At 34.2% G+C, this 72,089-nt stretch overlaps 1 protein-coding gene and 1 pseudogene across 1 annotated transcript; both read left to right on the top strand.

Annotated features, from left to right (window-relative positions):
* The first annotated feature begins 39,739 nt into the window (after positions 1-39,739).
* LOC105804318 (benzyl alcohol O-benzoyltransferase) lies at positions 39,740-41,944 on the top strand. The gene is made up of 2 exons (XM_012636882.2): positions 39,740-40,242; positions 40,905-41,944. Exons 1-2 carry the CDS (start codon positions 39,790-39,792, stop codon positions 41,817-41,819), a joined length of 1,368 nt encoding a protein of 455 aa, XP_012492336.1. The 5' UTR covers positions 39,740-39,789; the 3' UTR covers positions 41,820-41,944.
* A 15,897-nt stretch (positions 41,945-57,841) lies between these two features.
* LOC105804322 (uncharacterized CRM domain-containing protein At3g25440, chloroplastic-like) lies at positions 57,842-60,418 on the top strand (annotated as a pseudogene).
* Positions 60,419-72,089: the final 11,671 nt, after the last annotated feature.

Here is a 72,089-nt window from a genome sequence, read left to right as displayed (position 1 = left end):
CTTCTTTTAGATTGTTATTTTGGTAAATGGTTTTGAAATGTAAACAATTATAAGAACTATGGTATAATTTTAATTTGGTTTTTCGTAAATGGTTTTCTTTAGACTGAAATTTTTGTAATAACAGGACTTTATATCTGAGAGTTTTTACGGAACTTAAAAACAGTCACTTCAGTAATTAATTTGACCTCCGAAATTTGGTCTAAACTCCTAAGCCAGGTTTTGGGGCGTTACAATAATAGTTTAGAAATAGTTGAATCTCTAGACATTAATAATTGGATTAATTTTGTTATGTATCCAACTTCTACCTTTCAAGAGGGGATTAATACAAATAATTGTTATTTTTTGAGTCTAAAGGTTCTAAATCGTACCGTACTACCCGTAACTCGAAACCAACGACAGAGACGGGTTAAGGGTGTTTCAGGTTCCATAGTGGGAGACAAAATGATGAGGAATGAGTGGTTGTATTAGCCTGTGGAGACTGTGCCAATGGATTATCTATATAAGTATGCATAGAGACAAAATTCTTTCCAATTCTGTTTACCAATTTTTCTCTTTTTAGCACTGCCTTCTTCGGTCACTCCGAAGAAGAAGAGGATATAGCTAAAGAAAGCTCTACATGTTGCAGTCGTCGTGTAATTTGAAGTCTGGAAGTAGATAAATTTGAGATTTGGTAAGCTTCCTTATCTCTCTATAATTGTGGATTAAATGAAGAAGTAGAGTAAAGATTCTCAAAGCTTCTATATAATTAAAGATTCTGGGTTTTTATGGGATAAACTCCTTTCCCAAAGCTTCTATATAATTAAATATTCTGGGTTTCTATGGACTAACCTCCTTTAGTTTAACTGGTGAATGGTTGTCATACTTAACTGCCAGTACGAAGGAGGCTCTAGCGTTTGGACAAGCTAAGCTGATGAGAATAAAGGAATTTGAATCACACATTTTGACTAACCATCAGTGTAAGAATGAAATGCAGTACTAAAATGTAATTGCATATCAAGGATTTGAATCACACGTTCTGACTGACCATCAGTTTGAGGATGAAATGCGGTACTAAAAGGTAATTGCTACCTAGAGCTTCTTGTAACTTATTCCAGAATCGAGATGTGAAATGCGAATCTCTATCTGAAGTAATGGAGATTAGTACTCCATGTAGCCTGACAATCTCAAAAACATACAATTCAGCTAAACTGTCCAGAGAAAAATCCATACGTACTGGAATAAAATGTGTGGTCTTTGTAAAACGGTCGACGATAACCCAAATGACATCTTTTTTTTCAGAGATAACGGTAACCCCGATACAAAATCCATAGTAACTCTATCCCATTTCCATTCTAGTATCGTCACTGGCTGTAATAATCCTGAAGGTGCCTGATGTTCAGTTTTGACTTGCTGACATATTAAACATCTAGATACAAATTTAGAAATAACACGTTTCATTCCGGGCCACCACTACATCTCTTTCAAATCACTGTACATTTTATTACTTCTGGGATGAACAGACGTGGTACCATTATGAGCTTCATACAGAATTTTCTGTACAAGTTCTGAATTCTTCAGTACACAAATTCTACCTCTGAATAACAGACAATCATCGAGTCCTATTTGAAATTCTGAATCAGAAGTCAACTCAAATTGTACCCATTTAGCCTGCAACTCATCATTACATTTCTAGGCTTCATAAATTTGTTTTAGAAACATCGGTTTAGCTTTTAACTCGGCTAAAATTGAGCCATCATCAAATATTGACAATCGGGTATTCATTGTTCGCAAGGCGAATAGGGATTTTCTACTCAGAGCATCTGCAACTATGTTTGCCTTTCCTAGATGATAATCAATAACTAAATCATAATCTTTCAACAATTTTAGCCATCTACGCTGTCTCAGATTTAAATCTTTCTGCAACATTAGATACTTTAAAATTTTATGATCGGTGAATATATGACATTTTTCACCGAACAAATAGTGTCGCTAGATTTTTAGTGCAAAGACAATAGCTGCCAATTCTAAGTCAAGTATTGGGTAATTCTTTTCATGTGACTTTAACTGTCTAGAGGCATAAGCCATTACTTTACCTTCTTGCATCAAAGCATAGCCTAAACCATTCAATGACGCATAATTGTAAACCACAAATTCCTTACCCGATTCAGGCTAAACTAGAACTGGTGCTTTGGTTAATAGGGCTTTCAACTGGTCAAAACTTTGTTGACATTTATCAGACCATTCAAATTTCACATCTTTCTGTAACAGCTGTGTCATCAGTGTAGCTATCATCGAAAACCCTTTTACAAATTCCCAAAGCTAAAATTCACATTTGCTTAATTTAACAAACAATTATTTATCTCTCAGAGTTTGCAGAACAATTCTCAGATGCTCGGCATGCTCAGTCTCATCTCGAGAATATACCAAAATTTCATCAATAAATACCACAACAAATCAATCTAGATACGGTCTAAAAATTCTATTCATCAAATCCATAAATACCGCAGGTGCATTTGTTAAACCAAATGGCATTACAAGGAATTCATAATGCTCGTACCTAGTTCTGAAGGTTATTTTCGGCACATCCGAGTCTTTCAATCGTAACTGATAATAACCAGAACAAAGATCAATCTTTGAGAACACTGTGACACCTTTTAACTGATCAAAAAAATCATCAATGCGAGGCAGTGGATACTTATTCTTGATTATAACTTTGTTAAGCTGTCGGTAGTCAATACATAATCTCAATGATCAGTCCTTTTTCTTCACAAAAAGAACTGGTGCACCCTAGGGTGAAAAAAATAGGTCGAGCAAAACCCTTGTCAGTCAGTTCTTGCAACTGTGCTTTCCACTCCTTTAATTCCATAGGTTCCATTTTATATGGTGCTATAGATATTGGTGTTGTTCTCGGTACAAGATCTATATACAGGTATGCCCATACAAGCATGTAATCGGGAAGCTCTTTTGAGCCATGTAATAGGAAGGTCATGTGAGCCATATAATGGGAAGCTCTTGAGAGACAATTATCGGGGAGGTCATACGAGCCATAAACGGGAAGCTCAAGAGATCCAAATTTAAAAAGCTCATGCAAGCCAATACCAGGAAGCTCCGGAGAGCCATTAATCAGGAAGCTTATAAGAGCCGTAATCGAGAAGCTTATGAGAGCCAAATAATGGGACGCTCTTGCAAGCTGTGGTGTGTTCATAACACATGTAGGACCACAACAATCAGGAACCCTTAATGACAATGTCATTTGTATCCATCGAATTTTCAAGGTTTAAACGGGGCTCTGTACTTGTCGAATATGTGATCAATAGTATGCATGACATTTTATACAAATCACAAACACAACAATATTCAATTCAAATAATACAAATATACAATTTAGTTACACAAACTTACCTCGACAAGTGTTCGTGGATTTTAGACTACGAATCTGATACTTTCTCTTTTCCTCGATCTAATTGCGTATTATGTCTATCCAGATCTATATGATTGAATTTAAATCAATTTAATACAAATTCACATTCAATTCATTCCAATACACGTCTTTGCAAAATTACTTTTTTCCCCTATACTTTTAATTAATTACAATTTCATCCCTAGGCTCGAAAAAAGAAAATTCATACAATTTAATCCTTATTCCAAGCATAGCTGAATTTCATGTATCACGGTAGCAGCCCATGTATTTCATAAAATTCACAATTTTTCCATGAATTTTCTATCTTTTCAATTTGGTCCCTAAATCATAATTTCATCAAAATTCACAGTACAAAAGTTGTTTATCTATCAATAACCTTTCATTTTATACCATAAAACTTCATAATTTAACTATATTCATCCATGAAAAACTTTGATAATTTAATAACTTTGCAAATTAATCCCGAAATAGCTAGATTAATCTATTACGATCTCTAAACATAAAAATTATTTAAAACGGGACAATAATATATACCTAATTAAGCCAAATAAGTTTGCTAGAACTCAATACCCATAGCTAGGGTTTCCATGCATTTTAGTTTAGGAAAGATGATGAAAATGATGATATTTTGTTTTATTTTATTTATCATTTTTTATTTTACTAACTTTCTAATTTAATCTTTTTCTTTATTGAATTTTCCAATGATGAATAATCATCCTTATTTACTAACCCCATTAAATGGTCTATTTGTCACATAAGGACCTTAAATTTTGAATTCTATAGCTATTTGATCCCTTTAGCTATTGGAATTCAACTTTTTCATTTTATGTAATTTGGTCCTTTTCATCAAATTGGGCATAAAATCGATAAAATTTATTAACAAAATTTTCTTATGATATTCCTATCATAATGCATACCATATAAAATAATTTTTCTTCAGGACTCAGATTTGTGGTCTCGAAACCATTATTCTGATTTCACTAAAAACTAGCTGTTACAAGAGGTCTCAGACAATCACGATAAGGAAAAATGTTTAAGAGTCTTCTTTTTTATTGTTATTTTGGTAAATGGTTTTGAAATGTAAACAATTATAAGAACTATGGTATAATTTTAATTTGGTTTTTCGTAAATGGTTTTCTTTAGACTAAAATTTTGTAATAACAGGACTTTATATCTGAGAGTTTTTACGAAACTTAAAAACGGTCACTTCAGTAATTAATGTGACCTTTGAAATTTTGTCTAAACTCCTAGGCCAGGTTTTGGGGCGTTACAGTAATAGTTTAGAAATGGTTGAATCTCTAGACATTAATAATTGGATTAATTTTGTTATGTATCCAACTTCTAGCTTTCAAGAAGGGCTTAATAGAAATAATTGATATTTTTTTAGTCTAAAGGTTCTAAATCGTACCGTACTACCCGTAACTCGAAACCAACGACAGAGACGGGTTAAGGGTGTTTCAGGTTCTATAGTGGGAGATAAAATGATGAGGAATGAGTGGTTGTATTGGCCTGTGGAGATTGTGCCAATGGATTATATATATAAGTATCCATATAGACAAAATTCTTTCCAATTCTGTTTACCAATTTTTCTCTCTGTAGCACTGCCTTCTTCGGTCACTCCGAAGAAGAAGAGGATATAGTTAAAGAAAGCTCTACATGTTGCAGTCGTCGTGTAATTTGAAGTCTGGAAGTAGATAAATTTGAGATTTGGTAAGCTTCCTTATCTCTCTATAATTGTGGATTAAATGAAGAAGTAGAGTAAAGATTCTCAAAGCTTCTATATAATTAAAGATTCTAGGTTTTTATGGGATAACCTCCTTTCTCAAAGCTTCTATATAATTAAAGATTCTGGGTTTCTATGGACTAACCTCCTTTAGTTTAACTGGTGAATGGTTGTCATACTTAACTGCCAGTACGAAGGAGGCTCTAGTGTTGTGACAAGCTAAGCTGATGAGAATAAAGGAATTCAATTAAGTTTTTGAACTCTGCCCTTGTTTGGTTCTGATAATATTTGTTTGAATGGTTTGTGTCTAAGTAGTCTAAAACTATGGTTGTAAATATAAAAGGTAAATGACCATGTTGATTAACGAATGATACCATATAAGCGTGTACGTTGGATGCTAAAAGTAGGTGATTTGTCTAAGAAATCAATGGTGTTCTTTATGATATTGTGATAAATGTAATGTCGAGATATACATAGTGTATGCGAAGTATAGAGGAAATTTTCCTTGACAAGTAGATGAAGATAGGAATAATTTGGCGAAAGGGAGGAATGGGAGAACTGAATAGGAAATCAAAGGAGTTTGGGTAGCATCGTGTAATAATTATCTATTAGATCTTTTAAATGACCGTGATAACGATTATTAGGTTCTATGGAGCAACACCGTGATGCCGATCAGCAAGTTCTATAGGGCGACACCGCGACGGCCGTAAGGTCCTTCAGGGTGGCATCGTGGAAACGATTATTTGGTCCTTCGAGGAGACACCTCAAGGGAGGTTTAAAGTGTAAGACCATAGCTCGACTATGGTAACATGTGAAGTCTGCCAGGACATTAATCATGGGGATTCTATTGTGTAAAACTATAACTTGACTATAGCAACAAGTAAAGGTCCGCCAGGATAATAAACCCGAAAGTTGATAGGATAAGAAAAATAAGACTATTGGATGACTTGTGTAGAAAGTAGCATGATTGGAAGAAAATGGTGCATCTGAGAATGCGGTTAAACGGGATAGTTGAAGAATACGCTAATTTGTAGCGAAAAAGGAACTAGAATAGACAACCCTCAACAAGGATGAGGAATTAGGAAAGGAAAATTTGGTTAGGGTATGAGTCTATAGGTTTTGGCTAATAAACTAGAATTGGGGGTGATATCCGCAGGTAAAAAGTGGTAGTTAGCGACTGGTAAGTCTGCAAAGGTTCACTTAAAGATAATAGTCGATCGAACGGTCTGATGGTTGAAACCACCAAAAAGTTTACAAATAAGCAAGTAAGTCAACCAGGGTTATGTAACGCATGATCAATTACATGGGATAATAGCAGAAGACGTTAGCCAATGGCTAATTAGGCAGAAAATCTGTTGGAAAGTAAAGGATATGGCCCGTTACTGATTTATCTGTAAATATTAGTTATTCGAAAGAATTGGAGCAAGATGAACTAGTAGCCAATGTTAGATGGTATAGTATGAATATACCATAATGGAAGGACATCCATTTAGTTAGCTTATCAATAGGTTTAAAATTGTGAGTACTGAGTTGGTTAAGATATAAAGGAAACTAGAATGAGGCGGAATCAGGCTAGTACCATAGAAAACATTGTTTAGAAGAGCGTGCTTACGTTTAAGATAGAGAAAAAGTTTGCTAGCAATGAGTTGTGAATTAAGAGCAAGGCATTGGCCACACCAGAGAAATCTATAAAAGGCCAAGAATAAACAGACTTTAAAATCTCGACCTTAGATTTTTTTATTTCTTGAAGACTTCGAAATATTGATGTTACACTATTCGCCAAATCTTATTAAGTTTAAATGAACTTACAACTGTTCTGCCTTGGATGCAGGATCAACATTTTCATAGTCATTAAGGGAGAGGACAAGTTAGACACTGTCATTTTACGGTGAAGGACGTGGTATCCGTATCATGAGTATAGAAGGGCATCCCTAGAGGTTACGCCTCGGGGATTAAGATGGATGTATTAGATATAAATTTATGATTTAAAATTTGTAAATATTTATTGGGGATCAAAGTTATATGAGTTTAACACTAGTTTTGTATGAGAAGTAATAATAGCTAGATTTTATATTTAAGTTGATTAAGTATGTAAGTAAAGTAGATTAAAAAATAGTTAAATTAATTAGTTCATTGTATCATCCAGTACTTGGACCCGATAATAGGGTTGGGTATAGGGTGTTACACCTACTATATATAGTACCATAACACAATTATCATGAATATCTCAATTTCACCCCAATGCAATTTATCTTAGGTAATTTCTAATGTACTAACTTTTTATTCACAAAACTCTAAGAAAGTATATCCATTTACTGAGAACAATAATGCCTTGCTATAAGCATAAAACCCGTTGGTATAGGTCTAAAACTTATTTTGGCTGTCAAAAAGAATGTATCGGTGAAAAACGTTGCTATAGGTTTTGTTAGTATAAACCTTTATCGATGGTAGACTGTCATCAGTATACACATTTCGGTCTATAGTGACACTTAACCGTCAATAAAAGTGCTATCAGTTAATTTTATCCCATAATTTTTAATAGTTTTTTATTGATGGTTTTGTTACTATTAATATATTATCATAAAATTTATGACAATCATTTATCGAAAGATTTTTGTTTTTCGATAAATGCTATTAAAAATTATCAATGGATTATCAAATATAATGTTTTTCTTCTAATTTAAAAATTAGTCCCTAATTTTCAAAGTTTTCATAATAATAGAAGTATATTAGAGTAAGGATATTAAATGATTTCTTTTAAAATCCATTTATCAACAACATTTAGATGGCATCATAGATATAATATATATGTAACAACCATAAACAACTATACAAACATATATATTAGAAGTTAGAAAAACTTATCTTACTTCCTTGATGATAAGCTTCATTTCATCTTTGGAGTTGTCAATTTTTATAGTTTTAGATGGAACCTTTGACAGTTATTTGATGCGAAATCCATTTTATAGGCTTAAGATTGTTAGAAGAATTAAATAGAAAAATAGAAACAAGAAAAATAAAAATAATGTTACTAAAATATAATGGCTTTAAGACATGCAGTACACTTTCCTTGTCACACCCGGTGTCCTCTAAGTCCAGAAATTAAGGAATAATTAAGGGATTAAATTGAAAGTAGCCATAAGTTAGCGGCCTCTAATGAAAAATCAAGAAAACTTAGTGACTAAATTGGATATGGTTGAGATCCAATTCTAATTCAGTTGGATTAGAAATAGTAGATTCCTTAGTGGGAGACAAAATAATTACCAACGGACAGTTTTTATGGGGTTGATAATTGAACGAGAAGGGCTATAAATAGTTGGGAAATGACTTTCTAGAGAGAATTCTTGTCCCTTCTATTTCATTTTCCTCTCTTCTTCATCTTCTTCCTTGGTTGCTCTGAATAAGAGATGATTACGGGAAGCTTTGCATGGAGCGGTGATCACAAGGTTTGAGTAAAAAAGGTAGAGAATCCAGTAAGCTAATAAGACTCTTAGTCATTTGGTAAACGTAAGATTTAGAAAACAAAGTTTAGGGTTTCAAAACTATTTTAAGGGTTTTGCATGTTTCTGGAAAATTGAGTTTTAGCTAGAATTATTGAGTTTAACTCATGATTTGGGTTATACTTCTTAGCGTCTAGGAGAATAGAAGCTCTAGCATTTGGAAAACCTAAGACGGTGAGACAAAGGAGTATCAGGTAAGTTTCTACACTCTATTTCTAGGATGTTACATGACTGACCTGATTTTATGTTGAGTCTAGAAAGAGTTCTATTATCTCTGTTTTTAAGAGTGCTATGTATGCATTAAATGGTTGTTGAAATTCATGTCTCAGTTTGGCGTGCTCCACGATAGTATGTTTTTATGATCATGTGCATGTAATGCATATTTGTAATGGTGGATTATAGACAGAAGATTATTGACTAGTTTATGAAAGCTAGGATTTGGGAAATAGGATTTCATTAGATACCGTCATACGGTGTTGTTGAGTGCAAACTGTGATGTGCGAAGCTTTGAGCCTTGCGGAGGGGACACTGCGTTGTTTGAGCATCAATGTATAGAAATGGTGAAATGGAGGAATGAGCAGATAAATAGGGAAATTGGAATTCCATTAAGATTCCGCCATCCGAGATTGCTACAAGCAAACTGTGATGTGCAAAGCTCTAGGCCTTGCGGGGGGACACTTCGGTGTTCAAGCATCAAGGTAAAATGTGAAAATGAATTATATCGACTGGTTCGTCGGGGCGACATCGTGATGACGATATTTAGGAGCAACACCCTGCGACGACTGTAAGGTTCATTGGGTTGACACCTTAAAGAGGTTTAAAGTGTAAGACCATAGCTCGACTATGACAACCAATAGAGTCCGTCTGGACATTAAACATGAGGAATATTGTGTAAGACCATTGCTCGACTATGGCAGCATAAAGAGTTTGTCGAGATAATAAATACGGGGTAGTCCGCCAGGATGTGAAACATGGATTCAGAAAGTGTAAGACCTTGGCTTAGCCACGGCAACACAGAAAGTCTACCAAAATGATAATTATGAGGATATGTTGGGTAAGATTTTAGCTCGACTAGGGAAATGCATGATAAACCACCGGAACTATGGATACAAGGTAGTCCATCGAGACATTAAAAATGGGATAGACTTTCGAGGAGGTAAATATGAAATATTCACGAACATGAAAAAATGGGTTGAGGAAAATGTCGTTGTTGGTGAACTATAGTTAACAAGCGGATTCTGAAGAACTCGTCAGACAAGGTAAATGTAATATAAATGGAAATAGTTGGCCAAAATAGCAATCAAAAAAGTTGTAAGGCTCTTGGGTGGTAACCCAACATGACCAGCCATGAGAAATAAAGTGCCAGTAGTGTCTGGTGTATAGGCAAACAAAGAATACTTATCCAAGGATCGCATTTAAAGATATACCATTATGATCCGCCAGAGGGTGTTCAGTGGAACTTAATATGTTAGAGGCTTGATCATAAACACCCTGAGTAGTTTAATTGGTAAAGAAGGGTTAGTTGAAACCTAAAGACATCAAAAGGTATTATTAAGGATGGTATAAGTGACAAATATGTCTATCAAAATTATTCCTCTTTAAGAAAAATCCACTGCGAGTGTATCCGCCATGGAACTAGTTCCACAGGGAACCATCCTACAAAAGAGGTTGTGAACTCGAATGGTTGCTCCGGTAACATTTTTTTGGATGCCATCGATCAAAATGGTTCAGGGCATTTGGACCTTTCACATAGCCAAAACTTAGGATTCACGAATATGGCGGAATTCAAGAAAGTAATCCAAACAACAATGCAGCCCGAGTGTAGGGTAGAAGTAGAAGGGATGAAACTAGGTTAAGATCGCCAGTATGGCGTGGGCCTTTTCTAATAGGCCTTATGAGTGGAATGTTAGTTGATCCATTATAGCAAGGGTGGACAGTAGGCGATATGTGCAAAGACAAGTGAGATTTCCCTAAAATCAGTTGAATGGTTATAAGTAGACCAAGTATTTATTGTTCAATGATCAATCTGACATTAAAGAAGGGCAAAAGACGAACAATTTTCTGACACTTCAGAAAAACGGGATCGTCTAAAAGAAATAATGAGTAGTGTTTGTTTAGTTCTTTTTTGTTTAAACCCCTGCAAGATGGGGTCTATTTTCTTGTAATGCGGTAAAGAAACTCACTAAGTTCATTTAAACTTACAAGGGTTTTGAAATGTGGTTGCAAGACTCACGAGATAAGGAACTCGATGATGGGCTAATGACAGTGTGTTAGATAAATGATCATCGTTAGTGGATGTCATGCACATAGGAAGGGGGTACCTTCAGAGGCTTAGCCCCAGAGTTAAATACACTGCATCTAAATAACTTCCTTAGAGTCCAGAATTTTTGAGTCATCAACTTTTATTTTAATTTTGAGGTTCCGGTTATAAGAATATTTATTAATAGGTAATAAATATAGTCGTTAAGATAGTTAAGTTTAAAATTTGTGGTTAGGACCAATCCAACCCAATTGTGACACTCCTTACCTTGATTTTGTAATCGGGTTGGGTAAGGGTGTTACATTCCTTAAGGCTTTTATATGCCTCCAAGATACAACAAAGCCTTCAACGCTCCAAATAGAATAGTAAAAATGACTAATAGAAAAATCCTTTATATAGATATCTAATAAGTGTATCTTTCCATGAAATACCCTTTCATAGCGATATATCTTTTAATGAGGTACCCTTTCATAGGATTGTATTGTTTTACAAGACAACTTTACGTAAAATTATATCTTAATAAGATAACTTTACGTACAAAAGTAATGTGTTTACAACACAACTATTTGATCAATAATTGTAATTTATTAGACTTTTCGCATAATAAAATATTATTACGACCAACATTATAAACTACTAACAAATGTCACTTTATAACATCTCCCTTGACTAGGGGGACCAATGTTATACATATATAAATATTATTAAGTCTCATTAGAGAGCTTATCCGTTACATCTTTCATACTCTAATGCACATAGGTATTAGGTTATTATTACAAGAGGCAACCCAATCCCCTAATTTTCCTGTAGGAGGGCTTGAGACAGGAAAAAGGATTATTCTTCCCCAATTTTCTTCCTCACCAAAGGTTTCTCCTCTTCCTCCAAATCTACCAAACTAGGATCTTTGTGACCATCACGTAACTATCCACTTTGTACTAAATGGGGTGAGCCGCTTAAAACCATCCGGTCCTACTTTATGTATCAATAAGATACATGAATAAAATCTAATTAAGTTATTAATTTAAAAATTGTATCGAAAGCGATTCCTCCTAAACCAATTTGTACTTGTTATTATTGTCGTGGTCACATTCATAAATTATGTTGACTAGGAAGGCATTGGAGTGAAATATATAAATAAAAACATAAAATTTTGTGTAAAGTGAAATGAGTGGATAGAAACAAATAGAATATTAGCTGATGAATACAAAAATAAAAAGGTAGGATAATGAAATCTTAAAAAAGAAAAAGAAATGATTATGTACCCACAATATTGGTAGAATATGGAGAAGCGTGTAAAAATGCTAATATTTCAATCAACTCCTCCATGTCTAAAGCAACACTTTTAAACTTTTAACTTTGAAGAGAAACCAATTTTAAAATTGTTTGAAAACCCACCCCCGTAACATCACCTTTGTTTCTCTATTTTGGGACTAATTTTATAACCTTAAATTATGCCATAACTCCTCATCTTTTTCATAAATTTAAAATTTAATCCGGACTAAATTTGGACACATTTTAACAATTTTATTAATTAATTATTTTTAAGCAATAATTTTTATTATTTAATAAAATAATTTTTCGCGTCACTTACCAGGTATGGAATCGCTAAAAGTAGTAGTTGTTTGACACCATGGGGACCGGTTGGGATCTCATTCCGATGCAACGTGAATTTTAAAGCTATCAGTGATTCATGCAACCAACTCATCAGTTGATGTGGCATTTTAGTTCCGATGGGCGATATATTGTGAAGACAGGTTACAGAGTTGCATGTGATGCTTTTTCGACGATTTCTCAGTTTTCAATTAGGTTGGCTTTGTGGAACAACTCTATCCCTCCAATGGTGCGTTTTTTTCCTTTGGCATTGTATGGGAAACTTCGTTCCATGTAAGTCTCGTTTGCGGAATATTCTGCCAAATTGCTCACGTTGTGGCTCAGCTGAAACTCTTGAACATGCGGTGTTTGAGTGTGATAAGGCAATGGAGGTGTGCCGTTTGGCCAGCTTATCTTTACCCAACTCATCTTGTGCTGATTTTGTTGCTGAAGGTGTAAGAATGTTGGATGAGGGCCAACGAAACCGCATGTTTGTGCTGCTGTGATTTATATGGTTTTATCAAAATCTGTTTACTTGGCAGAATCACAACGTACCTTCTTCACATATATTGTATGTTGCTGTTGTGTTTTTGCCGAATTAGGAGAAGGCGAGGGGCGTTTATGAAAGGGTGCAAAGGGGGCTGTCGATGTCTGGTGGTTTACGGGGTGATTGATGGGCAGCTCCTTGTCAAGGCCGAATCAAGTGCAACGTGGATGCTGCCTTGTTTTAGGAGTCTGGATAGTCGACTTTTGCTGCTGTTCTAAGAGATTTTAAGGGCAGTTTTTTCTAGTTAACCTTTTTATGACAACACCTGTGGCTGAAGCGTGTGCTATTAGAGAAGTATTGTCGTGGCAGAAATCGGTACGTGAATTATAGAATCAGATTGTTGGCGAGTGGTACATTCTATGAATAATTCAATTGATGATATCTTTGAATTTGGCTTATTACTATAGGATTCTCCAAATGTTGCATCTCAATTTCAACATTTGTTCTTTGTAATTTGGACTGATAAGGAGCAAAACTCGATTCGATTCGAAAAAATAGAAAAAAATTCAAATTTAGAGTTAAACGAATCGAGTTATTCGAGTTAATCGAGTTATTCGAATCAACTTAAATTTTTTTTTCGAATTTCGAGTTCGAATCGAGTTGATTTTTCAAATTCGAATAACTCGAATAATTCGAATAATTCGAATATCAAACTATAATATTTTACATTTTTACCCCAAACTCCCAAACCTTTTTACTTTTCCCTCAAAACTTTTACTCCTTCTCACTTTCCCCCCAAAATTTTTACTCCCTTCCCCTCCCAACCCCCCAATCTACCCAAAATCCATTTCTCACCAAAATTTTACTCTCCAATTTATTTTTTCTCAAAATTTTACTCCCAAAAAGCCTCAAAACCTTTTATTTTCTCCCAAAATTTTTATTCCCTCCTACTTTTCCCCTAAATCTTTTATTCCCTTCCCATCCCACCTCCCATCTACCCCAAACCCTCCCCCCTCCAATTTTTTTTTAATATTTTCCCTCCAAAATTTTACTCCCCCTATTTACTTTCCCTCAAACTTTTATTCTCCAAAACTTTTTATTTTCCTCCTAAACTTTTACTTCTCACCCTTTACCCTCAAATAAAAAAATCAAAATTATCCAAAAAAATTCACTAAACATAAATAGTAATAATTTTATTTATATATACTATTTATATTATTAAATTAAATTTCACATTTTATATTATTTATATTATTTATATTATTGAATTGTTTAGTCATATTGAATATTTATATTAAAATTGAATTATTAATTATGCCATAAAATATTCGTGTTAAAATTTTATATTGGTATCAATTTCACATTTTATTTTTAAAATAATTTTATTAAAAAATCATATTTTTACATTTAATATATTTTTAATTCCAAAATACATAGTGACAAGAATCAAGATAATTGAAACAACTAAGCAAGCAAAGAAGCTAACCAATATATAAAAAATTAATAAATAAATTATGAGGTGACGAAAGTTAATAAAAAAATTGATTAAGGTGGATAAATTTTATTACGATGGGTGACAGTGATTACAAGGACCCAAAATTATTTTTTAAAATTTAACTCGAACAAATTTATTCGATTCGATTCGATTCGAATTCCATCTCACTCGACTCGATTCGAGAAAACTTCAAATAAAGTTAGGATGATAAAATGAGATTCGAAAACTCGATTAACTCGAAAATTTTCGATTCGATTCGATTTGATTCGATCGAATGCTCACCCCTAAAGTTAACAAAGTAGTTCCTCTTTCACTTGAGTAGATTTGTTGTATGCGAACCACAATGAATAACATAGGTAATATGTCGACCTTTTTTATTTGTTTGAATCTGATGCTTTTTTTATTAATTCTATTGATTGGAATGAGCGTAGGTTCAGGTGTATTGGAAAAACCTGATAATTTGGGTTAGATGTCGGGCAATATACCTAAAAAAGTCGTTTTTTTCAAAATTTACCGAAATGGGCCGATTTTTTGATTATTTACCGGAATGGTCCATTTTTCGGGAAATCGCGTCCATGTCGTGCGATGTCGAGTGCGTGCAGACATCGCATCCACGTCGTATGACGTCAAAGAGGTCGCTACCGACGTGGACGCGATGTCCTGCCACGTAGCGCGTTCTCGGGGACGCGATTTTGACGTTGATTTCACGTTTGGTTTTTTTGGCTTTTAGGGTTTAGGGTGCAGGCTTTTTAGGGTTTAGGGGTCCCGAAATAAATTATTTCGAGTTGACGTTGCTGGTCAAATAGTATAAAATCGCGCCCTCGAGGATGCTAATTGAGAAGAAATTGTGAAATCGTGCCCTCGTGGACGCGATTTCGCTACAGTTGGTCATGTAAGAAATAATTTTTTTTGACGTTTCTAATCAAATAGTATAAAATCGCGCCCTCGTGGACACGATTTTGCTACAGTAGCAAGTTTGGGCTGAGGCTATAAATTAGGCAGAAAATGTTCTTAGAATGCATAAGTCATAGCAGAAACATTTTAGAGAGGCTAAAAAAGTAAGAGTTTCAAAATGAGTGAACGTATTAGTGCTGTTATTTACTATGATGGTGAGGTTTGCCACACCAAGAATGGTGTTGTTTTTTTGTCGGAGAATACGGTGCGACTGTCATTTAACCAGAACATAGATTTGACAAAACTTCGTAAAAGAATTAGGCGTAAAATCTTCGGAACGACGCCAATGAAAGTTCTGTCAATCACGTATCGATTTTGTTCTTGTGTTGATCCAGTGACATATGACTCGTTCGACATAAAATGTGCTCGTATCTTGGAGGCAATGGTGCAGACTCATCTTGGTAGCGGAGCAACTTATATTGAGTTATATGTACAATTTACGTCGTCAACTGATGTACTTCCGTCCGGTGTTCAAGATGTATACACGACCTCTGGCCGACACTCGGTTAGCGGGTTACAAAATACGGAACAGCCCATGTTCGGTAGCGGTGTCGAATGCACATCCCCCGCAAGGCACTCTGTCGGTGGATGGGAGATGTACGTCGGTGGCTCGACGTTTGACGCTGGAAATACGTACTGGGGACCTGCATCAAGTTCTAGTGGATGGCAATCTACATCCAATTGGGGACGTTATCAAATGCCAAGAAGAAGGGATGATGTACTACCTACGACATCAACCGGTGAGGGGACGTCGTACGCTGCAGATGATTGTGGGTTAGAAGATGACTCCGATGTGGATCCACCTCGAGAGCCCGGGCCGGATGGTGCAGAGGTGGGATTATTACATCAAATAGAACTTCTATTTTATTATATCAAATAATATCAAAATAACTCGAGAAAATTTCTATGCGTATTACATCAAATAAACTTCTATTTCATTACATCAAATAATAAATTTTAATACGGTAATCAATGTCTATGATCGGGGGATTCGGTTCCATATGGCGGCGATCGACGGTTACGCACTGGATTCCTCCTTCCTCTAGCTTCTGGCGGCGGTTGTTCTTCCTCCGTTGGTGATTGTTGTTCTTCCGGTTCGGCGTCTGGTTGTCGGACTTGGGACGATGATCCACCTTCAAAGAATAGTATATGTGAAGGTGTTTGCATCATGAACGGCGACGATGTTTGAAAGCCATGCGTTGCTGGCGATTGGTAAAAAGGAGAGCTCCCCGACGGCCCCCCTTGCGACCCCTCCTGCGCCGCTGCCCTAGTTATCGGTGGTCCACTTGGCATAACAGGAAATGGAGCTGATCCGGGTATTTGGCTCCAACCTGCCATAGGATTTGAAAAAGGATACATGTACGGGTTAGGGTACATATAAGGGCTAGGAAACACACCTGGCATCATAGGGAAAGGCGATTGCGTCAGTATCATCTGTTGAATTGCTGCGTCAGGTGACTGCGTTGGTGCTCTCGTTGGGGCCGGTGATTGCATGCCCGCTGATGATGCGTCGGGTGACTGTCTGGGCCTCGTTGAGGGGCTGCCTTCGAAGTCTTCTCGTCTTGGATTTAGAGGCCCACGCCTTCCCCTTCCGATACGTAATTGCCATTGCCTCTCCTCTGGCGTAAGTAAATATGACTTCCCATGGATCCTAAACCATGGCATGTATTCTGGAACGCACGCTAAGTTCGGAACGATGATTTCTTCTCGAGTAGGTAGATATTCATGCCGATTTTCCCACATTTCCATGTACTTTGACCAGTATCTAGGCTAATCCGTACCTAATAGCCGAAGGTCGATTTTGTGGTGATCGTCAAACACCTCAGGGTCCGCAGGAATCAGTTGTCTACATCCAAACTGTCATAGGACTCTGTTTGTCTGGTGGGGCTCCACGGTTGCATAGTTGATCAACACCACTTTCGCGTGCCAAGCGTTCGGATTTTGTAAAAACTCTTCCGGGATTACTGCCCGGATTGCCGGATCTTCATATGGTGTCCATTGAAACTACATGAACATGATAGAAATATCAGTTATATACATAATACTAAATACTAAATACTAAATACTATATACTGGTCCCACTAGCGAATGTATGGAAATATCTATTTGCAATAATACTTACTTCTGCTTCCGACCGTTGCTCCAATAGAAGCCATATATCTTCAAGTTCAGACGGTAATCCATGATAACTTGCCGGATGATTCCACCTAATTAAATAAATTTTTAGCATACTTTTATTCTTACAAAATATACATAACAATTCCAAAATGTAATATAAAATTTACCTCGTTACGAGTGGGAATGTATGTGGGTGGTTCACTTGAGGACATAGAAATGGAAAGCGAAATCGTGCCCATGATTGTAGTAGTGACAGGCAACCTCCAATGTTTGCTCTCCTCGGTCGCGTCGCCCCGCACATCTCTTGATATAATGTTGTCAAGATGGCAGACCCCCAACTAAATTCACCGGCTCCTCTAAAATCAACGAGTTTTAGCAACCACCTTAGATGTACACGGCTCTGTGATGTGTCGGGCATCAGATAACCTCCAATTATTTGAAGAATGTATGATAGAGCATATCAAATTCTTTCAATTTCGGTTGAATTTGCATTCGGATCGGGGAAGGTGGCACGTAACCAGTCTATCTCCACCTTACCTCCATCCATTTTATCCGGAACAGCGCCCAAAAGCTCGTAGCACACCGCCTCCCAATTGCTAGATTGGGCAGACCCGATGACTGGGTGCCCGTCCACCGGCAATCCCAATTGCAGATGGACATCTTCTAGAGTGATAGTGCACTCACCACATGGAAGATGAAATGTGTGCGTCTCGGGTCTTCACCTCTCGATCAACGCACTGATCAGTTTCGGCTCCAACTTGCATCCCCGGCCTACCGTCACCACGTGCCAAAAACTCGCTTCCCGCAGGTAGTTCTCTACTAACGGTGATAGAGGACCATGCATATTCCGGATAGTGCATTCCAATACCCGATCTTCAGACTTTTATAACAAATAATAAATTAATAATTTTCTAAAAATACATAAATAAAAATATCTTAAATAATATTTAAAATTTAAATTTAATACCTACCATTTTCATTTGCTCCACCGATATGTGATTCCTATCAAGACGAATCAATGATCCGGCCATTGATGAAAATATAAAAAAAATTTAAAATTATTTTAAAAAAATATAAAAAAATTTGAAATTATTTAAAAAAAATGAAATTGAGGGGAAATTGAAATTTAATATGGATTTGAGAGATTTTTGGAATGAAATTGAGAGGATTTTGGAAGGAATTTGAGAGTTTAAGAGAATTTTGGAAGGAAATTGAGAGGATTTTGGAAGGAAATTGAGATAGGATTTGTTTGTGTAAAAAAAAGGTGGGGGGTTTTATAGTTTTTTTTTTGACCGTTGGGGTACTGTTCACGCGCGGGGGACATCGCGTCCACGTCGGTAGCGATCGATGGCGTGGAAGGAAATCGCGTCCTTGAGGCGCGATTTCCTTCCACGCCGCCAGTCGCTCTCGACGTGGACTCGATGTCCGACATCGCACTCGACATCGCTACTGATGTGGACGCGATTTCCGGAAAATGGACCATTCCGGTAAATAATCAAAAAATCGCCCATTTCGTAAATTTTGAAAAAAAAACGGCTTTTTTAGGTAAATTGCCCTTTGATGTCATGATTTTGCTTTGAGTTAATATATATATATTTATATATATATATATATAACTTGCTTTTGCTTCAAAATTTATATATAAAATATTTTATAAATTATACAATATTAAAATTTTGTATTTGTACAATGTTTAAAATATCAACATGTTACATATCTATGTTATATTATCAATGAAAATTAGGTTTTTTTTTTTTTTTTAAATTTATTTACGTAAATTATTTTCCAAAAAATTCCTTTAAGACTAACTTGATTTTTATATAAAATTAACTTGAATCACGCCTACTATTATCAATAAATTTTTAATTTTAATTATTAAAATATTAAAAATTGATATATAATATTATAAATTTTAATATTATTAATCATGCATATTTATATTTAATATACAATAAATTATTAATATAATTAATATAATTTATTATTTCAATAAAACTATTTAACGTTACAATTTTATTCTAATAATAATTAATAACATTAATAATAAATCCAAATTTTAAATAATATTTTTAATATTTAATTGAAAATATTTATATTAATATTTTAATAATAAATATATATTACAATTTATGAATATTTAATAATAATTGTTAGTACAAAATATAGATATTTTAATAATATAAATATGAATATTTTTAAAATAATGTTTCATTTATCCTTTTAGCTCTAACGTGATGCTATGCACTCTCATATATATATATATATATATATATATATATATATAATATGTAACTTAAAATAAAGTTTTAATTAGAAATTATTTATTATTAAGTCTAGATAACATATTAGTTATTATATAATATTAGGTTATTATAAAAATAAATTTTGGTTATTAAAAGAAAATTTCTATTATATTTTGTAACAAATATAATTTATATTTTATTTGTTTTATTGAAAATAGTTTTCAAAAATGGTTTGAAGAAAATTTACCAAACAAGGGAGATATTTTACAAAGTAACACCATAAAATATCAGTTTTTCTAGAAAATTAATTCATTTTCTATAAGTTGTTTTAGTGAAACAAACATAACTTGAATGATAAGTAGCCCTTAATCTACTTAAATTTTTTATGTAAAAATTCATTTAAATGGTTTTAATATTAAAAAATTAAGTTACTAAAATTTTAATTTTCAAAGAATTGAATATTTTAATAAAGGCATAATAACTTATGTGGCACTTCAACTTTACAAAAAAAATAGTTTTAGTCTTCCATTTAATTTTGCATCTTTTTAGCCCTTAAGCTTACGTTGTTTGTCAAATCATCCAAAATGGATGACAAAATTAACGCTTATTAACTTTGTTAATGTGACATACATGTGACGTCAACAATTAATTAATTTTTTCTTAATTTTAAAAAGTTCAAAAAAATGAAAAGTATTAAAATTATTAAAAATTATTTTAAAATTTTAATTAATTGCTAACACGGATCAACGTGTATGGCACGTCATCAAAGTTAACACATGTTAACTTTTGTTGGAAAATTTGTAATTTTTAGAAACTTTGAGACATATTCTCAATTGGTAAAAGTGGAGAGTTCAATCATAAAATTATAGTTTTATATTCTACTCCATGAGGCCTTGACAACGGTATATCATATGCTCAAAATAATAATTTCTATTTCGATATAAAAAACCAATTTTACTTCTACACAACAAAATATGCAAATTATTGATCATGTATAAATTTATTTATCCTTTTATATATAAAACCACGTGTATTTCGATTGCCATTTATTCAATTTAGGTTTTCTTATTTTAAAAATTGACCCGTAATTTTGAAGGGAAGTAATTATTTTTATTTTCTAAATTTCATATTTTAAAAAAATTGATTATATGATGTTAAAGTAATAGTAATAATAATTGAAAATTTAAAAAGCAAATTAAGTAATCTGAAAGTGTGACAGAATGATATATTGAAAATTATCGTCTAAGCCCAAAAACCCAGTCATGTTTCTAAACATCATTTAAGATGTTTTATGTCCATTTAATATTTTAATCATTCATCCTTAAATTACTAACAAAAATATCAACCTAATATTTTTATTAGTATAATAATAAATTTAACTCTTCAATGTTTATATATTTTATCTATTTAGTATTAATTCTAAAAAATGTAACAAATTTGACTCTCAACTTGTCACATTCTGTCAATTTAGTCTTAATTTTAAAATTAAAATTAAAAAAACTTTTAAAAATATTTAAAAGTTAATTTTTGATAGAAACATATAAAATTTGATAAAATACGAACAAAATTAAAAATATTATATATAAATAAATATCTATTTTTCACATTTTCTAACCTGACATATTTATTAAAATAATAATTTCATAAATAAAACCAAAAAATCATCAATAAGAATTAAGCAAATTCAGTTTTATTTTTCAACATTAATAACCATCATGTTTAGGTTGGATCAAAACTATAATATGGGGTTGAAAAGGGTAAGAATCAATATCTTTAAATTGTTACTTAAAACTAGTTTGTTGCATTCGAGACTGTACTTGAGAGCGACAATAATTGGAAGATATAAGTGAGGATGAGATAACGGATTTAACTTAAATCTTGTTTGAGGTTTTGTTTTATAAATTTATTATTTTAAAAAATTATGTTAGAAAAATAAAAAAGTATTCAATTATTTATAATTCTGTACGTATGAATGTTTATAGAAAATAAACTTTTAAATATATTTTTATTTTTGAAATTTTAGAAGGTGTAAAATGGTGAATTAAATTTGTTAGAATTAGAACCAAATTGATAAAATAATTTATTATGATTTAATAGATCGAATTTTGATATTTAAAACAGAAACAGGCTATATAAAATAAAAGAAAGCAAAAGCGAGGAAAAAAACCAAAATTGAGGCGTTGAAGATGGAAGTCAATAATTAGAAATATAAATATGAATCAGATGATCATTCACACCCACAAAATAGATTCATTGTATGTAGTCCTCTTATTGGCTTTGTGTCTGCTCTACAAACCACTAACCACATACATTCTTTTTAATGTTAAAGCTAAAATTTGTTCATTAAATTAAAACATAACTTTCAATACCCTATGTATAAAAAGGGTACAGACTCTTTAGGTATTCTCATCAGTGAAGACAATAACTATAAAAGCAATTCTACTAACTTGGATTTGCAGGTCTCACTACAAATATTAACATTTATATTATGCTTTTATGCCTACACAACAACCTTGAACTGTAAATCAAGCAAGCTAAAGGGTAACACTACCTTACATATCTTCTATGGAACACCATAAAAAGTTGGTATTAGATTTGTTTTTTGGGTACACACTATCAACTCAACTTGCTTACAAGCCTCAAGCCTCATCATAAGAAATTAGTAGCAATAGGAGACCAAATCAATATATTACTGCTTACACACAATCGAATGGCTTCCTGAATTTAAAGTTGAAGACTGGTTATAGCTACTCAATCAAATGTTGTCTTTGTTCCATTCCCATCCACTGGCAAGAGGATGAATACTGTTGAAACTGCACTCAAATTAACATTTTCAGTTCATGAGATTAGATTCAAGCCTTCTTATATCAACTAAAACAAATGATTTTTCAAATAGCATAAGACAACACAGACGAACATTGCTCAACAACAGCAGCAGAAGTAGTAATAACAACAAGGCATTATTATTCTTGATGGCCAGATATTGCAATCTCACATCCTCCATAGCTTGAAAGAATATTTACTAGTACTTTTATTTTTTCTGATAAATTCTATTCTAAGTAAGTCGAGCTTTTCTAATAGTCCTAGTTCAACATGATTTTTACCGGTTGAATGAATCAAAGAACAACTATTCAAATTTTTTTTTTATAAGCACACACGTAAAGACAGATTCAAGGTTAACATAAGCGATACAGTACCTGTTTTACAATCTCTTCACACTTACTAATCAATTTCTGAACTTTAGCAGCTCCTGATTCTCCTACCATACTGCTCTTGAACGTTACGGAGTCCACCTAATAAGTTTAAGAAATACAAATGGGGAGTTGTTGAGCAACTTCTGGTAGAAAGTAGAGACAATCATGGAATAAAAAGACATGTCGGTTACCTCTGCTACCACATCTTCAACCTTCTTTTGCCTTGCTTCCAGCTCACACCGCTTAGGCAACACCTCCGACTTCACCCTGTTCAAATGTTCGGTAGATTCCTCAAACTTGAGATCTCTTTCTTTTTGTAATTGCCTTTTGTGTTCTTCCAATTGTCCGACTGGTAAAACAATAAAGATAAAAGGTTTAAGCACCTACATAGTGGTTTAAATTTAAAAATGGAGCTGGAATAAGAACCTGCCGCTCAATCAGTTTAGCTTCAAGTGACTTGTCTAACACAACGTCATCACTTAACTTAGCTTTCAAACCCTTGCATTCTTTTTCAACTGATTTTGCAGAGTTCACCTATTAAAATGAACAATGCTATAGCCAAGGTATTTAGGTTAGTAAGTGGTTCTCTAAAACGGCTAGCGTTCAAAAATCAAAACTTTTCCTTTTAGGAAATAAGTTATTCACTAATTTAAGGTAAAGGAGCAATAAGAGTTGCAACTTTATTAAAAGGTAAAATTGATATTTATTTGAAAATCCCAAGTAGGTTTATTTTTGTCCCTCCTCACCCCATTTTTTTTCCTTTTCAGAGAAGGGGTGGGAGAGGATTTTGTTCCAAAAGACAATCCATAGAAAACTTAATAGTGGAGGCCAAAAAGGGAACTGGCCCACAGTCTGTGTAACTGTTCATGTATAGATGTTGGTGTTTAGAACTCGGACTTTGATGGTTGATCGAGAGATTTGAAGCAGAAAGAAGAGACGGGAAGTTTTTAAGTAGAAAAATAATTGAAGACTGAAATATATTAATTGATTTGCACCTCAACTATTTAAATACAAAAGTTCAAGCTAAAAATAGAAAAAAGAGGTTCTAAAAATCTGCTAAAAAAATGGTAACAATATACCAAACAAATCAAAAAACTAATCTCCTAAAGTCAAGGAGAATTATTCAAAAATTAGTAACAGAAAAAATTTAAATGGCAGCAATCTTAAACACATTATCTTAACACTCCTCCTTGTTTAGATGCTGCAAACTCCAAGTTTCTTCCTGAAGCTTTCAAACTTGCTAAGTGGCAATGGTTTGATAAAGATATCTGCAATTTGATCTTCAGATTTGCGGTAACAAAGAGACACATCACCACTCTTTTGAACTTCTCGAACAAAAAATAACTTGATGTTGAAATGCTTAGTCTTCCCATGAAAGACTGGATTGTTAGAGATTGCAATGGCAGCCTGGTTATCAACTAGAATCTTTGTGCTTTGCTTCTGCTCCATGTTTAGATCAACAAGAATCTTCCTTAACCAAAGAGCTTGGTTAACTGTTGCTGTTGCAGCCACAAATTCTGCCTCAGCAGTGGATTGAGCTACAGTTTCTTGCTTCTTCGAGCTCCAAGAGAAAATGCCTGATCCAAGACAAAAACAATAACCAGAGGTACTCTTCATATCATCAGTTGAGCCACCCCAATCACTGTCAGAGAAACCAATCAACTTCAATTCCCTATGCTTTGAAAACTTTACTCCATAATTCCAGGTCCCCTTGATGTATCTGATAACTCTTTTTGCAGCTCTCATGTGAGTCTCATTGGGACAATGCATGCATCTAGAGAGAATACTTACAGCATTCAAGATGTCGGGTCTGGTTGCTGTTAAGTACATTAGACAACCTACCAAACTCCTGAACTCAGCTTCAATGACTTTAGCAGAACCATCATCTTTGATTAGCTTCTCTTTTTGATTCATAGGAGTACTCATTGCTTTGCAATCTTCCATATGAAATTTTCTAAGTATCTCCTTTGCATACTTTCTTTGACAGATGAACACTTCATCTTGGCTTTGTTTGATCTCAATGCCAAGGAAATAAGACATCAAACCAAGGTCTGTCATTTCGAAGACCTTTTGCATTTCCAATTTGAACTGATTAACTTGATCGATATTGCTCCCTGTAATCAATAAGTCATCTACATAAAGAGAAATGACTAAAGTGTTTGTACCTTCATGCTTGACATACAGTGTGAGCTCAGATTGACTTTTCTGAAAGCCAAGTCCAATCAAATGATCATCAATTCTACTATACCAAGCTCGTGGAGCCTGTTTTAGGCCATACAAAGCCTTCTTCAAACAAGTAAACTTTGTCTTCATTGCCTCTCGCTTACAAAACCTTCAGTTGCTCAACAAATATTTCTTCTTGCAAGACTCCATTTAGGAATGCAGATTTAACATCTAATTGAAAACTTTCCGGTTCTTTTGTGCAAAGAAGAGCAAACAAAGCAACCTTACGATGTCAAGCCCGCAACAGTGCAAATGTTTCGAATAATCGACTCCAAAGACTTGTGCATATCCCTTCACAACAAGTCTTGCTTTGAATTTGTTAACTGAACCATCGGGATTTAGTTTCGTTCTGAACACCCATCTTACTCCAATTATCTTTTTGTCCAGAGGTCGATCAACCAACTCCCAAGTTTTATTTTTCTCGATCATCGAAAGCTCCTCCTTCATTGCAGCCATCTAATGTTGACTATTTTTTGCATCATGATACCCTGCAGGCTCACAAATAGCCATGTACATCTTTGGTAAATGTTAGAGAGCAGCCTTGTACCTCTGACAGGTGCATCATCAGCCAAAACATCTTGCCCTTCATCTTCAAACTGTTCTAACGTGCTGCCAATGGTAAAACGATTTGGTGCAGTAGAAGTTTGGTTTGTCTTGATCGAGTCTTCCCAATTCCATTGCTCATTTTCAACAAAATAAACATCTCTGATCACAATAATACGTCCAGTGTGTGGTTGAAAGACTCTGTAAGCTTTAGATACAGTGCTATACCCAACAAAATGCCGACCGCTTTTTGTCAAGCTTATCACGCTTGACTTGTGGAATGTAAGTGAAACACAGGCAGCCAAACACTCTAAAGAACTTTAAAGAAGGTTTGTAACCATTCCAAGCTTCAAATGGCGTCTGATCCTTCACAGCTTTTGTTGAAATCCGATTTTGCAAGAACACAGAAGTGTTTGCAGCTTCTCCCCAAAAGCTTTTTGGAAGACTTTTCTCATGAAGCATACATCGAGTCATCTCCATTATAAATCTATTCCTCCTTTCACTGACTCCATTTTGTTGTGGAGTGTATGGCGCCGTCAGCTGATGCTCAATTCCAGCCTCTTCACAAAACCTATTAAAAGTTTCTGAAGTGTACTCCTTGCCATTATCAGATCTTAAAATCTGAATCATGCATCCACTTTCATTCTCAACTCTAGCTTTGAATTTCCAGAACACACCAGCAACTTCTAATTTTTTCTTCAACAAAAAAATCCAACACATTCTTGTTAGATCATCAATAAAGGCTATGTAATAGAGGTTACCATTTAACGAAGGTGTTCTCTGAGGACCACAAAGATCAGTATGAACAAGCTGTAACTTCTTCGAGGCTCTCCAGGCTTGTTTAAGAAAGGTTTGTCTATGTTGTTTCCCAAATTTGCAAGCTCGACAATGAGGTAGATCATCATCAATGTCTGTAAGTCCTTCCACTAGCTTCTTCGACTGCATTTGAAGCAATCCTCGATGGTGAAAATGCCCAAGTCTCTTGTGTCAAGTCTCAGTAGCACTAACTCTGGATTTAAAAGCCATTTGCTCCTTTTCCAATGGATTAAGAGCAAAACTTTTTCCCTTCATTTTGACATTGAACAAGTCTCTGCCATTAGCATCTCTGATCAAGCACTGCTTATTCTCAAATAGCACTTTATAGCCTTTATCCAGCAACTGGCCAACACTCTAGAGATTTTGATCAATTTTAGGTACAAATAAAACATCTGAAATGAATTTTGTACCTTCATAGCTTGTAATAGCTATTGTGCCTTTTCCCTTGACTTCCAAGTACTCACCATTTCCAATCCTCACTCTTTTGACTTCAGTGTTTCTCAATTCCTCGAAGAGCTCCTTGTCATACGTCATGTGATTTGTACACCCACTATCAATCAACCAGCTCTCACTTGATTCTCTGTCTGAGAAACAAGTAACCACGAACAATTGATCTTCTTCTTCTTGATCAGCTACCTGGGCATCTACTTCTTGCACCTGGCATTTGACCTTGCAAATCACTGCTTCATGTCCAAGTTGATTGCATTTGGAGCATTTGGCGTCAGGTCTTTTCCAACATTTGAATGGTGGATGACCTTTCTTTTCACAATGGTGACAAGGTGGGTAGGATTTCTTGGCACCTCCTCTTTTGCTCTTCTGATAATTGCCTGATAAATTTTCTCCACTCGTCGATTGGTTCTTAAAATTTTTCTTCTTTTTATACCTGTTGTTGTCTTGATGCTTGACAGGTAAGGCCCCTTCTATCACTCCCTCTTGCCTCATGGATCTTCTTTGCTCTTGTGCTTGTAAAGCATTCAAGAGCTCTGCAAGAGAGATCTTTGACAGGTCCTTGGTGTTCTCCAGAGTAGTAATGGTGGCTTCAAACTTCTCTGGAACAATGACCAGTAGCTTTTCTACGATTCTAGAGTCATTCAACTCAGAACCAAGCAATCTCACCTTGTTGGCAATACTGAGAAGTCTGTCAGAATATTCTTTCACTGACTCAGACTCCTTCATCTTCTGCAACTCGAAATCCCTGATTAGATTCAGGACTTTCATTCCACGAATCCTCTTATCTCCTTCGTACTCAGCCTTGAGGTAATCCCAGATTTCCTTTGCTGATTTCAGAGACATTATTCGTGTGAAAATTATTTGAGACACAGCTGCAAATAAGCAAGCTTTTGCCTTTGATTTCCTTGTCTTCTTTTCCTTTTGTGCTTTAATCTGTGCCACAGTAGGATTTGCTGGAAGAGGTGGGACCTCGTAATCCTCTTCTATAGGTTCCCAAAGATCCAAAGCCTCCAGGTAAGTCTCCATGCGAACTGCCCACATCTGGTAATTGTCTCCATCGAAGACTGGTGGTGCAACAACTGAAGAATTGGATCCTCCTTCCATCTTAACACGCAAATAACCTCACAGATCCCTCAAGAAAATAGCTCCGATACCAATTTGTTGGTGTTTAGAACTCGAACTTTGATGGTTGATCGAGAGATTTGAAGCAGAAAGAAGAGACGGGAAGTTTTTAAGTAGAAAAATAATTGAAGACTGGAATATATTAATTGATTTGCACCTCAACTATTTAAATACAAAAGTTCAAGCTAAAAATAGAAAAAAGAGGTTCTAAAAATCTGCTAAAAAAATGGTAACAATATACCAAACAAATCAAAAAACTAATCTCCTAAAATCAAGGAGAATTATTCAAAAATTAGTAACAGAAAAAATTTAAATGGCAGCAATCTTAAACACATTATCTTAACAATAGCTTGCATGAAGGCAAAGTGCTTCGACATTTAGCCTGTAGCAACACCCAATATCAAGAACAAATTATCCGTCGACTTCTACCATATGAAGTTTATACTGTGTTCATGTCTACTAGATGCCCATGCACTTTAATGCTTGTCCAGATATTTAGCTTTCAAAAATATCTTTCTAGTTGGCTCTTCTGATGTATGATTAATAAGTAATGTTTCATTTATTTCTGCTATTTGAGATATTTTGTCACCTTTGTTTGATAAAAATGTATACTGTCTTTCTTCTCACACGTCAACCAATTATTGTTGAAATGTGAGAAGGAAAAAGTGTTTACTTTGATTGCTAATAGATGCACAAAGAATATAGAAGCAAGCTTCCTAAGGGAAAATCTAAAGATTGATAGCCCAATGATAGATCAATCTGTTAATAACTCAAATGCATGCATGTGAACATGCATTCATCTCTACTCATATTATTTGTCTAAAGCTCCCAACAGAATCCAATCTCATAGGAGCAATACATGAGTCTGGATTTTTCCAACAAAACAGGATACAAAAGAGAGTGAAGTAAAAAGTTCATCGATAACATATGATTGAACACATCGACGATGGAGATGCAAACAGAAAGACGACAGGATCTTGCACTACAAGTGAGGTATGCAATTTTTTAACTCTTACATGAAACAGATAAATGTGCATTCTTCTAATATTAAGATTAATGAATTATGAACATTCTCGTGATGACTTCTGTCATATGTAGGAATGCTTTCAATTAAATAAAATCATACAAGCTAAACTCTCATCCACTCAGTTTTCAGATGAATAATGATAAGTCTGACAATGACGCCTGATACCAAGGTTTATAACAAGGAGCATACCTTGCTATAGACCTCAACAGTGGCAGTTTTATCCTGAAAAGACTTCATAGCCGACCTTTCTGCATTCTTTGCCTCATCTCGAGCTAATTTCTTCTCCTCTAAAGCTCTCTTTTTGGCAAAATAGAAGCAAAGAAAGAAACATGGAGAACAACGGTTTAGTGCAAAAGGGTAGTCATACCATCCACAAAGGAGTGAATAACAAACTAACTAACCTACATTAAATACTCCAAAAATGTACAAGTATAGACACCTCGACTTGAAAGTATTTGATAAGAATTGAAAGGTGCCAAATTGGATATGCAACTACTCCATGGTTCTAACAAAGATAAAAATAATGATTGAATAAAAAGTGTAAGGGATAAAAGTAATAGGTAATAACAGGACATGAGAAAACTAGCTACAACCAGAAAATGTGTTGAGTTATATCAGCATCCAAATATCAAAACAATAAAAATTTGTGTTTGAAAGATGAAAAACAGAAGCAAAACAAGTTAGTTGAGAGAAAAAATTGACAACTCTTATTACTTTTCTTAGTAGCAATGCAATATACATAAATAGCTTCATTACATTAGAAGAAAACAAAACATTGCTTGTGCTAGTACCCAAGCTGTAAAATCAGATCAATGATAACCTAAGAAGCTACTAAATCAGCTAAGTAGATGACTAATCTTAGTAAAAACAAAAATGACAATCAAACTAAACATGATTAACATGTTACAAAAAATTTTAACAACTAAATTACACATTGGACATTTGCTTGTTGCTGCCTTGTTGCCAACTTTCAACACTCCTTCTTGGCTGCTATGTAGCAGACACCAATGCTACTCCTCAAATACTCAAACCTTGTATTAGCAAGTGTCTTTGTTAAGATGTCTGCAAGTTGAATCTCCAAAATGCAATGACTCAGATTAACTTCTCTTCATAACTCAGCTTCTCAAACAAAATGGTACTTGATCTTAAAATGCTTAGTTTTGCCATGAAACACAAGATTTTTAGCAATAGTAATAGCTAACTAATTGTCTACCTTGATTTCAGTTGCTTCTTCTTGATAAACATTCAAGTCACTTAAAAGTTTTCTAAGCCAAATGACTTGATTAATAACAGTAGCAGCTACAATGTACTCTGCCTCTGCAGTGGATTGAGCTACTGTTTGTTATTTCTTAGAACTCAAACAAAAGACCCTTGAACCTAGAGTGAAAAAATAGCCCGGTGTGCTCTTCATATAATTAACTGAGCCTGCCCAGTCACTATCTAAATAGCCAACCAGTTTCAGCTCCTTAGTCTTCACAAACTTCACCCCATAGTTTAAAGTCCCTTTGACATATCTCAAGACTCTTTTAGCAGCCTTGAAATGAGCAACATTGCAGCAATGCATGAACCTTGATAAAAGGCTGACTATATACATGATGTCTGACCTTTTTGCTTTTAAGTAGAGCAGACAACCTACAAGGCTTTTGTAGCCCTTCTCATCCATTCGTTCACGGTCACTCTTGCTGGAAAGTTTTTCTCTTTGTACCACAGGAGTGCTAGCAGGTTTGCAATTTGTCATACAAAATTTGCTTAAAATCTTTAGAGCAAAAGACTGTTAGCTTATGAAGATGCCATGTTCATTCTGATTCATTTCCATGCCAAGAAAGTAGGTCATCAAACCTAAATCAGTCATCTCAAAAACATCTTGCATCTGTCTCTTAAACTATTCAATCAATTCACTTCTACAACCAGTAACAAGTAAGTCATCCACATACAATGATGCAATCAATAATGTTTCTTTCTCAAATTTCTTCACATAGAATGTAGGCTCACTAATGATTTTTTTCAAACCTCAGCTTTGACAAATAAGCATCAATTCTGTCATACCAGACCCTTGGAGCATGTTTTAGACCATACAAAGCCTTCTTCAGCTTGTAAACCTTGTACTCTTCACCAAGAACCTTGAATCCATCTGGATGCTCAAGAAAGATCTCTTCCTTGAGAAAACCATTCAAGAAAGTAAATTTGACATCCATCTGGTGCACTTTTCATAGCTTTTGAGCTGCCAAAGCAAACAAGAGCTTGATGGTATCTAACATTACAACTGGTGCAAAGGTTTTTGAAAAATCAATGCTATACTATTGGCTATACCCCTTCAGAACTAGCCTTGCTTTGTGCTTGTTCAGTGACCCATATGCATTGTGCTTGGTCCTAAACACCTATTTCACACCAATAACTTTTCTTTGTGCTGGCCTATAAACTAGCTCCCATGTATCATTTTTGTGTATCATTTCCATTTCTGTTTGCATTGCATCTCTCCAGAAGTTCTCCTTTGCAGCTTCATCAAAGTTAGAAGGCTCAACAATGGTCATATCACATCTTTGATAGATGTCTGTGATAGTCCTTGTACCTCTAACAGGTACATCATCATATTCTCCCTCAATTTCAGCTTCATTCTCAACATGTTACAAATCAAGATATTGCTGGTCTTGTTCAGACAAGCTTGCATCTGTTCCATCCCATTTCCAACAGCTGCCCTCATTAAATTTCACATCTCTACTCACAGTAATCCTTTTAGTGGATGGATCAAAGACCCTATATCCTTTATTTGTGCTGCTAAAGCCAACAAAAAACCCAGGCATGAACGTTCTTTCTAACTTGGTTCTCTTTTCAGCTAGTACATGTGTGTAGCATAAACAGCCAAACACTTTCAAGTGTGAGATAGTAAGCTTGTGTCCAAACTAAGGTTCAAATGGTGTTTTACCTTTGACTACATTTGCTGGCAGCCTGTTGAGTAAATACACTGATGTATTTATTGCCTCAGCCCAAAAAATGTTAGGCATTTTTCCTTCAAATAATAAACACCTGGCCATATCAAGAACAGTTCTGTTATTTCTCTCACAAACACCATTCTACTGTGGTGTGTAGATGGTGGTTAATTAATGCTAAATTCTAACTTCATCACAAATCTTCTAAAACTTTTGAGACACATATTCAATCCCATTGTTTGACCTTAATAACTTCAACTTACAACTTTTGAGACACATATTCAGTCCCAAGAAAGAGATTTTTTGCTCATACTTCTCTATAAGGGTTGTAATGACCTTTTCAACTATTCTTTTATCACTAAAATCATCCCCAAGAAGCCTAATGTTGTTAACTGTGGCCATTATCCTATCAAAGTACTACTTAATGGATTTAGACTCCTTTATTTTCAGATTCTCGAAGTCCCTCCTCAAGTTGATCAATTGCTACTGTCTTGTTTTATCTGACCCTCGAAACTCTTCATTGAGTTTGTACTAGGTCTGCTTTGGAGAGTCACAAGCCATTATCCTTGTGAAAATTACATCTGAAACTCCATTTTGAAGGCATGACATAGCCTTATACTTTTTGGCATAGTCCTCATTGTGTTGCCTAATTTGAGCTATGGTAGGATTAGCTCTTAAAGGTGGTGACTCTATGTAAGCTTGAACAACACTCCACAGATCATAGCTTGTAGGTATGTCTTTATTTTCATAGCTCAAATGTTATAGTTTTCACCAGCAAAAATAGGTGGTGGTGAGAAACTCATTCTTTCAGCAAGAAAAAATCAACAAAATAGCTTCCGTTTCTTTTCTTTCAAGCACAAAACACAAATAAACAACACACATCAAAAGGCCCTCAAAGATGACAGGCTCTTGATACCATTTGTTGAGTTATATCAGTATCCAAAGATCAAAATAACAAAAAATTATGTTTGAAAGATGAAAAACAGAAGCAAAACAAGTTGGTTGGGAGAAAAAATTGACAACTCTCATTACTTTTTTTAGTAGTAATGTAATATACATAAATAGCTTCATTACATTGGAAGAAAAGAAAACATTGTTTGTGCTAGTATCCAAGCTGTAAAATCAGCTTAATGATAACCTAAGAAGCTACTAAATCAGCTAAGTAGATGACTAACCTTAGCAAAAACAAAAATTACAATAAAACTAAACATGATTCACATGTTACAAAAAATTTTAACAACCAAATTACACATTGGACATTTGCTTGCTATTGCCTTGTTGCCAACTTTCAACAAAAGGAAAATAAAATCATATAAAGTTTTAGATGTTTATGTAAGGTTTGATGGTAACAATGCTATAGTAATATAAAGGTGGTTTCAGGCTTGATAGCAAACACATAAATTAGGGTACATATGCTTAGTAGGATAATTAGGTCCTTAGTGGAACATGATTCTATTTTATGCTTTCTATCCAAGTTAGATGCCTTAGTCATGCATGCCTGATACAATTTTTTGTCACAACAAAGAGGACAACTATGTATAATATGTCTCGGTGTAAGCTAGAATTTCTCAAATCCTGAGACTAAAAGTGTAATTGCACAATACCAATGGTAGAAAAATAAATAACCATATAGAAAAACACAAACTACAAAAAAATAAACTCACGCGAGAATCCCATTTGGAGTAGCATCATTAGCATATATACTTGGTTTATGAGAATCAATAACAACAATGCTTTACTTATTTGAACCATAATCACCTAAGTTAAACTTAATAAGAAGGAATATGCACTTGTAGTTTATCTGGTGACTGAACTACTTTTTAATGCAAATTTGTATTTTCTTGAACACTTTGAACTAGGTCAAGCTCGATATTAGAAATCTCTAAAAAAAGGCTTGTCATAAAAGGCAATAATAAATAACACTAACGCTTAAAGAAGGGAAACTATAATGCTCGTATAAAGCTAAAATCACATTGAACCTAAAAATTTAAAACAATTACTGAAAAAAGGTAATCTACATTAGGACCAAATAGTGGTTTAATCATAAAAGAAAGAAAATCCTCCACATAAATGAATAATGTGATATATCTCACCAATTTTAATAGGAATCCAGATCAAACACTACAATGAAAAAATCCTTCGGGTTCAAAGATATGGTGTACTTGGGTGAAAATACATTGGGAACACACAACATATAATCTTTAGTTAACCATAATTCATAAACAGAGATGATAGATCTAAATCTAAGCACATAATATGGTCAAAAACTTTTGAGTATAAGTATTTTCTTAATTGTTAGCTTGAAAAACATAAAGAGATTAACTCTCCTCACAAAGTTGAACACTTGTTGCCATGTCTACATCAGTGAAATAAAGCTTTTGTAAGGAGTGATAACATTCTAACCTTTTCATCCATTTGCCTAGTCTTCTCCTTCAAATTTCAAAAAGAAGTTCTAAGTGATATATGGTTACTATTAAGGCCAACAATCATATCATACAATTCTTTAAATTTTGATTCTACCTATTGAACTAGTAGGAACTCCCTTTCTCTTGCTTCACTGTAACCTATAATATCTGCATTCAACTACATGACAGAGGTATGGTGAAAATTGATCTTTATGCTAAAGTATCACAGGTCATTCTGCAAATACCTAAGAAATCTTAGCCTCCCACTCCTTCTGGTGATCTAGAAGGGTCAGTTCCTCTACAATTGGTCTTAGAAGATTCATTTTTGTTTCTTTGAGATGGAAATCAACAAACAAAATACCTTAATGCATGCAAGGCTGGAAAAGACTGAAAAACTGATTAAAGGAAATTTACTGTGATAAAATTTTGGTTAGGAACCAGAATTTCTAATAAAAGCCATCAAAAAAGAAGACTAATCTAAGAAAATTAGGATTAAAAATATATTTTAGCAAGAAAAACTGTTATAAAGGTCATTAGACCGACTTCCACTTGCTCATATCTAAAACCACTTGAATGGTCCTTTAGGCTCTCAACTTAACTAATTTACAACTTTCATACTAAAAAGCATTAGTGTTAAAAGAATTTAAACATGGGAAAAGATGTTATATAGGTCACTATGGAACTGTCACAACTCTTCTCTAAATTGCACCTTGATAATGTTCTAATAATTACTAAAGAGCTGTTCTTTAACCCATAAAGACCATTATGCAATTTAGACCATAACGAGGTAAGGTATGTGTTGAGGGGGAAAAAAGTCATGCATTGACTAGTCAATGATTAGACTATGGTTTCATAAAATAAAATAAAAAGGTCAGAACCAATGGTTTCCACTACTAATGAACCAGGGACAATTCCATGAATAATGCATGCATGGTTCTCCCTTAACATAAAAATTGCATGGTTAAAGAGCCAAAGTTCCAGATAATATCCTCCAAGACTAGTAACCACTGAACTCCTAGCACCATATCACAGCCTTTAATTGGAAGCACCATGAAATCTGTGTCAAACTAAGAACCTTGGACTTTCTATCTAACCCTCTTACACAACCCTCTGGTAAACAAAAAACTACCATTTGCCACAGTGACCTTCAACTGGTCTTGTTGCAACACAAGAAGTGACAGCCTATGCATTAGTTTAGCATCTATGAAATTATGAGTATTGCCTGAATCTACCAGAATAATAGCCCAAACAGACCCAACTCGAGCAGCTACTCACATAGTGTTGTGGCCTTGTGAACCAGTAATCGCATGTAAAGAAATAATATGAGATTTTGAGGGACTATCTTCAGGAATAACCTCTTCTAGCTGATTAGAATATTCATGGAATTCCTTCACCTCACTATTAGACATAGGCTCAGGTAAGAACTGGTACAATTGTGGTTTGACACACTTATGTCCCACATGATACTTGGCACCACACCAAAAGCAAAGCCCCTTCTGTTTTCGTTCAGCCATCACAGTAGGCGAAATGGATCTAGAGGTAGGTTTACTAATTAGAGCGTTTGTCACAGATGAAGTCTGAAAAGTAGAGATAGATCTCACAGGTGTTGAAGAATGCATTGATGCAACAAATGGGCTAAAGAAGAATCTAGAAAAGACATTTAAAAGAACTAAGATCTTTTTGGGGGAATAGGAGAGAATCCCCTCAATCTTCCTGGCTAATTGAATCCCTCTGCCAAAGTTGATGATTGAAACAGATCGAGGTAGTGGTCAATTTCTACATTCAAATTACTTATAAAAATACTAAGAGCATATGCTTTAGGAATATGCACTTGGTTAAGTAAGCTAACAAACAAATCTTGGTATAGTTCAACCATACCTTATTGCTTTAGACTAACCAACTCCTTTATAGGATCAAAAATGAAGCTGGATCCAAATCGGTCTTGTAGGCTTCTAGCATAGGCTGCCCAAGTCAACATGTGTAAGCCACCATTCCTTTGAGAATAAAATTGGTGCCAGTCCAGGGCTAGACCCTCTAGTTTTAGCATCATTGTACGAACTTTGTTTGTCTCAAGAGTTAATTCAACCTTAAATAATTGCTTAAGCTTAGCCCACTATCTTCTAAAATCACTCACATCGAACTTTGAACATTTGAGCCTACTAGGTCTGTCAAATCCATCAACCACAGGCAAGTGATTCTGTAGGTGGGCACTGCCCACATCAACAAGTGGAATAACACTTGCCCCAATAGGAACTTGACTAGCATTTGGCTCAACAAATTCTTTAGGAGCAAAACCAGGTGGTGCTCCCCTCATAACTCCCTTTCTCTTGCCAGTAAATCCAGTAGTGGGTTGTCCAAAATATTGGCCAAGTAATGTTTGAAGGTCTCCTCTAAACTCATCATTGAACTCTTGAAATTTAGTGTCCATCTTAGCATCCAGTCGAACCAATTCCTCTTGAAGCTTGGAAATTTCCTGTTGCATTCCACTGACCTATTTTTGTAAGCGAGTAGTAACACCATCTCCAGCCATTGTAGGTATCATAGTGGGCTCTGATACATTTTTTACACTCTAAAATCTAATATAGAATAATAAGAAGAATAGAGGAAGAAAAGAAAGAGAAAATGAAGAAGTTTTCTACAACTTTTCTGTATATGTATTTCGATAACCACCTTCTCTTATAGTTAGAGCATAAAAGAATGAGAAAGCAGATCTGGCGAAGTTAGTTACAATTTCCAACTAGTCTGTTAATGCTACTCATCATTTTACTAAAGACATTACACATAATTTCACTAAGTTTTATTATGTGTTTGCGCACCATTTAACTAAATGCAAAACACACTGTTTAGGACCCTTAATTCTAACGTACTGTTTCATCCCATACATCATATTTTCCTGATTTAAATTCTACCCCATAACAAATTGCATCGAACAATTAAGAGAAGTCATCACCTTTCTTAGTTTACGATACAAATTCATAACCTAGAATGACCCGATTAAAAGATCTAGGTTCTCAATTTGCTCCAATGTTGAAAACTTAACTTGCCCTTAGTCTTCCCTGCACAAAGTAAATAATATTATTATAAAATACCAAAAGAAAAAGAAGAAACGATTTTCCTTTTATGGGGAGGGGGAATAAGCAGACTCGTTGAGAGCATCGAGGTAGATAATGAGGCACCTGTAAAGATTAGAGACGAGATTGAGTTTGATATTCTTGAAATCATTGTCAATGACGACAGCGATCTGTGACTTCGCTAGGATTGAAATTATGTCACTACATGAGAGTGTGGGGTAATCGAAAAAGGACATGTTTTCTGGGTTCGAATTCGAGTGGTTGGTTGTTGAGAAATTGAGGGATAAATATCGATGAGAGTTGAACAAAGGCAGGTTAGTGAAAATTTTCCCACCAAATAGATATTTAAGCTTATATGGTTCTCTTCTTCACATATACTAGATACAATGTACAACACGAGGAGAGATAAATTTCCAAGTTTGACCCCAATTTAACTCGAAACATTTGATTCAAATTTTAACAAGAAATAGGGTTAATCTCACATTTCACCTCTAAAATTTCACCAAAATAGATATATTGGTGATACATCTATACTATATTTACTAGAAATTTTACCTCACGTATGTGCATGGAAGTCGTATATTTATAATATAATAAAAGTAACATACTGACGTATGGTTTGAAACTAATTAATAATCAAATAAATACAATACGATCTTAAAATTTTAAAAATTAGATTAAATTTGGAGTAAATTGAACTTTAAACACATAAATACATCATATTAAGAATATGTAATGAATACAATTATTTATCATGGTGTTGTCATTAATCTTAAGTTGGTGTCGAGTTAATTTGTAACATCATCTTAATCAACAACATTATTAATACATATAATTGTCGGAGGTAAAAAATTTGCATAATAAAATTAAAATGTATAAGTAAATCAAAATAAAACCTTAGTTGAATGCTAAATTTATAGCTTTTCCAATGTAATTGGCATGGGTTCAGATATCACTATAGACATTTTTTTTTGTTTTCTAAATTAAAAAAAATAAATTACCCTCAAATTTTCCTAACTGAGTTGGTGCCCAGTTGATTCGTGACACAAACTCAGTTAAGGATTTTATTAGTAGTATAGATTTATATATATTGCATTTAAAGATTTTAATTGAATTAGTGTCACCCATAATCGAGTTCCAACTCGATTGTTGAATTACAAAAAGAATTCGTATTTTAATAAAGTAATAAATAGTAAAGGTATTTTTTATATAAAGTCCGAAAAAGTGCATCTATACCATCTATCTATACTATTATAATGAGAGTGATTGAATCATGGTGTCACTCCCAAGTAAATTGAGTTTAGTAAAGATAAAACTGGATTTTTTTTTCAGAACATTATTTAAAATATTTATGTATTTTTATATATATTTTTAAAATTTGGACTAAATTGGGATAATATATAATCGATGAGAATTAATTTTTAAAAAATTATCACTAAATTGATATAATATGTAAAAGTTGAAGGCTAAATTTATTATTATACCAAATTTGAACTATCACCTCAACAAACACTAAATGACAATTCATAAAAATTAAAAATAAAAACACGAATTAGTTAAGTGACCATTTACAAAATTGGGGAACCATAAAATATTTTGATTAATTAATTAAAAGATTCATTCTCATAAAATATGATGATAGCAGCATAGAAAAAGAGTGATTCAAAGAGCAAAATGAGATCTCAACTATGGCGAACCATAGGTTTTGGTGCAAAAATCAAATACTATTCTTTTTTCTAATTAAATTTGATTGTTTGTAAGAGAAAAGAAAAGGAAGATGATGATTTAAAGACATAGTAGAATTGTATATACCACATGAACGAATATATGATATGGATTGATTTTATTGGTTGAAGGGATATATAAAATAATTTCTTCAAATTTTTTCAATCAGTATGATGTTCAACTATTTCCAGGAAGCTTTAAACTTGTTAATAAGGTAGAATTACATATATCTTTTATCAGTTTTGAGTTTTCGAAAATTTTATTAATATCCTTAATTTAGTATGATTCACCATTAACTTAATAATTTATAATATCCTTTTCCTAACCTCTTTATTTTTTATTAAGATAATTAGTCATTAAGTTCAAGGGGCAATTAAAAAAAATGAATGTTAAGTGCTACTTGAAGATTGAAATCAGTATATATCCAAGAACATAGGCAGGAATTGAAGAACAAGAAGAGCCCAAAACCAAGTGTATTCTCCTTCTGAACCACCATCCCATAAAGTTGAAACTCCCATGGCCAGAACAGTACAACCAACCTCTCTAGCGTTCAAGGTCCGCAGGAGTGAACCAGAGCTAGTGGTTCCTGTTAAGCCCACCCCTCGTGAGTATAAGCCATTGTCGGACATTGATGATCGACATGGTCACCGATTTCTACATCCAGTAATCCTACTTTATCGATATAACCCTTCCATGGAAGGGAAAGATCCTGCCAAGGTAATTAGAGATGCCATAGCAAAAACTCTAGTGTTTTATTATCCGTTTGCGGGTAGGTTAAAGGAAGGGCCTAATGGCAAGCTGAGCGTGGATTGCACCGGCGAAGGTGTGTTGTTCATTGAAGGGGATGCTGATGTTACCCTCCAACAATTTGGTGACAACCCTCTTCCACCATTTCCATGCATGGATGAGCTTCTCTTTGATGTTAAAGGTTATGGTGAGATGCTGAATTGCCCTCTCTTCCTAATCCAGGTCAGATATTTCCTCGTACTCCTAACACTACAAGAAGTATGATTACATGCTTTTATTCATCATCTTTACAAATATAATTGTTCTTCTTATTAAAATAAAATTATTTACATTTATCATATAATTACTTTTTTTTTCCACTAGTGGTTATAAGTTGCAAATGGCCCTCTTATTTTATTGCATGTGACATTTTATTATTCTCACAACTGTCCTTTCTTATATATATAAATCTATACCTTATACTAAAAAGTCAACTAGCACCAAGGATTCACACATGGAGTTAGTTTTTCTTTATTTGTTTGGTTTTATTTTTTAATTTTAGATGATATTTTATATTAAAAATTGGGGAGGAAAGATAAAATTTTATTTAAAATTATTTATTATAATTACTAATTAATTAATATATTGAAAAAATACCCCTAAAGAAGTGGGGTTTGATTCTAGTTTGAAATAAAAAATTTATAACTATTCATTATTTATTTATTTATTTTCAAGTAAATTTAACCATGAATCTCCTTCGTTGAGATTTTTTTAAAGAGAATTTAAGTTTAAGATTTGAATTTTTTTTTTAAATAAGCATTTACAAAAGGTATTGGTTGAAAATTATTTGTATTATGACTTTTTCATTATATAATTTCCTTTTTTGACATCAACTTTTAGCACAGGTAACACGATTGAAATGTGGTGGTTTCATCTTTACTATCCGTCACAACCACACCATGGGCGATGCCACCGGGTTGTTACAGTTCTTGAAAGCCGTAGGCGAAATGGCCCGGGGTGCATTGTCTCCTACCATTTCACCTGTTTGGGAAAGACATCTTCTAAATGCTCGAACCCCACCTCGAGTAACGTATGCGCATCTCGAGTTTGATCAAGAATTTATGGATAGGAATGATGATGAAATCACTCAACCTAACAACATGGTTAATCTCTCTTTTTTCTTTGGATCTAATGAAATCTCGACTTTACGTAAACTGATTCCCCCACATTATCAATGTACAACTCATGACATCCTAACTGCATGCCTATGGAGATGTCACACCAAAGCCTTACAACCTGACCCGGACCAACATATTCGCCTTATTTGTATCGTTAATACACGTTCCAAGTTTAATCCTCCATTACCATTAGGTTATTACGGAAACACAATAGCCTATCCGACAACTGTAACAACTGCCGACAAACTATGTCGGAGTCCATTAGAGTACGCGATAGAGCTTGTGAAACACACCAAAGGAAAAGCAACAGAAGAATACATGAAATCGACAGCAGATTTTCTGGTGACTAACGGTCGACCTAGCCTCACCTTGAACCGGTGGTCTTTCTTGTTATCGAACTTGACACGAATCAAGTTCCAAGACGTGGATTTTGGTTGGGGAAAGGCAGTGTATGGTGGAGACGCCAACAATACAGATGGAAAACATCTTATACCATTTACAAACACCAAAGGAGAAGATGGGATCGTAGTCCCACTTTACTTGCCTGCCCTAATTATGGAAAGATTTGTTAATGAGCTCAATAGCTTGTTGAAGAATGAGAATCCTAATGGTAACCATAATTATATCAAATCCAATATGTAAAAAGGAATAATTATGTTTCTAGTTTCATGTTATATTCATAATACGTTTGGGTGTTGTAATTGCGTTTAAAAGCATTTAAAATTCATGTTATATTCAAACATGTTTATAAACGATGTTATTTAAAATTTTAAATGTATTTAAAATTATTTATGAATTCATTTTTTAGTTCTTTATTTTTCAAATAATTTTTAAATATGTTTTGATAGATTATGTTTTAATTATATTAATTGCATATTTTTTAATTATCTTTTAAATATTTTTAATTATTTGAATTATTAATTACTAAACTTTCTTCTTTTATAATTTTTTTACAATAAAAGTACTTATATTTTACTTTGTAATTACGTTTTCAGAATTTGATTTACTAAAATTATTCTTTTACTCATACTAAAAATTCTTCTTTTATAATAAAATTCTTGAAAATATGTACTAATATTTAATATTTTGATTGAGTTAGTGTGATCCATAAATTGGGTCCTTGAGAATTTCAACAAAAAGATATATTTAATTTTTATATTTATTAGTTAAAATTTACAATCTAGTTCAATCCTTGGCATCAAACACCCAAATGAAAGGCACCTAAAGGCATTTCGAGAAAAGTTGCCAGAAGAAATAGTTAGAAGAATTGTGACCTTATCTCCCCCACACCCATTACCAGGACCTGACAAAATCTTTTGGGTTCGGTCCTTAAATGGGGCTTCTCGATTAAGAGTGCATATCAAATGATCAAAGAAAATACGTGCATTACACGAGATATTAGGTGGAAAAAGTTTGAAAATTTTAAGGACCGCATCACGTTCATTTTTTTCTGTGGCTTGTTTATAAGCAATGATTACCTTACTAATGTAGAGCATGTGCGAAGAGAAATTGGCAAAATTTCAACATGTTCAGTCCGTCACCATAGTACAAAAGATATTTTGCATGTCTTTAAGGATTGACCGATTGCCAAAAAGGTTTGGTTAAATCTTGTGCCTCCAAATTGTCAACCCTAGTTCTTTTCGGGAAATCTTTTAGATTAGGTTGGAGCAAATTTGGGAAATCATGAGTGGGCACCAAGATTCTCATCCCCTTGGGCTTCTCTCTTTGGATTGATAACATAGCATCTATGGAAGAATAGAAATCTATTTGTTTTTCAAGGTTTATCATGGAGGCTTTTGAAAACCATCAAGATATCAGTATGGTGGGCAAAACAGTACAACACTACTCATAGATGGGATCCGTCCAGAGAAATTAATGAGGTTTCTTTCTGATTATTAGGAAGAATGTTAGAATAACACCGTTTTTGTAGTTTAGTTATGTTTTCTTAGTTTTGTTAGATTTTTTCACAAAAAGAAAACACCCAAATGAAAGGTTATTTAATATAAAAATTGTTATGTACCTATCATTCATATTCTTACATTTCAATTATTATTTGAATAAGAACAATTAATAACTAGTGGATTTTTTTCTTACATTTCAATTAATAACTTTATTATGATATTTCCCATTACAGACCTGAAACCCAAATATAACCCAAACTACCGACCTACGACCCGAGAGGAGGGCTCGCAAAGGCTCACTGAGGAGCTCACGAGCCTAGCTCTTATGTCCTAAGTATTCACAGGTAGAGGTTACGAAGTCAAGCAAGTGGACCAGAAAAGTGTGTTTTCGGTGTGCGAGCTAGCAAATTCTTAGGTTTTGAAATTTCCGATAGGGGAATAGACGTGAACCTAGAGAAAATTTGTGTTATCTTAGATATGCCTCCTCTGCAAACAATTAATGATATTCAACGCCTAACAGGAAAAGTAGTGGCACTTAATAGGTTCATTTCCAGAATGGCAGATAAGTGTTTACCCTTTTTCAAAGCTCTAAGGACTTCTTTCTCATGAATCGAAGAGTTTTAAGAAGCTTTTGACAAAATCAAATTATATCTTACCTCCCCTCCACTATTGATGTCACCAAGCACCGAAGAGACTCTATTTGTTTATCTAGCGACCTCAGATGACACTGTAGCCGCGGTTTTGGTTAGGGCAGAAGGGGTTCGCCAATTTTCAGTTATTATGTAAGTAAGGTGTTGCAGGGTGGAGAATAAAGGCATACGGATATGGAGAAAATTATTTTTGCTTTGATAGTGGTAGCTCACAAATTGCGACCCTATTTCCAAGGTCATCCCATCACATTTATGACAAGCCAGCCCATTAAGGATGTATTGTCTAAAGTAGACATCTTTGGGAGAATAACAAAGTGAAACATCAAGCTGGCTGAATTTGGCATACGATATACCCCCAGAACAGCAGTAAAAAGTCATATTTTAGCGGACTATATAGTAGAATGCTCTTTTCAACAGACAATGGACCTCGCAAGTAACTTATTAATCATGATATTAACTCATGAACATTATTATGTCCTTTTAACATTTAATAAATGCATATGGCATACCATTATATCTTGTTGTATGTACTTGAAATAAATACATGTTTTGCTCTAAGATGTCTTTTTATATCTGTTGTATTGGACATAGTAGTAACTCCACCACAAGGGGAAGCAAGCTCGGATAAGTGTTTGATGAGATGGACAACCTATATTGATGGTTTCACGGTAAAAAAAATCTGGGGAAGGGGTTCTATTAATCAATCTTGATAAAAATGAGTGCCAGTATGGGCTATCTTTTGGCTTTCAAGCATCCAACAATACTGTGGAATGTGAGGCTTTGATATCTAGATTACAGTTGGCTCACCAACTTGGAGTAAGCGAGCTCATTGTTTACACTAATTCCCAACTGGTGGAAAAACAAATGAACGAAGAATATGAGGTAAAAGAGTCAATATTGAAGAGGTACCATGCCAAGGTAGCTTGATTGCTCATTGAGCTGGTTGAAGTACACATTTAGCAGTTGCCTAAAAAGGACAATACACACACAGATAATCTCTCGAGGTTAGCATCATCCATCATTATTGAGCACAAGGGGAGATCTTTTTGGAGCATAGGGAGGTCTAAGTGTATAGCCTAAGCTATGAGGAAACTTGGATGACTCTAATTGTGTAGACGCTGCAAGAAGAGGATGCTCAGTTGGATAAAAGAGAATTTGACAAACTCCGGTGCAAATCTATGAGGTATGTTACTACCAATTATAACTCAAATGTAGTCCAATCAATACATTATCTATGAATTGTTTAAATCTCAAGCTGCTAAAGTGGTTTGTTAATTATAACTGTTAGATATACCTTCTTGGAGGGTGTACTCTATAGAAAAGGGTATTCTCAGCCATTATTGTGATGTTTGTCACCCACAGAAACTAAGTAGTGATGCGTGAAATACACGAAAGAATTTGTAGTGATCATTTGGGAGCCAGATTCCTTGCACAGAAAGTGTTTAGACAGGGGTATTACTGGCCTACTATACAAAAGGATGCACACCATATGGTTTGTACATGCGACTTCTACCAGAGGCATGCTCAGATACAGTAGCAATCAACAGAACCTTTGCAAGTTATGTCGAGCTCTTGGCCATTTGCGACCTTGGGAATTGATATCCTTGGCCATCCCTGATAGCTATAGATCAGAAAAAGTTCATAGTAGTACCTATAGACTACTTCACTAAGTGGATAAAAGCAGAAGCCTTGGAGACTATTACAGAAAAATAGATAGAGAATTTCATCTAGAAGTCAATTGTGTGCAGGTTTCGCATACCGCGATTGATTATAAAAGATAACGACACACAATTTTAGGGAAAATTAAGAATTTCTGCAAAGACCTACATATTGCTTTAGCATAGAGTTTTGTTAAATCGCCGCAAACAAATTGCCAGGTTGAAGTAATAAATAAAAAGATTTTGACAGCTTTAAAGAATAAACGTATAGCTTTGGTTAAAGTTCTATGGCAACGCCATGGAGTCAAGGAAGCTACCTAAGAACCAGAAGAAGTTATGAAAGTGCAATACCCAAACCTATTTACAGGCAAGATTTTCGGGGACGAAAATTCCTTTAGAGGGTTATAACAGCCCATTTTTAGTAGTGTCAGAAATAGTGGTTTTGAAACCACGATTCTAATGAGAGAATAAATATTTTATTATTTATTTAAATTTTATGGGATTATATTAAGGTCGTATTAAAGTTTCGTTAAGAAATTTTTAAGTTTAAATGGTTAATTAGGTAAAAATGACCAAATTGTAAAAGATGCAAAAGTTGGTTTCTAATAGTTAAATGGATTAAATGACTTTTGAAATGCAAATTAATAGACATATTTGGTAATTATGTAATTTTTAATGCTAGTTTAGAGTAATGGATATGATTTAATTGTTTTATAAGCTTTTAAAACAAGGGTAATATAGTAAATCATTAAATAAGTGAATATACTATGAAAATCAGCTATCATCTTTCTCATTTTCACTTTGTTAATGCTGAAATCTCCATTTTTGAGTTAAGAAGTTCTGGCAAGCTCTTTTTTCTTGCATGGTATGCATTTTTGTCCCATTTTTAGTAATTTTATGTTTTTGAGCTCGTTTTAGCTTAAAATACATAGCTCAGGGGTTAATTTGCAAAATTGTTAAAGGTTGAGGGACTTGTCATGATTTTTTTAATGTGTTTTGATGTTAATTGGTAGATTACTAAACTTCGTTGTTAAACAAACTTGTTTTGTTAGGTGATTTTTAGTGAATTTAGGGTTTAAGAACTTATTCATGAAAATAGTAAAATTTCATGGTAACTTTATGAAATGATGATTTAAGTGGGTTGATATAAGTCCCTAAGAAGTTCGACTAGCATGTATGGAGGGTAAAAATTTTATTTTTACAAGTTTCGAGCTTAAAGACTAATTTGTGAAAAAGCTATAATATGAGGGTAAATTCATAATTTTATGATAATGTGAATTATTGATTGAATTGAAGTATTTAACTGAATCAATTTATCTATTTAGATCAAGATAAAAAATAACCAGACTTAAATCAGGAAAAATCTGAAGTTTTGGACTAGACTTCAACTTTGTTATTACAACCATAGTTGTCGAGGTAAGTTTGTATAAATTATAATCTTATTAATGATAGTTTGATTAATTATCGGTTATATTGTGTTAGTTATAAACTGGCTTGAAAATGGATGTATATCAACGATTTGAGTAATTGACAGATAAGTAATCCTTTTTGAACCTTAAGAATTCTTAGTATACGAATGACATGTCATTAGGGATTTCATGTTTCGGGTGCTAGTCTTGAATGTCCTACTGATGGCTGAGGTCCTACGATTGTTATGGGTTCTCCATAGGTCATGTGAGTAGCATTGTGTAGCTAACATTTGGACCCATAGCTCGTGTGAACAGGCCCATTTCACAACTCTTGTGAGCACTATTGAAAATGAAAGGTTACGGTTATATGGAAAGGCACACTATGTGTGAGTATTCCCTAGTATCCAATGCAATTCTAGATGGTTCAATGGGTAATTAAAGGGTAATGGCATGGTATGTATACAATTTGATATTAGTTCATGATCTTATAAAAATGTTAATGTGATAAATGTTGTGTACATGAAAATCTACTTATGATATGGTTGAACTTATATGTATCATATATGAACTTACTAACTTGTGAGTTTGATGGTGCCTATATAGGATTTTACTAAGCTTATGGTCTTGGTAATGACGTTATGCTTATTTTATAAATTGTGCTTAAGAATGTTAAGTTATGTTTGAGTTTATACGAGCTTACTAAGCACTATTTGCTTATGTAGTTACTTTCCTTTGTTTCGTAGATTATCGGAAGCTCGACCGATTAGAAGCTTGTCGGAGATCTATCACACTATCCGGCAGTCAGTTCAGTAGTTTTTGAGTTATTTTAGCCAAGGTTATAAATGGCATGTATAGGACCTCTTTATAATGGTAGTTCTTGAATGTGTTAATGATCAAATTCGCATGAATATGCTTTTAGAGTTTATGTCTTGTTTAATGGACTTTTAATGCCATGACAAGTTTAAGTCTTTTGGCCACTTTTAAGTACTTGTAATATATGGTCATTTTGGTATGTTTGTGGTGAAATGTGAATGTTTAAGTTGATGTCTTTGAGTAGCTAAATTGGATAGGTTTTGTGCTTGAGATGTGGCATTATAGCCTTGTTTTGATTGAAGTTGTTTTGTTATAAATGTGGTGCCTTTGAATGGTACATTGGTTAGGTGAAATAGGTTGATTGAATTGGTATGTTTAAATGTGTTTGAAAGGTGTTTAGGTCTTTGAATGTATGCACAAATGGAATGGTTGATTGGGTATGTTTTAGTTTTGAAATGGCTTGATTATAGGGTCAAATTCTGGAGAACACGGCCTAGGACATGGGCTGTCACACAGCCGTGTGACGCACACAGCCTAGCTACATAGTCGTGTGCCACTTATTCTTTCAAGTTAGTGAGCTACACGGTCTAGCACACGGCTGTGTGTCACGAGTCAGAGAGTTACATGGTCTGCGACATGGTCGTGCGACCTAACTTAGTGAGTTACACGATTTAAAACACGGGCTGGGACATGACCGTGTGTCCTTTTGTTCGACTGTTACACGGTTTGGGATATATCACATGGCCATGTGACCCATGTTTTTAAAATTTTCAAATTTTTCCCAAATTTTCTAATTTGTTTCGATTTAGCCCTAAATTGATCCCGAACTGATTTTACGACCTCAAAGTCCTAATTTAAGGCCCAAATGTATATGTTTTCTAAGTTTATAATGAGTTTTAAGTAATTTTCATTAAATGACATTATGGTTTTAATTTGTACGGTAATGTTCTGTAACCCTAATCAGACGACAAAGACGGGTTAAGGGTGTTGCAATTATTCCCACCGAAATAAGCCTATTGTAGTACCCCTAACCCATATCCGTCACCGGATTAGGGTTACTGAGCGTTATGGTACAAACGAAACATTAAAACATATATTTTATAAATAATTGAAAACATATTATAATAAATTTGTTCACATGCATATCGTCCTTTAATCTAGCTCTCAAGGCCTAAGGAATACCTTAGAAATAATTCGGGACCAAATTGGAAACATTTGGAAAGTTTAAGAAAAAGTTAGAAAAATTTGACTATAGGGGTCACACGGCCGTATGGCCAGGTTGTGTGCCTCACATGGCTGAGACACACGCCTATGTCTCAGGCCGTGTATTCTTCAAACTAGGGACACATGGTCGTGTCCCAACCCGTGTCCTCACCTGTGTAACTCTCTGAGTAGGGTCACAGGATCGTGTCATATGCCCATGTGACAAGTCGTGTAACTCTTCAAATAGCCCCACATGCCTGTGTGTCAGGTCATGTGCTAGTCCGTGTAACTAACTAACTTGCATGCAAAGGAACCTACAGGAGACACATGACCTTGTCACACATGGCTAAGTCACACGCCCGTGTCTTAGACCGTGTGGACCCAAAATTTGCCTAAAATCAAGTCATTTCCAATACCAATTCATGCATGATCCTTTAAGCAAATTGTGCACATATTCAAGGCATCAAAACCTTATCAAAACATACATATAAATTCCAATTCAAGGGTCCTAAATCAACTAACCAATATGTCATTCAAGGCACCACAATTTCAATCATCAAAACCTACCTAACATATATATTTTACCACTTACCAATCATCAACTACTAGTTCCAAAAACTTAATAAACATACAAAATAAGGTAGCTCAATGATACAAACCATCAAATGATACTAATAAACCATTCTCATCCGTTATCAAATGTGACCAAAAGTACTTTCTAAGCAAGCATTATGCGTATATGACACCAATACACTAACACATTTAGTTATTATTTACATATTCATCAAACATCACTTTAAAACATCCTATATACATTTCAACCACAAATTCAACTACATAAGTTTATACATGCCACTACCCTAGGAGATACAAAAACTACCAATATCAATGGATAGTGTGAGTCGAAGGTTTGATCCGTCCAAAACGTCAGCGAAAATAATCTACAAAACAATCCACAAGAATGAATAAGCTTATAGCACTTATTAAGAACATAGTATATCATTTAATCTAACAATAATTGAATACGATTCATATATTATTTGATTCAGAGTTACCTGAGTCTAAACAGGGCACAAAAGTGCATTCAGGGGTACTGAAGTAGAAACACGGGCACGTATGTGCAATTCAACAATAATATTATAAAAACATAATAATTAAAACATCATAATATAAGTACACAAATAGAAATTCGTTTACATATTAGGACACTACGAACTTACCTTGACAACTAGGACGTAGAATTATGATCGAGCTAATCTGTAGCTTTCACTTTCCCTCGATTTAGATCCGGTTGAGGTTTGACTTGATCTAAATAAATACTTGTATTCAATTAAGTATTTCATTTAATCTCAAACGTTCTATTTAATTCATATTTCACATTTATGTGTAACTACCATTTTTCCTTTAACATTTTAACTTTTCACAATTTAATCCTTAAGCTTATAACATAAAATCTAATCATTTCTATCAAATTCCATGTTAACCAAATATGCAAGGGACCTTGAAACTACTCATATTTATCATCTTTTCATAATAAAACCTTATAATTTATACCTTTAACAATTTAATCCCTAATTCCAAAATTTATCAAAATCACTTAACAAAACTTGTTTATTTTTCAACAAAGGTTCATAATCTATCATTTAACATCAAAAATCATTCAAGAACATTTCTGGCATAACCCTCAATCTTTAACAGTTTTACAAATTGATCCCCGAGGTAGCTAGGTTCAGCTAGAACGACCTCAAAAACATAGAAATCATTAAAAACAGGCTTAAAAATCATACCATGCAAGTGAAATTAAAAGAAAAGCTTCCCCCCCCTTTCAATGGTGTATTCAGCCAAGAAGAAGAAGAAAATAAAAGATGATAACCTTATTTCATCTTTTTTTTACTTAATTTTTCATTTTAATTCCTTAATTACCATTTTAGCCTTATTACTATTTATAATTTACAACAACACCTTGCCATGAATATCCACTAGCCATAGTAATGGTCTAATTACCATATAGGTCCCTTCACTTTAAAGTTTCATAGCTACTTGACACCCTTAACTAATAGAACTCCAGTTTTACACTTTTTACGATTTAGCCCTTTTCACTTAATCATGCAAACATTAAAATTTCTTAATAAAATTTTAATATGAACTTACTAACATCTCATACACATTAAAATAATAATAAAATAAAAATTTACTCATCGGAGTTGTGGTCCCGAAACCACTATTCTAATTTCTCTAGAAACGGGTTATTACACCTATAGTCGCATAGGATAGCACACTTTGACGAAGCTGCAAACCAAGAGGCGATGAGGACTAATTTAAACCTTATAGAAGTTAAAAACACAACGTGTGCCCAACAAGTAGCTCACTATTATAATTCCAAGGTTAGAAATAAATAGTTTCAAGTAGGTGACCTAGTGCTGAAGAATATTGAGGCAAGTTTCCTTGCATCATAACAAGGCAAGATGGCCCCCAATTAGGAAGGACTCTATAGAATCGTATAGAAAATAAGGTATGGAACGTACAAGTTGGCAAAAATGGAAGGTCCTGTCTTGCCACGAACTTAGAACGCCCATCACTTGAAAAAGTACTATGTATAGTTTTTTACTCATTAATGAAAAATGTTATTTACAGATATCTATATTTAAGTTATTTGTTTACTAAAACAGCTCACTGACCTACACTCACAATTAGTAAACTCCAACACAACTCATGGACCTACCCTCCCAGTTGATGTTTAAAAGTTAGCTGAGTTAAGCTTGCAACTCTGAAACAGCTTGCGGACCTATGCTCCTAGTTGATGTTTAAAGCTTAGCTGAGTTATGCTTACAGCCTTTATTTATTTGTGTTAGTTGAGTTAAGCTCGCAACTCTGAAACAACTCACAAACCTACGCTCCCAGCTGATAAACTCTGACACAGCTCGTGGACCTACGGTCCTAGTTGATGTTTAAAGGTTAGATGAGTTATGCTCACAACATTCATTTATTTTAGTTAGCTAGGTTAAGCTCGCAACTTCGAAACAGCTTACAAACCTACGCTCTCAGCTAATAAACTTCGACACAACTCATGGACCTGCGCTCCTAGTTAATGTTTAAAGGTTAGTTGAGTTATGCTCACAACCTTCATTTATTTGAGTTAGTTGAGTTAAGCTCGCAACTCTGGCTGACCTACCCTCCCAGCTGATAAACTTCGACATAGCTCATGGACCTACGCTACCAACTGATGTTTGAAGGTTAGCTGAGTTATGTTCACAGCCTTCATTTATTTGAGTTAGCTGAATTAAGCTTGTAACTTCGAAACTACTTGTGAACCTACATTCCTAGCCAATGTTTAAAGGTTAATTGAGTTAAGCTTTCAACCTAAGTTATTTAAGACTATTTGAGTCAAAATTGGTTAAGAATTGCATAAATAAAGCCATTGGGCTACACTAATTCAATTGAAAGCTTATGAGAACGTGTTCAAAATTTTGGCTAAGTCCAATCCATCTTTATTAACAATATCATTGTGCAACAAGATATATGGTATTCGCAAAATGGTATAATGGTATAACATTAACAAATAAGCTTAATTTTTTTTCAAAACTCAAAATTTTCATTTCGTATTAAAAAAATGAGTACAACAATACACAAATTAAGGCATATCATTAGCCCCTTCAAGGTTGCTTGAGGCTTCGTTCTCTCTCATGCTTCCTTCGCCAGTTTTGTTGTTGTCACCTTTTTTGGCAGTAGCAACACTAGTTTCACTTAGATCTTCGTCCAAGTAAAAATCTTTACAATTCCTCCATTTGGACGTGAACTCTTCCCATTCAGCTCCTCAAGGGAAGCGGACATCAAATTCCAATTGATCATCGGTAACGTCACAGAAAGCATCAAGATTAACTCTGCGTGTATTAAAAGGGCAACCAGTAACTTGCGCGTACAGCAAGATATTGGCCTTCAGCTCGGGCAGGAAGTTGTTAAAATTTTGAAGAGTTTCCTTCTTAAAATCTTCTAAAGCTTCAATGTGCCTCTGTACTAAGCTCACCATTGCAGCCTTCTACTCTTTAGCCGTTTTGCTCACAGTGACCTTATGTTCTTCAACCATCTTCTTCATAGTAGCATCCACACTCTATTTTTCTTCTTTTTCAGTTGCGACCTCCTTAGATAATTTCTCTACCTTTCCCTCAACAATCACCAAAAGTTCAGCTAAGTCATTAATCTTCCCCTACAGGTCTTGGTTTTCTTTCTTTTGTTTGGAATGGAGCTCGCAAGCTCTCTTTAGAGCTCTCATAGCATTCTAGTAAGAATCATCGCACTCCCTCTTGTTTACTTCAGCTTCGCTTATACCTTCCCTGAGACCCAAACCAACCATGCTAGCCTCAGCCAAAAGAACTTGTAGGGATAGAGCTAATTTTTACAGAAAAGGCTTCTTTACACGACTAAACGAACTAACCAAACACGCTCTTTAGTTACTTCTGGCACACAGATCTTCAGGTGGTTGGTGGCATCATTGGAATATAAGGGAATTCCCTCATGCTCATATGCTCGTACTGAAGGAACAGTTCGCCAGTCTCACCACCTATCGTAACAAATTTTATAGGTGCACTAGCTACACCATGGTCAACGATAGTGCTTAAAACTCCTTTATTTGAATGCTCCTCCATGGTTGGGGGATAAGGAGAAGGATCAACAAGGGGTGAGTTAGCAGGAACAGCAGGTGAGCTTACATTAGCGACAGAAGGTGAGCTCGCAACAGGGGAAATGGGAGTAACAACCACAATAGCAGAAGCTCCAGCGCGATTTTTTCTTTTTTTTTTTTGTCGCTGTTCTAATCTTGCACTGTCTTCTCTTCATCGCTACTTAACACAATATTAGCAGCCCTTGTGTTAGTCCTGTGCTTCTTGCGCATATCCAATATAGAAAGTCGCACGTCCATGTATTCGTCAATTTTCTGTAACAAGCTAGTAACTCCTCCGAACTATCTTCAGTGTCACGAGTTGTGCCTGCACCAGCAACAAATCTAATATCAGTAGTAATAGCAAGCAAGTTAGGGTTCACACCACTTCCACATGTGGCGAAGGCAGTGAGAACCAAGGGCGAGGCCTCATTTTACAGAAGCTATAGAAGTAGTTCCTTAGTTCTTTGTATCCTAACAATATTAGTCCTAGGTCATCTTTGGCCCCATACGGCCACGTGAACCTCTCAAGCTGCACCCTAACAGCATCAACTACTTCATTATTATCACCTTGTTTCCATTCGTTGAGGCTAAATTTTTCTAGACTATATTGGAATACATTCCTCACGGTCAAGACATCCTTTAGATTTAGAACACGCCCCTTGTAAAGCCTCTCAAATTACGCCCAACCTCCTTCTATCATAATGTTTCATTAAGTTAAGCACACATCCTTACTCGGCGAGAACCACTCAGTGGGAAAACCGAAGCCATCGACAAGCTTACACTTCACCCGAATATACTTGTTCTGATTCAAACGGAGATTGGAACACTTATTGAAAATGATAAATTCCACGTCTTCGCAAAAGGTGAAATAATATAAACCTGATGACTTCCTTCGATTGTGGGCCTTCAATTGGTATAGACGTTGAAAAAAGAGAACAGTGGCACCTCATCGCGTCGACAACAATCGATAAAGTAGGCCATCGTAATCCACTAGGAGAACTCGGATAACTTGCCAGGGGCGATCCCATAATCCTTGAGTAGGTAGCAGAAGAAACGATGTAGAGGCAAGTGGAATCAAGCCTCTATTACATGGAGGGGGAGCAGAATATTGTCATCGTTGGTATCGCTCAGTCGATGCGACCCTACAAGAATAAAAAAAATTACACGTGAAATTGGGAATTTTAATTCCTCGCGTAGCTAGGGCATGAAACATTTCCTCACTCTTTGTAGTGCAGGGATATAAATTAGCCTCAGCAGGAACCTTTTTCGTACGCTGTCGCGGTGGATAACTCAGAGTTACCTAACCAATACCTCCCCTAGTTTAGGCATGGTCGAAATAGAGGGGGAAAGAATACCCAAAGTAGAAAAATTTTACAGGGGTTTACCTTGAAAGAAATGCCTCTCGTCGATCGCAGTTGTTGAGAATTTGTAATATGTGATTTTTACGGCTTTTAAACCCCCTTTTAAAGAGTTTCTTGCCTTTTTGCTTTAACAATTCAAATAACCGAGAATTATGGAATGGTCAGATGGAAGTAGATGTAATCCACTCGTACACGTGGCAAAGTAAACATTATACATCAGTAATCAAAGCGTGTTTAATAAGTCATATAAATTCAAAACATTGGCTCTAAGAAGTGCACTTTATAACCCTTAGAGCCAACAGGGGGACTATATTGTTATGATATTTCCCGTTGCCAACCCGGAACTCGAATATAACCTGAACTACCGACCCACCACCGAAAGGAGGGCTCGCAAGCTCAGTTCGCGAGCCCTACATTAGGGGCTCGTGAGCCTAGCTAGCATGTCACTAGGTGTTCACAAGTAGAGGTTACGAAGTCAAGCGAGTAGACTAATGAACACGTAAAGTCTAGAACAACATATGTGTCGGCATACATAGAGCCTATTTAGTACGTCACTTCAATGAGCAGTAACCATATCTTATAAATACTCAATTCTCCTCACATTGAAGACACAACAAAATACTCAAGAAACTTGTGACATTTTTTTTTCTTGCATTTCAATTATTTTTGCGGAAATAAATACATAATCGTTACACTTATTATTTTGAATCCACAATATAAAATTATAATAACCTAATCTTTGCACTCATTATTTCAAGTTCACAATGATAATACAGCTGCCATTTACATTTAACTTACGATTTCAATTTATTAATTTATTTGTCCTAATACATCTGTATATTTAAATTTCCATGTATAATCAAGGTAAGAGTTGCCTTAACACTAAAGGTAATTAATGAAAATTAAATTGCTTATTCTTTTTTTTTTTCAAATTTCGTTGAGAATTTAGGGATTTTTTATGCTCTGAGAAGTATTTAAATACTTTTTAGGGTTAATCACTTAACGCAATCCTTTATTTTGTTCTTTTGTAATCGACTAGGCAAAACACTGAAACTAAATGATTGTTAATAATATGAATTTGTTGGGTTTTTTTTTTACAGTGGTTAGATTTGGCAAAAAAAGAGGACCTAACTCATCTGAGAAGTAAGAGATCTACGTAGGTGAAGAAGGCGAGAAGCCTTGTTGAAAGCTTTGATGGATTTTAAGTCTTTGATTTCTTTTGATAATGTTTTTATTATACATTACTTGTTTCAAGGATTGGATTGAACTACCATTTTGTTTGCTTGACATTATGTGATATGCTATCGATTATCTTTAACGTTCTCTCTGTTAAGCAAAATGAATGAATCATCCGAGTCTCTAAAATCGAGTCCTCGAGCTTCACATATTAATTTTGTGATATAATAATGGCAGCTATTGCTTCAATTCGACAAATTAGCGGGCAATTTACATTCTCTGTCAAAAGGTTTGCTCCATTTTCTCCTTTTTCTAAATTTTTTTTTCAAGGTTTAATTTAGTTTACTGCTTGCTCAAAAATGTATCAATTGAAGGAAAAGGAATATTTTGATTCTTAATCAATTTTCTTTTGACCTTGAATCTTGCTTATGTTGATCACTTTTTCTTTTTCAATTTTTTGTTTTTGATGATTTTGTGATTTTTTTTATAGTTAGTGTTAGAGAACTTGAATGCTAAGCTTTACATGAAGTTTTCTTTCATTTGCTGCAATTAAGAGACAGAAGAAAAGAATTTTGAAATTCTAAGTGATGTTACATTCTTTATTAACATTCAAGAGATATAAATTCTAGGTTTGAAAGATAGACTATAGAGACACCTTGTGAGCCAGTACGCTTGCGAATCCAATAATTCGCGAGCACAAGACCTTGTGAACCCGAACTGATGAGCCACATGTCTGACATGGATAGGATATCTGTCATTCAGATGGTGCACATATCCATTCCTCAGACATGACAGCCCATACCAATGGCAATAAGTCATTAATAGATTGGCTAAATTCCAGGGAGTTTGGAACCAATATATGAGTGAAACATGACATCTTGAGAACTATCAGAAACAACCCCTTGAAAGTTTATTGACATCAAAAAAAGGGGCTAAGAGCCTAAGACATTCTTCCCTCTACCACTCTCAACTCTCTCCTCTCTTCTCCAATATTTTCTTGACATCCACATTCCGATTATCTCAACTCTCTCACAGCTTTCCCCCAGTGGGTGAACAGTCACAAATTGCCGCAACCTCCTCCTTGTATCAACAATATATATAATCGAAATTTTTTTTCCTTAGATAGAAATTGTAAACTCTAATCTGTCAAAGTTGGTGACAAATATTATTTTGCTTGTTATTGCAGCGAATCTTTACTCAGGTTCTGTTGTTTTGTCCAAAATGAGCCCTTTTTTCCTAGACCATGCCATGATTGTATCACATTTGCAAGCCAGAGAAGCTACAGTGCTTTGAGGCCTTCATTACATGCACTATGTGTAACCTCTCCTTCTGATTTTTCATTGCTGGCGAAGCAGAATGTATTTCAGCTTCACAACATACTTGGTAAATGGTTGCATGCAAGATATTTGAGTAATGCATCAATTGAGCTAAAGACAGATGAGGATGTTATCAGGTTTTCTTTTAATAAACCGGTCTGTAGATTAGCCTCCACAAACAGAAAGAGGAAAATGTCTAGAAAGGCAAAAGTGAATGAGCTTCGTTTCTATCGTCTAAAGGCTAAAAAGAAGATGAATTCACCAAATCCAGAAGTTAGGATTAGATATAAACTCGAGAATGTTAGATAGCTTCTCATTTTTACTATAGTTCATATTTTGGTTAAGAGTTGTTATCTTTTTCTTGGATGTGAGCTTTCTTAGTAGTCACTAGTAAAGTCTAACATGTTGGTTTTTTCCCCCCTCGTTCTCTCTTTTCTAGTTCATCTTCACTTAGTTATATGAATTTATTCCAAAAAGATGTCTTTGATTGTTATTTTTGTAAATACTCCAGGCCAAATGAAAGGAAGCATGGCTGATCGAAAAGTTGAGAAAATATGAGGTTCCCAAGGCCCCAGCTGAAGCATATGATCCTGAAATTTTAACTGAGGAAGAGATACACTACCTAAAGCGTACTGGTGAGAAGAAAAAAAACTATGTTCAAGTTGGAAGACGAGGAGTATTTGGAGGTTTTGTTCTCAATATGCATCTGCATTGGAAGAAACATGAAACTGTGAAGGTCATTTGCAAGCCTTGCAAGCCAGGGAAGGTTTATGAATATGCTGACGAACTTGGTCGACTTAGCAAAGGCATTGTGATTGACATCAAACCTAACAATACTATAATTTTTACCGTGGAAAGAATTATGTGCAACCAAATATTATGTCTCCAGCAGATACCCTGTCTAAAAACAAAGTAATATTTCTTGGCTTTCTTTGGTTATCTGTTTATTGCTTATATATTTGATATTTCCTAAATTTTCCTCCTTGAGAATTAGTTGTCGGTAATTTGTGATTTCTCATTTCCATTCAGTCATGCTAGCATCAATGCATGGAACTACTAATGCATCAGGGTTATTTATTTATTTATTTTATGTTTTGTGTGTGTACAAAGTAAAAAGGTAGTTCGGCTCGGTTTGTGTTTGTAGATATTTATGCTTCAAAGTTATGACTGGAATTTTAGGCTGGTTTAGCATCTTAAGACCTGTAGTTGTTGGAGGTTTATTTGTACTATAGTGGTAAACACAATTCAGTGTTACTCCCATTGTCATATTGTAATACATCTAAATAAATATTCTCTCTTTAGTGAAGTTGTTTTCTGTTTGACAAGGATACTGTAGTTTACTTGTGGCTGACACATTAGGGAGAGTTCAACAGTTCACCAGTTTTTTATTCTGATGCGTGATATCAATATAGATGACCTTTTTCTATTCAAATATTGCAGGCTATGGAAAAATACAAGTACGAACAATCCCTCGATCATACAAGTGAATTCATTGAGAAGTTGGAGAAAGAGCTGGAAGAGTATCTTGAGCATAAAGCTTGGTACCATAAAGCAAAAGAGAGTGAACCACAGGATTTCGCAGTAAGTATATTACAACATCAATTACAAAATAATTGCCACATTTCGGTTTCTAATCATTTTATGTTGTTGCAGTTATGCATTAATAACCCCTTTTCCAAAGTTACATGATCTCAGTGTATATGCATCAGCATCTGTTTCACTTGTGTCTCATGGGACAAGTAATACTTTTTCTGTTTATCGGTGAAACTGGGTAATAAGCAGACATAAGGATGATAGAAGATTGCAAATAATGACTAAGAAAAATCATTTGGGTTTTGTTACAAAGAAAAAGAAAATTGCAAATGCATACACCTCCAATTGTTGCCACCAAAGCCTTATTGTTTTCTCATTGCTTTGACCACAAAAGGAAATTGATTGAGCTTATGGATTCTATACTTCTAAAATAACTCCTGATTATATAGTTTGGTGATTAAGTCGGGTCATATTGTCTCTTTCGGCCTATTGGATCTCCTGGCTTAGTATTTGTTATGATATTTTCATTCTCCCCTTATTTTTGGATTATATCTACTTGTTATTGTTTCGAATGTGATTTCATGAATCTGTTGGTTCAGTTCAATGCTTTCTTTTATCCCCCTCTTTATCAAGGCTTGTCTATTTCAATGCAGGACGATAATGGATGCATCTCAACTTTGAGTTAAATAATCATCTTCTTGACTGGATGATACAGACCGCAAGCAAAACATCGATGAGTGTTTTATTCGGTTCATGGCATCAAGTTATTTCTCATGCCGTAAGCATTCAGTCAACTTTTGACCTTATGAAGTTCCAATTTGAGAGTAATTTTATTATATATTCAACTCTCAAATTTATTTTTATTTTATAAAAATGTCCAACTATATGACCTTAAATCTTACAAAATAAAAATAAGAAACTATTTGTTGACATAAAATTTCGTCACTGGTTTTAAACATAAAACTACCAACAAATGGGATACAACGACGAAATGTACTGAACTATAGAATTTTCTGGGTTTGCAAAACTAAGTTTCGGTATGGGTATGTTTTCTGGGATTTGATTCCGTTTTCCCCAACGGGTGAATTTGATTTTGGTATACCTTTTTGATTGGGATTCCATGTTTATTATCTGTGTAGTCTCTGCTTTGATTTTGTATTGGGATTTTGTTTGCTCCGTCCAGTGCTCCTTCGATAGAAGACGCCAGCGACAAACATGAAGCTGCCGCTAAGACAGTCGACTTCTCGAACAAAGAACAAGCACTATCAACAGCAGAATGTGAAGTATAGGAATTGAAATCAGCTATTGAAAGTAAACGTCCTCTCAGAGCAAGAAAAGGAAAAAAATTGAAAGTATAAAAACATTTTTTTATTTTATTATATTGTTTAGATTATGACATCATCATAGCATCATTTATGCCACATGTTATAATTTTATTTTAAACTTAACTACGTTAGACTTGAGTGTCGATTTAGTTAAAAAAGTTTGTTATCAATCTAAGATTAAAAAAATTATGAAATACCAAACTTGAGGAAGTGAATAAATTCAAGTATTAATTTTATAATTAACTTTTTTACTACATTTATTTATTCTAATTTCATCTTGTAATGAGGTAACGTATTAGTTGAGTTCACTGACTTTTATATAAAAGAAAATATTCACATTAGTACCAACTCTTTTAATGATTTGGATTAAATCATAACACTAATCGAATTTTGAAAAATTAAAATAAATAGACTAAATTTTCAAGTATTTTTAAGTATTATGACATGTAGCTTTTAATATTTTTTATTTTATCATCTTGGCCCTTTAGATGAAAAAGTTGAATGTACCATTGATATTATAACAATATTGACGTGACAACGTGTATGACAGTTCATAGTTCATGTGTACTTCATAAATTCAAGAATATAATAATAATTTGAAAAATATCAACAATTGCTATAAATTTTAAATTTTTATGAACTCTTTTAAAATTTGTTGCTTTTTTTTGTTTTAATTTTTCAAAAATTTATGATAACATATTTTACTTAGCTCATGCTTGTCCTCAAGCATATTGTACTATCAAACATTAAAATTATTCAATAATTTATTAAAAATCGAGCATCTTTTTCGCATCGATAATCAACGTAAACAATATAGTCAAAAAATAAATAAATATTCAAAATACCTAGTTTGATCAACTAGTGTCATAAAACTGAAACATGTGAACTAAATCATTTCACTAAATTGAGTTTGAACCAAAATTTGCAAGGTATTATTAATTAATCATGCAATAAATTTTATTATTTTTTAGACGTGGTCATACTTTTTTACGCGAACTAGGATAACAACCCAAGCACCCTATCCCTATTACTCAATTCAAACAGTCTCTTTTTTTTATTTTTTATTTTTATCTTTTTGTCATTCTTACGCATTTTTGTAAGTTTTCGGTTTGTCACTTGAACCTTTTTACGCTAGATGAGATGACAAGCACTTCATCCGGATTACTAAATTCGGTCACTTTTTCGAAACTTTCACTCATAACTTGAGCCTTTATTTATTTATGTATTTTTCATTTTATTGATTTATTTATGTACAAGCAATTTTTTTCCAAACAATCAATTTATATGAAAAATCTAGTTACATATATCAAATTTATCACACATGCCGATTAATCTAGATACTTGAACACTTTAATTCAAAAATTACCCAATTGTCCAAATTGACTAAGTAATGAGATTAAAATCTCAATGTCAAATAAACTATCGAATAAATCTAGCATAAGATTGAACATATGCAAAAGAGAAACATGCAACAAAAATCGATCAATCATGCATACTTACCATTTCAACCCCCCCACTTAATCTATACTTGTCCTCAAGCATGTTTTATATGCAATAAAGTACAATAACCCAAACAACAAGCAAAGAGAAAGGTTAAGAATACTCTCCATGTGTTTCTAATGATGTTGTCGGCATTGGGGTTTTTATTTGGGTTAGGGATGTTGAGTTTCGTTTGTAGGGAAATAAATGTCAACACTTAGCACAGCGTGCCCACGCCACCATCAGTATCCAATTTTCGAAAAATTCACAACCTCCATTACGTCCCTGAAAATATCACATTAACTGGATTAAATAAAAATTTATTTATTTTATTTTCAACCTAAATCCTACTAAAGTTTAAAATTAAATAAATGAAAATAAATTTGGGTTGCCTCCCAAAAAGTGCTTTCGTTTAACGTCGTTAGCTCGATGACTTGAGAATTTATTCAACCGGCTCTTCGAGGACTAATTCCTCAACCATGTGAACTTGAAAATTTTCGTAGAAAGGCTTCAATCGTTGTCCATTGACCTGGAAAATTTTTCCGGATTCTTTGCTTTTAACCTCGACTGCACCATGTGGAAATACATGAGTAATAACAAAAGGCCCTAACCACTTAGTTCGGAGCTTACCTACAAAAATTCTTAATCTTGGGTCATAAAGTAATACTTTTTTCCCTACCACAAATTGTTTACGGGTCATCTTTTGATCATGGTATGTCTTGATCTTATCCTTATAAATTTGGGCACTGTCATACGCTTCTTGCCGAATTTCCTCAAGTTCCTGAATATGTAACTTACAGTACTTACCTGTAGCTTCCAGCTCCATGTTGCATTGCTTAACTGCCCAAAACGCTTTATGTTCTAGTTCTACAGGAATATGACACGGTTTACCAAAAATTAGTTGATAATGTAACAGTCTGATTTTCAGTGGTGTCGGATATAGTGGTTCGAGGCCACTAAATCCGACGAGTAAGTTCGTAAATATTATTATTTAATATTTACAAGTCAAATGTAATTCTTTTTTAAAAAAATGCATTTCCAGGAGTCCGTTCTGGTAAATCGAATTCGTAAATATTTTTAATAAATATATACGAAGTTAGTTGTGAGTTTAATTTGGTTTTGGTTAGGTAAATTAGCTTAAAATAAGAGAAATTAGGAAAAGGACTAAATTGCAATAGAGTGAAAGTTTAATTATAGATTAAAGAAAAACTAAAGGGGCTAAAGAGGTAATTATGCCTATTTTTTAAAGCTGAGGCGGTTTATAAGAGAAATATCAAAGATATTTTATATTATATTATATTATATTAACTTAATAAATAAGTAATTATATTATATTATATTATATTATATTATATTATATTATATTATATTATATTATATTATATTATATTATATTATATAAACAAATAAAAGAAAGGAAACAAAATGGAAATTGAAACGAAAACAGAGAAGCAAAAATGAAAAAGAAAGAAAAAGAAAATGAAGGAAGCCACGGCCAAGGGTTTCAATGTTTTCAAGTTCAATTGGTTATTCAATTTAGTCCATTTTTCTTATAATTTTGATGTTTTTGGAATCCTAGAACAAAATACTACTTGATTTAAGTTGAAATTTTGAAAGTTAGTAAATTTTAAGATGTTGTTCATGTTGAATTTATTGATGAATTAGGGGTTAAATTGAGTGAATTTCAAGTTAGGAGTTAGTAAATGGTTGATTTGTAAAATAAAACATAAGTTTTGAATAGTAGGGACTAAATTGAGAGAATTTCAAAATTAAGGATTTATGGTAAAATTAGAGAGTTAAATTAGTTTAAAGTGGGAATGGAATGAAAATATGAAATTAGTTTTGATAATAAAAGTTAGTCTCGGTTTAGGGACTAAATTGAAATTTAGGCAAATATTGAGTAAAAATTGAAATATTTAATGTGAGATTGAATGATGTTGTATTGATGATTTTTAATTGTTTTAATTTTGTAGCTAGCATTGTACCGAATTCTCGACTAAAAAGGAAAAATATAGTTGACGAGGAATAGCTCGGAATTCCTAGTTTGTATTTCTATAATCTGAATCTAATTATTAATTGTTATATTTTGATTAAATGTTATACTAAGTGATTGAGGTGAGAATTATTGTGTTTTACAATTGAAATGAATTGTCTTGATATGTGATGAAATTATATTGGTTGAATTGAAATGGAATATATATTATGAATATGTGTAAATGTGAAATTGTGCAAATATGATAATTGAATTATTTTTTATATGTATAAAATTTAGTTTTAATGCCCAAGTAGACGAAATTTAGAACTACTGGGATATTAGTGGCATGTCATTAAGGAAGTTTAGCGTCCTCTCTGATTATTAGCACGTTGGTGCTCTCTGATTACTAGCACATCAGTGCTATCTGTTTAGCACATCTGTGCTCTCTGTTCATTAGTGCATAATAATGCACCTCTGTATTTGTTCCGTATATCTGGTGTGTTCTATAAAATCTACTTTGGGCTAAGAATATGAGATAGTAAACTGAAATAGAATGTGAAATATGTTGTAAATACATGGAATACACGAGTTATATATTCATAAATTGATTGTGGAATGGATAGAGCCATTGTTTAAATGATACGTGGATAAATTATGGAAAGGTATTATATACGGTTTTGTTTTCCGTGTGCAGGCTAAGTACTTAAGTTTGATCGCTGATTCAGCATCCAACAACGATCCCAAACTCAAATATGGTGATGTTTATTTATTTGTGTCGGCATATACCTAGAGTGTCGAAATATTAGTTATTTTGTGGTTTGATTGTAAATGAAGTTATAAGATCTATTTTGGAGAGTTTATAATTTGGATTAAAATGATACTTTGATGACTTGTTTTGATGATATAAAATGTTTGAGATTTCTGTCTGTTTGATCTATAAACTCCGATAATGCTCTGTAACCCGATTCCGGCGAGGGATACAGGTTGGGGGTGTTACAGATAAGGAGACATACCTATGGGTCCTTTATAAGCTGTACGATAAACCCACAGTGCATCATTTAGTCACGGACTCCAATCGTTCCTATCTGGCTTAACGGTCTTCTCCAAAATCAACTTGATTTCTCGATTCGACACTTCTGCATGATCATTTGATTGAGGGTGATAAGATGTAACAACTCGTTGCATTACCACGTATTTTTTTAAAAGGGTGCTGATTACCTTTTTACAAAAATGTGTTCCCCGATTGCAGATCAATGCTCGTGATATGCCAAATCTGGAAAAAAATACAACTCTTTAGAAAATCCACTATCGTTTTGGCATCAGCACGATGAGTGGCTTTAACTTCCACCCATTTTGACACATAGTCAACTACCAGCCATTTCACAGACATGTATAGGAGTTAGAGGCATTTCATTTTTTCAGCTCAAGTTTCCTACCCTTTGACACTTTTCACATGTTTTACAGAACAAATATGCATCACAAAAAATATGTGGCCAATATAGTCCATATTCATGTACTTTATGCGCAGTTCGTTTAGGTCCAAAATGTCCACCACATGCGTAAGAATGAAAAAAATAGAGTCAATTTTACCTCAGTTTCTGCAACGCAACATCGAATTACTTGATCGGAATAGTACTTCCAAAGGTAGTGGTCGTCCCAAACATAGTATCGCGATTAACGTTTGATCTTATCTTTTTCAGATCGTGATAAATTAGAAGATACTATACCTGTAGCAAGGTAATTCACCATGACTACATACCAAGGGAGAATTGTCTGAGTAGCAAGCAAACTTTCATCTGGAAAATCGTCTTTAAGTAGTGTGACATCCTTCAATGGAGGTATTCGATACAGATGGTCGGCTACCAAATTTTCACGTCCTTTCTTATCCTTTATTTCGAGATCAAACTCTTGTAAAGTAATATCCATCTAATAAGCCTCAGTTTTACTTCTTTTTTCCTGATTAGATATTTAAGAGCTGCATGGTCAGAGAACACAACAATCTTAGTCCCTAATAAATATGAACAAAAGTTTTCCAAAGCAAAGACTATACCTAGAAATTCTTTGTCGGTGGTCGAGTAATTTCTTTGGGCAGCATCCAAGGTTTAGACGCATAGGAGATAACGTGTGGTTCTTTTTCGATTCTTTTCCCAAGGACTGCTCTTATGCTATGGTCACTTGCGCCGCACATTATTTCGAAAAGATAGTTCCAATTTGGTGGGTGAATGATGGGTGCTGAAATAAGCTTATGTTTGATCGTGTCAAATGCATCCCTGCATGATTGGTCAAACTCGAACTCTTTATCCTTCTATAAGAGATTACAAAGTGGTTGCGCAATTTTTGAAAAGCCTTTAATGAACCGTCGCTAGATACCTGCATGACCAAGGAAAGAGCAAATCTCTCTCACTGTTGTGGGGTATGGAAGTGAGTTAATAGTGTCAATTTTTGTTTTATCAACAAAAATTTCCTCAGCAGAAATAATATGACCTAGAACTAATCCTTTATCCACCATAAAATGGCATTTCTCGTAATTTAAAACAAGGTTAAATTCTAGGCACCTTTCCAGAATTTTTGCAAGATTTGACAAGCACATCTCAAAATACTCACCATACACAGTAAAGTCATCTATGAACACCTCAATTATTTTCTTGACATAGTAGGAAAATATACTTACCATACACTTTTGAAATGTGGCTTGTGTGTTGCAAAGTCCGAACAACATTCGTCTGTAAATGAACGTGCCAAATGGACATGTAAACGTCGTCTTCTCTTTATCCTCCAATGCCATTTGAATCTAAAAAAACCTGAGTAACCATCAAGACAACAATAATGAGATTTCCCAGCTAAACGTTCAAACATCTGGTCAATAAAAAGAAGTGAAAAATGATCTTTTTGAGTTAAGAAATTTAACTTCCTGTAATCGATGCAGACTCTTCACCAGTTTTGGACCCAGGTTGGAACTAGCTCACCTGTCGAATTTTCAATTACGGTCACGCTGGTTTTTTTTTTGGTACTACATGGACTGGGCTGACCCAATTACTGTCAGAAATGGGATAGATCATCCCAATATCAAGTAACTTTTGAACTTCTTTCCTTACCACTTCCATTATGGGCGGATTGAGACGCATTTGAGCCTCTCTTTTGGGAATATCATTCTCTATAACTTGAATTTTGTGTATGCAAGTCGAGGGACTCAAACCCTTAATGTCGGCTATTGTCCATCCAATTACCTCTTTATAATCTCTAAGAACTCGTACCAAGTTTTCCTCTTCTACCTTTGAGAGTTTACTCGAGATTATTACCTGTAAGGTCTTTCCTTTACCGAGAAAAGCGTACTTCAAATGGCCCGAAAATGGTTTGAGTTCCAACTTTGGAGCTTGCAGAAACAGATGGTAAAAGCTTAGTTTTTGAATGGCACAATTCAAAAATTTTACTTGGATTTTTCGTTATTGCGGTGCCTCCATATGAACTACTGTTTCGCTAATAGACTTTTTAAAGGTTATTCACTCCTCTAGTTCTTGCATGGCAATAAAGACTAGACTTCTACAAAGAACAGTTCATAATTCATCCTCGTCATGATATTCTAAATGAAATTCAGTTAAAGGATCTACTATATCAATATTAGAAACATTAGAAATCATGCTAGGGCGGTTCATGGCCTTATAAACGTTGAATTTCACCACTTCCCCATCGAACTCCATAGTGAGTATCCCACCTCGTACGTCAATCTTCGTTTGTGCGGTACTCAAGAATGGTCTCCCAAGAAGTATCTTAGACACATTGGCTAAATTGTCATCTTCCATGTCGATAATGTAGAAGTCTGCAGGAAATATTAGCTCGTTTACCTCAACACAAACGTCCTCCAGCACTCTCTCTAGATGCACTATAGATCTATTTGCAAGCTGAATAATTACACTTGTTTCCTTCAAAGGACCCGCACTAAGTAGTTTATAAATTGACACAGGCATAACATTAATTGATGCACCTATGTCACACATTACTTTTTTAATATTGACACTACCTATTTTACAAGATATGAAAAACATACATTGGTCATTACATTTGGGTGGTATTTTCCTTTGTAGAACGGTGGAGACATTTTCTCTGACACTTACCTTTTCATTGCCCAGGAGCTTCCTCTTACTCGTGCATAATTCTTTTAAGAATTTTACATATCGTGGAATCTGTTTAATCGCATCAATAAGAGGTATGTTGATTTCTACCTTTCGAAAGGTGTCGAGGATCTCCTTCTCTTCTCGCTCCTTTTTGTATTGGACAAGACTTTCAGGAAACGGAAGTGGTACTGCAAATGATTTTTATGGTGATGACTCCTCTACAGCCTCTGTGTCAAGTTTCTCATCATCTCTACCAACGTCTAAGGCACGACTCGTGCTAGGTATAGGCACCAAAACCTTTCCACTCCTCAATGTCATAGAACTTGCATTGTGTCGAGGATTAGGCTCAATTTGGGACGACAACTTACCTTGGGACTTCAAACGACTAACTGTGAGCACAAGCTTGCTCACTTGCTTACCAAACTCCTGCAAATGCATGTTAGTTTTTTGTTGAAACTTCTCAGTACTATTGGCTAACCTTTCCACTATGGTTTCCAACGATGACTTTGAGGGTGGTAATTGTTGATTCAGAGGCGGTCTTTGTTGGTATGATTGACTGAACCAATGATTCAACCCATAACTTAGACTTGGGTGATCTTTCCACCCTACATTATATGAGTTCGAGTAGGGGTCATATCGCCTTTGAGGCAGTCCTAGAAAGTTCCTGACAGTATTTGCTTGTTCTATGGAATCCTCATGTAAAATTTGACATGTTCGTTAGGTGGTCTGGCTTAGTGCAAATTCTGCACAACCGTACTAGGCCCGTTTTATCTATAAGCAAATTTTGTAGAATGTTAGTTAACTTATCAATTTTTTCTTCCAAATATAGAAAACTTAACCCATGAACTCATCTCGTAAGTTCTTTGGCTAGTCGAAATTGTTCAGAGTTAGCAGCCATTGTCGAAATCAACTCTCGTGCTCTCTGAGGAGTCATATTAACTAGTGCCCCTCCACTTGCAACATCTATCTTTTTCATTTCCATCAGGAGCAGCCCCTTATAGAAATACTACAAGAGTGATTGTTCAGTCAGTTTATGTTGTGGACAACTTGCACACAACTTTTTATATCGCTTCTAGTAATCGAAGAGCGATTTGGTCTCCTTCAGACAGATTCCTACAATGATCCTTCTTAGTTTGGCCGCTCAAGCTGCAGGGAAGAACCTGTCTAGAAACAAACGAGACAAGTCAGACTATGTGTTGACAAATCCCGGAGGTAAATAAAATAGCCACCCTCTAGCAGAGTCAGCTAATGAGAAAGGAAAAGCACGAAGTTTGATTTGGTCTTCCGTTACTCTCTGAGGCTTCATGCTTGTGCACACCATATAAAATTCTTTAAGATGGGTGTGCGGATTTTCGTTCTGCAGTCCAAGAAAGGTGGATAGTAAATGAATCAAACTCGACTTCAACTCGAATGGCTTACCTCTCGCCGGATAGGTTATACATAAGGGTTGTTGTTCATTCGGTGCCGCTGCGAGTTGGCGTATAGTTTGTTCGACCATCTCGTCTGGTTCATCAAACGAGAAAATTTCCTCGGTGTAGAATATGGTTTCGAATTCGAGATTTGGTCGTTTACCGCGTCGAATGACTTCTCTTCGCAGTTGTCGGGCTAACTTCTCAATTTCTGGTTCAAACTCTAGAGTTCCTGGTTCTTATCTAGTTATAAGGTAAACAAACAAAAATTAGAAAAATATCTCCAATCCCCGACAACAGCACGTCAAAACCCCAAAAAATAATTCCTACAAGTAAAAGGACTCTAAATAGTAATAAAGAGTGGTAGTAAGGTCGAGTCCATAGGGATTAGTATTATAATCAACTTTTACGTTTAACTTGTGATTAGAATTCTTGTCGTATCGATAATCGTGGCAATAATTGTGCCCACGACTCAAAACTCCACTGATTTATTTGTTTTTTTTTAGCAGGTCCGTTTGGAGTCGTGGGCACGACTATTGCCACGATTATCGACATGACAAAAATTCTGATCATAATTTAAACGCGAAAGTTGATTATAATACCAATCCCTGTGGACTCGATCCTACTATCACTCTTTATTACTATCTAGAGTCATTTTACTTGTAGGGATTATTTTTGGTGATTTCGATGCCCATCAATTTATAAAGTAGACCACAAATGATACCATGTTAGTGTTATTAAAATTTTAACAGTTTAGTGTCTTTTTTTTCATCTAAAATAATAATTTAACTAAATTTTGAATGCCGAGGACCAAAGTGATCTCAAAAAAAATTTTAAGGCCAAAATGACGAAATAAATAAACATTAATGCTATATTTGATTCCTAGTATAATAACGTGAGGAAAAGGTTTATTTAACACATATGTTTTAAGTAGTTAGATATAAAATAAAGAATAATTAATACAAATTTAAACTTTAAATTAAAAGGATGAGTAAAAAAAAAAAGATAAGCTACACCCATGGTTATTCTAAACAAGATTTGTCATATTTTGGTCACTAATGGATTGCAGAATCAACAATCCACAAATTTTTTTTCCGCATAAGAAAAGCTTGAGAAACCATATGAAAATTCTAAAAAAATCATAACCCCCGAAAAAATACTTGCGAGGAAAAATAACCATGAACACAATCACACAGAGATAAGAGAGAACATGAAAAGAAAGCTTGAAGGAGATTTTCAACCTAGGGCTAGCTTCAAGAGTTTGTGTCTTTTGCTCAAAGATTTGAACAGTGAAGAGAGATAGGCCCAACCAAAACTATAGTTAGATTGGACAGCCTAAAAAGGAAAAGGGTTTAGACTTTAGGTTTGGATTCGTGAAATCCAAGACCTTTTCGAAATAAGATATTTGGGGATCAAAGAAAAGAGCATAGAATCGACCCGATGAATGCCATTTTGGGCCCGAGAGCAGTGATGACAGTGACAACGATGGTGTTGCGGTTCAAAAATCGAAGGGAAAGAGGAAGCCATGCATTTTGGTAGGACAGACTAAGAAATGTGAATCTTTTTCCCATTAATTGAAGGTTAAGATTGATTAATGACAAAATCTTTCTTTTAATATTTCTTATCTTCCTTGTAAAGTGAAGTTTGATAACAAGAAAAGTGATGTCTGATAATCAAACAAAAAAGAGAAAGAAGAACGATTTTCAAACCTTTCTGGGTTCAATCATTGCAAGGAATTTTGTCTGAATTGGAATTTATCATTTATAAATTAGTATGTTAAATTGTATATTTATACTAATGTTCCGGAATTTATCTAAATATTACATATAAAAACATCCAATAAATGTTGTTAAACCGAAAATTATAGTAAATTACTACTTTGCCAAATTATTTCTTTTTAGATTTACTGTTTTAATCAAACATAATTTATGTACATTTTCCTTTTATGCATACTTTCTCCTTTTAAATTGCTACACTTTCCTTTTACAAAATTATATGTAAATTAATCAATCATATCACTTGTCCAATAAAAAGGCAAGAAAAATGATATGAAACTATGATTTTACGTCATCCATAACTCTTTATTATAATTTAGTATTGTGATAAGAAAATTACTAGACTTCACTGAATTTATTAAGAAAATATGTACAAATAAATTTAGCAAATATGTTTATATATTTTCTTAAACTTCCATGAAAAGGGTAGGTACAAATTTTGAAATATTTATTTTGGTAGGCCTTGATAAGTTGAAAATGTTCATATACCATATCTTTTGTTCATACAATCTTATCTAAAACTCTTAACAAGAAATTTATAAAACTAGAAAAATAAACCATGTTTCTTTTGCTTCTCTTTAGTTAAAAAAGTTACTATAAAATAATTAAAAAATCAATTAAATTCCAATAATATGGTTTCCATCAAAGCTCTTAATACATTGTTAAGTACTGACATGGCGACTGATGTGGCAGTTGAGGTGAAAAATTGATGACATGGAATAATGCTAACATGAAGGGCTTAAATTGATTTTTTTTAATTTGTTAAGCCTAAAATTTATTAAAATATTATAAAAATTTGTAAAATTATAAAAAAATATAGAAAAACTATAAATATTATAAAATTTAGAAAAAAATTAAATATTAAAATATATTGTTAAATAATATTAATATGCTATGAAAATTATAAAAAATTATATAAATACTATAAAATTTTACAAATGGTTGAAATTTTTAAAAAAAACTATAAAAAAGTTATTGAAAGTATTAAAAATATTAAAAATATATAAGAAAATTTTAGAAAAATTTGTTATTTTGAAGGTTTGGATTTGGTTTTAATTTGGGTATGAGAGACAATGAGCTTAGTATTTAGTAGTTTAAGGGAATGATGAGCAATTATTTTAGTTTAAAAGAGGTGATGCAGAAGTTTATGATGATGAATT

This window comes from Gossypium raimondii, chromosome 11, assembly GCF_025698545.1.
Source record: "Gossypium raimondii isolate GPD5lz chromosome 11, ASM2569854v1, whole genome shotgun sequence".
In the NCBI taxonomy this organism is placed as follows: Eukaryota; Viridiplantae; Streptophyta; class Magnoliopsida; order Malvales; family Malvaceae; genus Gossypium; species Gossypium raimondii.
This window is presented reverse-complemented; position numbering and strand designations above follow the sequence as displayed.

Excerpts from the sequence above, each read along its gene's own strand:
- LOC105804318 (XM_012636882.2), top strand. The coding sequence starts at position 39,790 with ATGGCCAGAACAGTACAACCAACCTCTCTAGCGTTCAAGGTCCGCAGG. Across the intron at positions 40,243-40,904 it reads GCCCTCTCTTCCTAATCCAG|GTAACACGATTGAAATGTGG; the intron begins GTCAGATATTTC and ends CTTTTAGCACAG.